Below are 69,190 nucleotides of genomic sequence, written 5' to 3' on the forward strand. Positions count from 1 at the left end.
TAATCGATTAAGACATCTAGGTTTATAGATCTGGGATTTCAACTTTGTTCTCTGTTTATTCTTGTTCTTATTGCATGTATGCTTGATTGATCACCTAGTATCTGATCTAGATAGTTAGTGTTGCGAAAGTTTTCATTAAGTATCAGCCCTAAAATGAAATAGGCGATTTTTCCATAGGAGTGGAAACCTACCTGCGGCGATATCGTGAGTATTGACGAGTCTTGTGCAGCTCTTGCGTTCTCCAGGGCCAAAGTGGAAACCTACTGGTCAGGGTTGCGAGAAACAGTTGGTTATGATCACGACAGTGACGTAGTCATACCGCCGTACTCTAGCTCTTGAACCCTATATATCTATATCCATCAATACCAATCTATCTACCCTAGTGTTAAAACCGATTATGATCCCTGTAGAGTTCCTGAAAGCTCAGCGTTTTTAGCCATAGTTTACAAACCAATCAATTTTTACTTGCTTATTTAGATCTGCATTTCAATTGCTTTAGTTCAATATTTTGCTTGCTTTATTTCCTTTCCATTTGATTTTTCTACTTGTTCCTTAGGATAGATTTATTTGCTTTCTTTTGTTTTAGTTTAATCCGTGAAAAACAACCAACCTCTAAAACCAATCTAGTCTAGACATAAAGTTAGAAACCGTAGAAGAATACCAGGCACACAAATCTCTGTGGATTCGATCCCTAAATACTACAACTGATTAGCTGTGCACTTGCGGCTTTCATTTGTTTTTGTTAAGGGTAAAACTTGTTCCCTCACGCAGTTGACACGCATCAAGTTGTTGGCGCCGTTGCTGGGGATTTGTTTCGCTGCCTTTTGCTATTTTTCTTGTTCTAACTTCTGTTCTAGACACCTGATCTCTAGTTCTTTCTTAAAGTTTTGCTGAATTATCTTTCCCTTCTTTTGTTTTTCTCTGAATTGCATGAATACCAGGCGTAGACCTGTAGAAAACATTCTGATTCTAGACGAGATAGACAGACACGAAAGAGAACTTCGAAGACTTAGACGAACGCAAGGAATGGCCAACGACGACCAGCCTGGAGATCCTATTAACCGAGCTTTAAATATGGACCAAGCCGGGTCCGAACATGGAGAAAATGAAGAGAATGATCACAGAGGAGGTGATCATGCTCGACGAGATGGAGAGGAGGATGAGGTTCCTCCGAGAAACCAACAGAATCACGAGAGAGAAGAACGTGAAGATCTTGATGCACCCATCAATGCAGCCGATGGTGACCACCAAGGAATGCAGCCGAATGGGCGCGCTAACCGCCCTGTGCAGCCAGCAAATCAACACCGAAGACAAGCCAGGAACAATCGCATAGCTGATTTTGATGCACCTACTCAAAATTTTCAGAACCGATCTGCAATTCAAGTTCCATTTCTGAACCGGAATGAGTTTGAAGTCAAGCCTCAAATCATCTCATTGGTGAAACAAAACCAATTCCATGGAGTTCCTTCTGAACACCCAATGGACCATATCGAGCTCTTTGAAGAAATCTGCAGCATGATGAGAACAAACCAAGTTCCAGCAGACTATTTAAAGTGTAAGTTGTTCCCTTTTTCATTAGCAGACAAAGCTCACTGTTGGTTGAAATCTTTGCCTGCAAGATCGATTACTAATAGGGAAGAGTTCAAAACTGCTTTCCTGAATCACTTCTATACTAAGTCAAGGTCGAACTTGTTGAGAACAAATATCTCAAGCTTTCAGCAAGGACCGACTGAATCTTTCGATGAAGCCTGGGAACGTTTTAAGGAGTATGAACGTGATTGCCATCACCATGGATTTCCTGGATCAAGCCTGCTGAGCACATTTTACCGAGGTTTGCAACCAAAATACAAACTTTCGCTTGATACAGCTAGCAATGGAGATTTTGGACAAAAGACGATAGCACAAGGAAGAGCCCTCATCGAGAATTTGGCTCAAGCAAATAGCAATTATTGTCCTGAATACGATCACGCGACGAAGCAAACCGGAACAGACAACAAGGAGATAAACGAGTTGAAGAACATGATGAGCCAGCTTTTGAAGAGCAACAATCGCCCAATCCATGCTTGTGAGACCAACAATGGCACAGAAGATGAAGGACCTAGTGATATCGATCACATTAATCAAGACTTTCAAGAAGAAGAGGTGAATTATGTAGGTACACAAGCACCATACCCAAACCGCTTCAACAATGGTTTCAACAACAACTTCCGGAATGCAAATTACAACAATCTCTCTTACCGCAATCCAAATGTGGAGAATCCTCAAGATCAGTACTATCCACCACAGCAAAAATCCTTCCAAAACAAGTTCCAAGGTGGAAACTTCGGAGGGACAGGAGCTTATCAACCGCGACAGCCATATAACTACCAAGGTACGGGTTTTAACAATTCAATTTGTACAACAGCAAGGAGTCACGACGAACCAGCTAGCTTCACAAATCGGTAGACTTGAACAGTCCATCCAACAGCTCGTTATGACGAACGAAAAAGCTTCTAAAGACATGAACGTGAAGGTTGACTGCATGTACAATGACCTGAACGGGAAGTTTGAAGCTTTATCTTCGCACGTCAAAAAGCTAGACGTGCAAGTCACCCAAACAGCAGACTCTATGAAGAGGCAAAGTGGAGTTCTTCCAGGAAGAGTTGAAGATAACCCTAAGAGGTTTTGCAACGCCATAACCACATTGCCCGAAGAAGAGGTCAGAACCGATGGAAAGAAAGAAGAAATCCCAATCTTTGTAGCACTTTACAAGGACGTCGATGCCAAGCAGCCGCCATTCAAGGTACCTCAACGATCACCGTTTCAAAGGCTTACAAAAGTCGACGATCCGGGACATTTTGTTTTCCAATGTTTCATTTCAGGAATCAAGTTCACAGACTGCCTGTGCGATTCCAGAGCCAATGTCAACATCATGTCAAAGACATTTGCCAAAAAATTGGGCATAAAAACCTTAAGGACATCGACGGTTAAGGTTATCTTTGGAGATTCATCTCAAAAAGACACTGAAGGGGCGATTCATGATCAACAAGTTCTAGTGGGAGACAAGATTGTTCCAGCAGATTTCCAAGTCCTAGAGATGGATAAAGACAAGGAGAGGCCACTCATTTTCGGGAGACCATTCCTAGCTACCGTAGGAGCAGTAATCGATCACGCAAACTGGCATGCTGTTTTCCTCAATGTAGATCGCAGAAGGTTTTATCCGACTATCCTAGATGATTTTCCAAGCAAAGGAAACCGGCCAAAAGAGAAAGAAAAAGAGAAGACGAAAGCTTTTGCAAAGATCAAGATCATCATTCCACCGGATGCAATAGAAACTAGTGAGGACCAAATCCAGGAGCTGATCGAAAACACAAAAAAGGTTTTAAACAATGTTAAAGTCCGAAAGAAGAGTAAAGGAAAGAAGACGGCTCCTCAAGGAGAAGAAGTGAAACCTCCAGCGACTGGAAGTGATAAGGGCACATCAAGTGGAGTGCCATTCAAATCAGTCTGATTCTTCATGCCTACGTCGAGCTAAACGACTTAAAACAAAAGCGCTTAATGGGAGGCAACCCATTTAGGTACTCTTTCTTTTAGTTTTCTTTTCCTTTTTACAATTTATGCTTTCTTTTTCTTTTAAGTTTTAGATACTTTATAAAACAAAAACACAAACAAATCAAAAAATTAGAAAAACCAAGAAGAAAAGGGTAGGTTTTTAGCTGCTCGGCCCGGCAAAGACCTGAAAGTTGGACGAAGGCTGCAGAAAAAAAGGGCCGCAGTCGCGATCAACCGACCCGCAACCAAGGCATCATCGACCGCGGCACCGTGAATGTGACCGCGGCCGAACCTCCAACAACCGCGGTCACGCGTCTCCTGACCACGGCCGTTGGTCGTTGAGATGGGAACGCGGATTTCTACCGCTTTTCAAAAGTTCCCGGAGTTTTCCGGTGATTTCCGGAGTTTTCCCGGTGAAGCCCGTTAAGATTTTTCGTAAGTTTTAAACCTCCGTTGCATGCAAGACAAGAAAGGTAAGTTCCCGTAAACTTATGAATTCCCGAAAATTTCCCGTTTTTGCTACAAAAACGCTTTTTAAAGAAATGAAATGCACTTTTTGGATCAAAACTTCTTTTTCTCTTCTCTTCAAAAAGATTTGGAGATTTAGGAGATAGAACACCTTTTTCAATTTTTAAGCTTTTTAAGAGATTCTTGGCCCAAACCTCACTCTTTTTCAAAGCTGATTTCAATTCTGTCATCAAATCTCTCTTTCCAGCAAGGTATGAAGCTCAAACTCGCCATTTTTAATTGATTCTAGAACTTAGGGTTTTCTTAAAAAGCCCAAATCTTGGTTTATTGATGGTGGAAATAGCTTAAGAACAATAGATTATCCTTTTAGGTTATCTAAAAATTGATTTTAACACCTAGCTTAAGAGGAATTGAGATTTTTGAAATTTAGATTCTACATGCTTTATAAAAATCGAATTTGGACAAGCAAAATTGATGAATCTGATTAAGTCTTGTGTGATTAGTGATTAGTATTAGGTAACCTATATATTTGACATGGAAATTGCTCATTAAAACCGATTTTTAGAAGATTTCTATGTTGAGAACATCAAAAATCCGAATCTAGTCATGAACTACTCGATTTCTTCAATTCAATGTCAATTATGCTTGCTTGTGGTTTTGACTAATCTCTTGATACTAAAATTAGTATAACTGATCGTTAATGTGTTAAAATCAGCATCCATATTCACTCTTTTTCCAAGAATCATCTCATCTTGCAGAAAAATGGAACAAACTAGATCCCGAAGAAGCCGTCTCACTGGTGACAGCTCTGAGGACATTCCCGATGATGCTACTGTTGGAGAGTACATGCTGAACCAAGCCAGACCGAGAAGAAGAAACTATGTGATGAGATTGCTCCAGCACTCAAGAGAAACACGAGCAACTCCCGAGCCACCACAGATCCGATACATTGGCAAGGAGATAAACCCGAATGTGGACTATGCAAGACGTCTCAAGAAGCTGAACATCAAGCCCACGCCCTGCATTGAATATCATACACTTGAGATGCTTGGAATCAGAGAAGATGTAATCTGGTAAATCGATGCACTTAAGGTAAGACCCTACATGGAGCTGAACCTTCCAACTTATCCTGAGCTAGTCCGCGAGTTCTTAGCAACTATTACACTCCACCACACGAAGAGGAGGAACCCCAGAGCATCAGATGGCATCTTGTCATTCTCTATCCACGGACAGCCTTACTCGCTCACCATTTCTGCACTTTGTGAGGCTCTTAAGCTTCCATACACCGATGGCATTTACCTTGAAGATGAACCCGATTTTAACTTGTGGAGAGAGATGGGTCATGGAGTCTATAATAGCGGGAGATCCAAGTCAGCCCTTCTTACTCATCCTGCAGTGAGAGTTGTGCACAAACTCTTAGCACACACGATTTTCTCTAGAGCCAACATGGGATGTGTTTTGAAGACCGAGCTCATTACACTTCAGATGCCATTTATGGACGACCCACGACTTGCCTGCTTTGCCTGGATCATAGCACAAAACATGGTAAAGGTGAAGCATGATTTACATGGTTGCGAGGACGCTACTCCAGCTTACGGGAGTGCTATTACAGCGATACTACAGGCTGTAGGATTCGATTTCTCATCTGATGATCAACTTCCCGATGTCTGGTATGACCTACTTTATCTCTCTCGCGATCACACTATCTCTCGTGCCGCTTTCGATCTAGACAGGTTTGGTTACAAGTATTGCACTGGCACTGAGGAGCACCGAGTCTGCTTGCCTTCAGCATCAGTCCCGAAATTGTGTAACGGAGGACGTCCGCGATGGACTCTGGAACCCGATGAGTTTCTGCCATCTGTACCTCGTCTACCATTCACCATTGGCCAATACATAGTGGCCAAGGCAAAGCGTGATGCAGCTGCGGTCGTGCTCATTTTCAGCCATCTGTTTCGACCGGCCACACCTCGTCATCGACATCATCACACACACATTCTGAGCTGGAGCGCAGAGTTGAGAGACAGGGACGACGCTTTGAGCACGTTGTCACTTTCCTACAGGAGCAGCACCAGTTCGCAGCAGACACATCGGAGGATGAGTGCTTGATCAGCACTTCACTGCCATCACGGTTCTATCATCATTTTCTTTTCTTTTATCTTATTTTATTTCGCTTTTATTCACCGTTTTCTCACCAACTTTTTCACACTGAGGACAGTGTGATTTAAGACTGGGGGAGGATGTCTATCCGTACTAATCATTTTCTTGCTTTTGTTTTCCAATTTCAAGCACTTTTTAAATTTTAATATGTAACCTATTCGACATTAAGTATTTTTCAGGAATGTTTGACACAAAACTATGATGATTTAGACCTGCACGCTTCTACACTATGCATGATAGCTCATTTGTGGTTAGCACTAGACTAGGCGGTAGCTAGAGTACTTGCACTACGAACTCCCACCAGAGGACTTCTATTCATGGAGATTCCTTCTGACAGGATATACTAGCTCATTTTATTTGACCTTAATATTGACATCTAATTTTCTCATCATTGATTTTAGGCAGGCATCGACATACACATCTAGGACGTCTTTTACCCTCACTTTTACCACTCTTTGTCGTCCTAGATGACCAGTTTATCTTTATCTGGTACCATACCCTAAACCCAAAACCCTTGTTTTCAATCCTCATGCATTCTCTCTTTAGTTTATATCAGCAGATATGTGTAAAAACGTCGGAGAGAAGAGGAGCGACGCAGTTTTCAGTCACTCACAAAGGAGACTGAATGGAATTGGGAAGGAAGAGTATCAGAAGCCTCATGAAGCTTTACAAGACAGATCTTAACTGGTAATTTCGTACTCTCTATGACTCTATATCTAAAGGTGTTCCCTCTCTTTCAAAAAAAAAAAAAAACGAACGAATGAAAAGAGAGAGGGAAACAAAAAAAGCCTAATGAGTCCTAGATTGTCGAAATTTGTGGAGCAAGAAACAACTACTAAGCGTTTATAGAGCTATTTTTTTGAAAGATTTAAAAAAATCTAAGTCTGAGGGAGTTAGGAGAGAACCTGAGGAAGAAGACCAGGAATCTATGGCAAGAAGAAAGTGACTGAAAACTGTGGATACCAACAGCTTCACTCTCTCATGCGGTTTTGCATAATATCTTGGATCCTCCAGATCTTCAGGTAACCCGTAAGCACTTTAAGCCTTACCCCTAGAATAACCATTTTTTGACACCTAGCCTAGATTGCCTTGTCTAGACTTTCTTTGATGAGAACCACCGAGATTTTTAATGAATGTTAAGAGCTAGTTGACTGGAAGTTAGATCTTAGTGCATAGATTTCCGCATGACGGATTAACGGATTAGTTATGCCTGTATTGCTAGTGAGAATTTTCTAGGCTATTCCCGATTGATGCATACTGATTGATATTGGTCTAGAAGTTTGGTCTCTGAGATTTTGTTTAATTCCTGCGTTTTCAAACCTCCCGTCGAGATTTAGCCTTTGATTTGTTTGAGGACAAACAAAAGACTAAGTCTGGGGGAGTTGATAACATCAGATTTTGACCGTTTTTATGGATCACTTTAATGTCTTTTACAGGTGTTTTTACTCCATTTTCAAAGGTTTTCAAAGGATTTCTATGTTTTCGGATTTTGAAAGACTTTTCAGGTAATTTGGGATAAAGAGGCACAAATTGGAACAAAAAGACTCTTTTGGATAAATGCAGACCATCAGAACTCTCATGGAGAGACGAAGACCTTCTCACCGTCTGATCACCCTCAAAATTGGAAAACTTATATAAGAATCAACCAGCTTTCAAATGCACTTGGTTTGGAGACATTCCAACGGTTGGATCTCAAGATATTCCATTAGCCCCGGAGCTACTCAAAGATGGTCATCAAGTCACGCGACCGCGGCCAACAACCCATTCCCCGCAATCACAAGCCTCCCGACCGCAGCCAGTCACCTATTTCCCACGGTCACGTCATTCCCGACCGCGGCTGGCTAACTCCGAACTAAAGCCCATATTTCTGAAGCTCAAAGTCATTCCCAGCCTTAATTCCGGAACCCTAGAGACCATGGAGTATTGAAGACTATAAATACTTGTCATTTAGGTCCCTTTTTAGACACCACCCTTCATACTTTACAGAAACCCTTTTCCTTTAGCCGTTTTTATGCGATTTTTGTAGAAGATTGTTCAAGTCCGAGTTCTTCAATAGAGAAGCTTTTTTTCATCTCTTTTCTTTACTGTTTTTGATTACTTTTATTAAAACCAATGATGATGTCGACCTCAGCTATGTCTTAGTAGATCCCGAGTTGGGCTTAGGGTTCCCGAAAGGGGCTCTCATAATCGATTAAGACATCTAGGTTTATAGATCTGGGATTTCAACTTTGTTCTCTGTTTATTCTTGTTCTTATTGCATGTATGCTTGATTGATCACCTAGTATCTGATCTAGATAGTTAGTGTTGCAAAAGTTTTCATTAAGTATCAGCCCTAGAATGAAACAAGCAATTTTTCCGTAGGAGTGGAAACCTACCTGCGGCGAGATCGTGAGTATTGACGAGTCTTGTGCAGCTCTTGCGTTCTCTCCCTTCCAAGGCCAGAGTGGCAACCTACTGGTCAGGGTTGTGAGAAACAGTTGGTTATGATCACGACAGTGACGTAGTCATACCGCCGTACTCTAGCTCTAGAACCCTATATATCGATATCCGTCAATCCCAATCTATCTATCCTAGTGTTAAAACCGATTATGATCCCTGTTGAGTTCCCGAAAGCTCAGCGTTTTTAGCCATAGTTTACAAACCAATCGATTTTTACTTGCTTATTTAGATCTGCATTTCAATTGCTTTAGTTCGATATTTTGCTTGCTTTATTTCCTTTCCATTCAATTTTTCTACTTGTTCCTTAGGATAGATTTATTTGTTTTCTTTTGTTTTAGTTTAATCCGTGAAAAACAACCAACCTCTAAAACCAATCTAGTCTAGACATAAAGTTAGAAACCGTAGAAGAATATCAGGCACACAAATCTCTGTGGATTTGATTCCTAAATACTACAACTGATTAGTTGTGCACTTGCTGCGTTCATTTGTTTTTGTTAAGGGTAAAACTTGTTCCCTCACGCAGTTGACACGCATCAATATCCTCTTGCCTTCAAAATCTTTGTTACAACCCAACCATGGACCAGCTTTGCATCCTTCTTCTTTGAATCCCAAATGTACTCGTTGTAGAACATCAAAGATTTTGCTAGTTGAGAGGCAAGGCAAGGTGTGTGAGAATATCCTTCATAAAGCTTCCCATTCTCATAAGTTGGCATCAACTGTTTCAGTCCCACACCAAGGAGGTTCAGATCACCTTGGTGAACTCTCCCAACATCAAGCTTGAAATATAAGCTGTGAGCAAGGATCTTATGAACATATCTCAGCACCGGGTTTCTTATCCAAGAAGCCTTAGCTGCTCTAGCTGTGTACTTCCCAAATGCAATTGATCCTCATAAAGCTTGAAGTTCTTCCTTGTTAAAAACGATCTTGTTGGAGAGAGGGGTCTTTTCAGGTGCATAGAATCCAAATATCTGAGTCAACTCCCTGAATGTCACTGTGTAGATCTTTCCTTTCACCTGAAACTGTATAGTTCCGAGACCTCTTCCTTGAATCACATTTGGATCCCTTGGCATGTACAAATCAATTTCAAGAGAGGCCAAGAACTCTTGAGACTCCTCCTCATAAGCTACTTCTCTCAGTTCCAAGAGGGATTCAATACCCATGTGCCCAAGCAAAGTTTTTACATCCTCATAGATGCCAATCTTCTTCAAAAATTCTACATCAGGGAACCTCCCTTGCTGGATCCCCATCTGCTGAAACTTGGCCAGATAATCAGGCGTTTCTGGTTCAGTTTTCTTAATCCTCTTCGGTGCCTCTTCAATGGTGCCTTGGGAACCTCCAGCTGAGCTGCTTGAACCACTCTCATTCTGTTCATCATCAGAGACCACAGCCAGTTGTTTTCCCTTCTTCTTGGAGCCAGAAGTAACCACCAAAGCTTTCTCCTCATTTCTTGTTCTTTTTGGCTCTTGCTCACCCTTTCCTTTCTTTGTACCCTTCTTGGTGCCTTGTCCATTCCCTTTTGGCTTTGAAGATCCTGAGACCAAGCTCTTGTCTTTGGATGCAAGATCTTTCTTCATGCGAATAAGTGCATTGGTTCTCTCAGTCATCTGCCAAAAAATTTCTCAGAAACAAGTTAGCACAAAATCAAGTTCCACAAAGTTCTCAAGAATTTTGAAAAATTGTTGCAGAAAACGATTTCTAAAGAATATGAACAAGTTTCTCAAGCCAAGCATCAGTCCAATGAATTCATAGAAATGCAAAACAAGAGTGCAAAGCAAAGACTCAACAAGAAACAACTTCATCTCTTTTTCAAGAAAAATCTCTTTTTCAATAAATTATCTTGCAACAATTTTCAAACTCAAGAACAGTGAATCACCAAGAAAGAGCTCTGTTTTCCATGATAATCTAGCACCCTACCATTTATAAAAATAATCCCAAGGTCTCTAACAACCTATTAAAATCGATTCCACACAATGAAGCTCAAAAATACTATCTAAGAACATGGAAAAAGATGAGTTTTAACAGAGTGAATACCTTGGGATTATGATGCAATGAATTCGAAATGCTAGCAGGATGAGATTACAACTCAAAAACGAGCTCAGAGCACTTTGAATCAATGAATTTGGTGAAGTAATGAGAAAGTTATGAAGGAAACAATGGAGAGAATGAGGTTTAGAAGGCAAACTCGTTTTCTTGAGGAAGAAGGAGTGTGGGACTAGGTACAACCTTTGGACTGGTGGTCAATAGATCCACTTTGACCAGTCAAGGCTTGACTTGTCCCTTTTTTTGTTGACCAAACTCCTTTTTGACCTCCTTTTTGCGGCTTGGACTCAGCTCGGCTTTCCCGCAGATTTAACCCGGTGTGTTCAGCGAGTATCTGTGCGACTTGGGACTTGTTGTTGACCATCTCTCACACCCAAGTCGCACAAAACTCTCTCTTGCACGTTCTTGCCTCTTCTTCTATGCTGCGACCTGGCCTGATCTCAGAACGACCCACACGTCCAACTCGGTGTAAACAGCGAGTATGTGTACGGCCTGGGCTCTTCTTGGTCTGTCTCGCAGGACCGAGTCGCACATTTTAAACTTTGGACGACCTGGCACCTTTCCGCAAGCCTGTCTCGGTGTAAACCACGAATGTTTATGCGGCCTGGGCAGATTCTGAACCATCTCGCACGCCCAGGTCGCACATTTCATCCTTCTAAGGCCTTTTTCCCTCTTCTTGGTGTGCGGCTTGGTCTTCTCTTGAACCGTCTCGCATGACCAGGCCGGTGTAAACAGCGAATACTAGTGCGGCCTGGTCTTCTTTTCACGCCGAACTGCACGCCCGACTCGCACACATTGACACTTGAACACCTCGGCCTCTCCTTTGTGGTGTGCGACCTGGGAGGATATTGGGCAAGTCGCGTAACCAACTCGGTGTAAACAACAAGTTCTTCTGCGGCCTGGTCTTCTTTTGTTCCAACTCGCAGGCCTGAATCGCACTAATCCACCTTTAAACTCCTTGGCTTCTTCTTTTGGTCTGCGGCCTGGCATCTCCTGAATCAGCTTGCAATACCAACTCAGTGTAAACAGCGAGTTCTTCTGCGACCTGGTCTTCTTTTGTCCCAACTCGCAGGCCCATCTCGTAGACCAGCAACACTTAGCATTTTTCTTGCTCAAATCTCTTGCTGCTAGATGAATAACCCACAGACCCAAGTAGGTTTAAACAGCGAGTTCTTGTGCGAGTTGGTATATAGCCTGACTGAGCCGCACACCCAAGTAGCACACAGGCGTCCATCAAGTTTCCATGCCTTAAACCCCTTTCTCAGCCTTGTCACAATTTTGTTCTTGAACCATAGCCTCCAAAAGTTACCTGGGACCTGACAACACTTCACAAAACCCATCAAAAGATCCTAAAACATAAAAAAAAAAGATTAAAAGAACTATGTACAGGGATAAGCTTGGGGTATCTCCCAAGAGCACTTTGTTTAAAGTCTCTAAGTTTGACTTTGAGAACCTGTTTAACAGGTTGGTGGATCATCAAGAGGAACTGTAGAAGCCTCCTCTCTCTTCTCAGAAACCAGGTAATGCTTGACCTTTTTTTCATTCACAAAAAAACCCTTTCCATCCTTTCCTTCCAAGACCAATGCTCCATAGCTTCTAACCTCTAAAACCCTGAATGGTCCTGACCATCTTGACCTTAACTTACCAGGAAAGAGCTTGACCCTTGATCTGTCTGTTTGAAACCTCTACTTGGCCGCTGGTCTGAGGGTGATATGGACTAGCTATCTTGTGCTTGACACCATGCTTCCTTAGCAATCCCTCTAGAGTTTTGTTCACAAAATGAGAACCTCCATCACTTATCACTACTCTAGGAACTCCAAACCTTGGAAGATGGTGCTTTTGAAAAGCTTGATCACCACTTTAGAATCCTTGGTTGGGGAAGCAGCAGCCTCAACCCATTTGGAAACATAATCCACAGCAACAAATATGTACTGATTCCCATATGAGCTCATAAAAGGATCTATGAAGTCAATATCCCAACAGTCAAAAAGTTCCACCTCTAAGATAGGATTTTGGGGCATCTCACTTCTCTTGGAGATGTTGCCTTATTTTTGGCACTGATCACAGCTTGATACAACCACCTGAGCATCTCTGAACATTATAGGCCACCAGAACCCTGATTGTAACATTTTGGCCATTGTCTTGAAAGCTCCTAAGTGACCTCCATAAGCTATGCAATGCTTACATGTTTTACAGTTTATATGTTATGCATTTCTTAAATGTTAGATATTGCATTAAGTGTTTATGATAACATTTATACATCGAATAATATGTTTTAAAATCTAAGCAATGCATAACATCTAATAAGCGATACATTCAATTTTAGTTTTTAACATCTAAAATACCATTAAACAATGCATAGGATATAAATCAAATAAATTAAGAGATTATATTTAGATATCGAATCTTAATGCATAATGTCTGAACAAATAAGGTATGAGTGTTCATGATATCTTCTTTCATATAACAAAACATGATCATTTAAAGAATGTTGTTTTCAACATTAAGCAGTTAACTTCAGAAATAAAGGATAATGAGTTTTATATGGTTCCATTTTATTAAGTTTTTAAACTAGCTAGTTTTTTTTTTAATTGCATGTATTAAAATTTCACTCACTCTTGTCAGAATCCTCTTCATCATCATAAGATTCTCTCCCTCATATTGAATGACTACATCTTTAGAGTCTTGTTGTCTACTTTTCTTATAGATGGTATAGTAATGCTTGACTCTACACATTCAGTAGTCTCAAACTTTATCAAAATCTTGTCTCTCTGTACACTCATACTTAAGGACGTAATTTCATAATGCTACTGGTTCACCACTATCACAACCACTTACTTATACTCTATCAAAGTCTTGTCTCTGTGTACACTCATATTTAAAGAAGTAACTTCATAATGCTACTTATCATTTGTTAAATTTTATTGTGTTATCCTTTTATAATCTCTGATGTATTTATTGTAAAAAGCTTTTATCATATTTAAAGTGTTAATTTACTAATTTTATATATTGCTTAAATCTTAATTTTTGAGTTTAAGTACCTGTCATAACATATAAATAATGAATTATATGTTATAACATCTAAAAAACGCATGACATCGAAGATGTTATGCATTGCTTAAATATTCGAGAAAATATCATTTATATTAAAATAATAATTAAACAGTATATAATATTTTCCTTTTTAACATTTTACATAAGCGCATAACACTTAAGCAATGCCAAATATTTTAGCTTAAATATCTAACTCAATGTCAATTCGCAAGAGTGATCATTCAAGATGGTAGTTAGGCCAGGGTATGCCGGATCACTTGAAGCATTTTCTTCCGAGAGTGTATAATCGTTTGATAGGTCATATACTTCTACGAGCGATTTTTATGCTGCCTAACAAACTACTAGCTGAAAAGGTTAGAACTCTGGATCAGTGAGACACTACTAATGTTAAAAACAAGAATTTGTACATTTCTGTTATATGATAAGTGCTCCATTAATAGCAAACTGTGAGATGGTGATATATAGTATAGTAATTCTTCGGAGTTAAGTGTTGCCATGGTTAGAGGTTTGGTCTATTAACCTTTTAGCTGCTTAAAAGCTTTCTCACATGATTCATCCCATGCAAACATCTTGTCCCTAAACATGTTGTAAAAATTTATAAAACTTCAAAGCATTATTTTAAATATCCAATGTGGTTTACCATATATCACCAATGTCGATTTTCATTGTTTTTGCAATGCAATGGTCAGAAATTTTGTTTACTAATCTCTGATATATTGCTCTTGCATTCTTCATGCCAAATAACATTACTTAGGGGGGGTTATTGGGAGTTAGATTTATGAAGATTTTAGTTGATTTTAAAAATCATGAGATTTGTCAAATTTTTAAGAGTTTTGTTGGATTTGTAAAATTTAGAGAGAGTTCTATGGATTTAAACAATCTATTAAGAATTTTTTAATATGACAGATTTTGAGAATCCAAGGGATATAGGTAGTATTTTGAGAATCATGATTTATGAATTAAATTATAAAGAATCATTATGCCAATAACACTAGATTATAACAGAATCATAGAATCATTAAAATGCAGACTTTTTGAATAACAATGGATTTTGATTAGATTATAAAAATCATCATATCAATAACAACTGATTTTTATAATCTCTAAATGAATAACAGAGGAATCTATTAAGAATGTAAAAATCCACAAACCAATAACTATAGTAACAATAGATTCTTCTATCGGTTATAACTAAATCTTTCTATTATTATATGGATACATTCTTATTTGATTATAACCCGAAAATACATCCATAAATTAAATGTTGGTAGCTTGTGTTTGGCTGTCAACTCAACCAATCTTTCAATATAAGGTAAAAATAAAACTATCAATTATTTTTCAAATTTAATCTCTTAAACTTATTTTTAGTATATGTGAATATAAAAAATAATCTTTTTAAAAAGTCTGTATTCTTAAAAAAATTCTTAATTTGATTTTCAATATTGAAATATACTATTTATAAATCTCTTAAATGTTTATAATGTAAATTCAACTTCCAAAACTACAATATGATTATCAAATTGAAATATAATAAGTACGTATTTAATTATCTCAGTCATGTGATTCAAAGAAAACATAACATTCATTTTAGATTGAATACTTAGCTCAACCACTTATCAAAAATTTCAAAACCCATCTATATAAGCTAAAACTAAATGCAATCATCGATTAAATAAATAAAAAAAGTGTTGAGGCTTAACAGATCAATCAGGCCCAACAAATTTAATTCAGAACGGGTTTAACCCGGGTTTAACCCAAACCCGATACACTTTATTTGGAAGCAGTTGTTATATACAAGTAAGGGATATGTCACAAACAATTAATTTTGAATATTTGCTGCAGCAACTAAAAACATTAATTTACAGTAAGACAGGTAGGATGTTGTTTTCTTGCTTACGTCAGTCGGTGCACAAGTAACGGAGATGAAAACCAAAACGAAGACTGCAGAAGAACACACCTGTCTCTCTACTCCTTCAAGCTTCTTCTAGTTTACTCTCTTAAGTTTCTTCTGCTTCACAGTCACAAACTCACAAGTTACTAAGAAATTCTTCTGCTGGTCCCCAATATTCTGTAGAGTCTCTCTCTCTCTCTACTTCTTTCTCTCTCTTTTCTTCTTCTAAATTCTTGTACTTGTGATTTGGGTTAGCTCAAAGCGAGGTTTTTCTTACTGGGTTCTTGTGTTCTGTTTCGACTCATCCATTTACAGGCAGAATTGAAGCTTCTCGAGCTTAAATATCGTGACTTTTTTGTTTCTTTTTGGATTTTAGTTAGTGAAAGTTTTGATTTTATTTGTTACAGAGATATAAAATATGTCAGCTCCGGCACCGAAAGCAGCGTCTGAGCCACAACCACATCCTCCAAAAGAACAGCTTCCAGATATCTCTTACTGTATTACAAGTCCTCCTCCGTGGCGTGAGTTTGTTTTCTCTTTGCCTTTCCATAAAATTGTTGGTTCTTGATTGTTCTGCAGACCTTCTCGGTATATCCATTGTTTTGGAGCCTTTGTGATTGATTAGATTCTTCCAACTTTTTTACTTTTCTTTTTATGAAAGTGGGTCTGATTTTGGTATCATTACTTTTTTGCTTTTTGTTGTAACGTGAGGATTAGATTCTTGTTTTTTCTTTTAGAATTGTTCATACCTTGAGAATCTTTTAGCTGTTTTCGGTGATCATTCTTCGTTAACATAGGAGAATATTGTTTATTATTTAATAATTATGTGGCCTCATTTCTTCAAAATTAGGCGGTGAATTCTTCTCAGTAGATTCTGATGTAATTTTGTTGTTATATGTTCAATCTAACTGTTTTTTTGCAGTGATATGTTTCTAATTTGGTGAGTGGTTTTTGTGTAACTCTTGTTTAATGCTTCTTATTTGGTAAATGTGAGGTTCAAAGTTTATTACTATCTTTCAGCTGAGGCTATTCTGCTTGGGTTTCAACACTACCTTGTGATGCTTGGAACAACAGTTCTGATTCCATCGGCTCTTGTTCCACAAATGGGAGGTAGAAATGTAAGTCTTTTCTCTAGAAAACTACTTCTACAAACTATCATTTTCATTTTTTTTTTCTTTGGTTATAGCACTTAAAATTTCATGATTCTTGCAGGAAGAGAAGGCGAAGCTGATTCAGACAATACTCTTTGTAGCTGGAATAAACACGTTGCTCCAAACGGTGTTTGGAACTAGATTACCTGCTGTTATTGGAGCATCTTATACATTTGTCCCAGTTACAATCTCAATCATGCTTTCCGGGAGATTCAACGATGTTGCTGATCCAGTTGATGTCTGTAGCTCACACTTATTCCATATTGTGTTTTTTTCTTTTTATCTTTTTGGTCTACTGTTTCTATCAATAAAATTTTGGTTAGCTTGATTATTAGTGTACTTGCCGTTTTGATGATACCTTATCAGCGGTTCACGAGGATCATTCGGGCAACACAAGGAGCTCTAATTGTTGCTTCAACTCTTCAAATTATCCTTGGCTTTAGTGGCCTTTGGCGTAATGTTGTAAGGTCAGACTTTGAATAACATTAGACTAAAATCTTGCTCCACTGTGTGGGTGAAGAATATGGTATTGAACTTCTGTAATTGCAGGTTCTTAAGTCCTCTGTCTGCTGTTCCTCTGGTTGGATTAGTTGGTTTTGGCCTGTATGAGTTAGGCTTTCCCGGTGTAAGTCATCTTGTTCTGTAAATGGTAATATCTATATATATTGAAGTAGTGGAATGATTCTTTGTTATTTGGGCCAGGTTGCTAATTGTATTGAGATTGGACTGCCAGGGCTTATTATACTTATACTTTTATCACAGGTAATTGTAGTTACATAATCTGAAATGTGTTCTTTCCTGTTTCCAGTAGGTTTGATGTTTCTTACCGTCTAGATGGTACTTTTTGCAGTATATGCCCCATGTTATGAAGGGAGGAAGACATGTATTTGCTCGCTATGCTGTCATATTTTCCGTGGGGATAGTATGGCTTTATGCTTTCTTTCTTACAATTGGTGGTGCCTATAAAGGTGTTGGGGCAAATACTCAAAGAAGCTGTCGGACTGATCGTGCCGGGCTCATAAGTGCTGCTCCATGGTAAATAGAGAGCACATAGCTTGGACATTGGATGTCTCGCTGAGTGATATCTAGCAAGAAATTCATCTTCTTTAAAGGCTTTGATGCTCAAGTGTGGCTTACCATTTTAGGCTTGCCTTACTGTGCAGGATAAGAGTTCCATGGCCATTCCAGTGGGGAGCACCATTGTTTGATGCCGGTGAAGCCTTTGCCATGATGATGGCTTCTTTTGTTTCTCTTGTTGAGGTTTGTTTCAATCATCTATACCACTTGTAGTCATGACTCATGTTACACAATTAACTGCTGATCTGCTAGATATGAAACTTGAAAGCGTAGGTTAAGGCACTAATTTTCATATCCATGTATGATGTATATATAACATGTTTTCCTTCATTTAATGAAATTCATAGGTTGCATACTCAGTAAGTTTAAATCTCCAATGTGACACATTTCTTGATTCCTATGAATTTTCTTGCTGTTTAGTTTAGCTTGTCTTGTTTACTCCTTCGTTTGATTTGTTTATCGACAAAAAAACATAAAACAAAACAGTCGACGGGCGCTTTTATTGCTGTCTCAAGATATGCTAGTGCCACAATGCCGCCCCCTTCTGTTATCAGCCGCGGTGTTGGTTGGCAGGTAAGTCATAAGCTTCATTTACAAATAGCATCGATGAAATATTCTTGGGTCATTGATAACTTGTCTCAGCTATGTTAACTTTCTTGTTTAGGGAGTTGCAATTTTGGTTTCAGGGTTGTTTGGAACTGGCATAGGGTCTTCAATTTCTATGTAAGACCTCATATTTAACTTTTCCAAACCTAGGACATGAGTTGATTTTGAATCATGCGTTGCTTTTGATTTCACATGTGTCGCAGCGAGAATGCTGGTCTGCTAGCTCTTACAAAAGTTGGTAGTAGGAGAGTTGTCCAAATATCTGCAGGCTTTATGATATTCTTCTCCATTCTTGGTAAGCCTGTCTGTTTCAGTAAAATCCATCAAGAATTGTAGTAGAACTCATTAATTGATTGTCTTACATAAATCTAATGCAGGGAAGTTCGGGGCGGTGTTTGCATCAATACCTGCTCCTATCATTGCCGCTTTGTACTGTCTCTTCTTTGCGTATGTAGGCAAGTGTTGTTTATAAGCAAAAACAAGCAATATCTCCTGTTTAAAACACACAAGTAATCCAAGTTTTGCTATATCTCATGTTTAAACACACAAATACTGTGGATCAGGTGCTGGAGGACTGAGTTTGCTGCAATATTGCAACCTGAATAGCTTCAGGACGTTGTTCATATTGGGCTTCTCAATCTTCCTTGGCCTATCAATTCCGCAATATTTTAACGAGCACACAGCCATTAAAAGCTATGGTCCAGTTCATACCGGGGCAAGATGGTTCAACGACATGGTCAATGTTCCCTTCTCGTCCAAGGCCTTTGTGGGAGGGTGCGTGGCTTACTTGTTGGACACGACGCTTCACAAGAAAGATGGTTCGATCAGGAAAGACCGAGGTAAACATTGGTGGGACAGATTCTGGACTTTCAAGGGTGACCCGAGGACCGAAGAGTTCTATGCTCTTCCTTTCAATCTCCACAAATACTTCCCTTCTGCCTGAAAAATCCTTACAAACCTTCCTTTTAGGTACACACACCTCGTCTAGTAGGGTCTATGTGTATATTCGGTGAGGAGACTAGAAACACAACTAGATATGATATTAACCCAGAGTTAGCAATATGTTGGAAATATTACTGTGATGTTTATTTCTAAATTTATGTTTTGCATTATTGTTATGGTTGTTTTTATAATTAGATGTTTTGCATTAGCATGGTGCTCGTTTCGTCAATTTTTTGGAGCCTATATTGATTTTATAATCAAACTAGGAATTAATCCGCGGTGTAGCGCCGAGATAATTTTTTGAAACGTAAAATAATTATTTTCAAAAACAATAAATAGTTGTTTTATGAATTTTATAAAACAAATTAATTTGTATATAAAGTCATTTTTATTTATTAGTTTGAACTGTAAAAACTGAACCGTATGAAGTTATATTATAAGCGGGTAAAACAAAATAAATTGTTTCTTTAATCCAATAATATTAGACTAATATATTATTGAGGTTAATATACAAAATATTATAATATTATAATCATCAAATCTAATTTACATTACTGAATAACTGAGTTTTATAATGTATTCACAAAGTATAAAAAATCAGTTTTATCTTCTTTAACTATATATGTAAATAAATATAATATTCTTTAAACTTAGATTTGATATAAAATTAATTAAAATACAATAAATTATATTTAATTTTAAAAAGATAAATTATAATATTAAATATATTAAATATACAATCTTTTTTAAAAAACTGATATTTTGTATTGTGAGATTTTTTTTGATGGATATTAAAAATTTAGAATCATCATCTGTTTATATCGAACTAATCCGTTTATTTAACATATTTGTACTAGATTAAAATACAAAACTAATTATAATATGCACTGTTTAATAACTCTCACTTTATCACAAACTTTTTAAATAAAAATCAATGTCAAATTTTTGGTAAAAATAACTCAAAAATTATTTTTATATATAATCAAGTAAATATAAAAAATTATAGTAAAAAAATATTTCACCATTTTTTATATCATAAATTTTAGTCTTGATTTTTATATTATTTAATTGTGAATTTTTTTTAATTTCATATTTTTTAATTAAATATACTTTATGATATTATTTGAAACAAAAACTACCATATTTTTTAAAATAGAAATTAAATAATAAATATATTCTATTAAATGGAAAATATAGACTTTCCATATTTTTTCAATAGATTTGAAAGACAACTATATTCTTTCCTATTTTAATTAATCTTTGTTATTTGTAATGGCATATCATGTAATATTTTATAAAATAAAGGTTATTCTTTTCAAATGTCTACTTAAATAATAATATAGAGATATTCTTGGTTTTAGAAACTTTTGGCCGTAGAAAAATAAATATATATATTTTCTTTTTATTTTGTAAAAGTAGTTTTTAGAAATAAAAAAAGTGTAGCTTTTACGATTTTTTACGATTTTTTTTAGATGAACGTTAAATTTATTAAAATCCGAAAAAATCAACGTTTTCTTCATTGTTCATGTGAGCTTTTAATGAGAATTCAAATTTGTAAACAACGGTAAAAACAAAATTTAGTTTCCACTTCTTTAGTCCACTTGTCTGATAGAGACTACCAAAGTTGTAGCCCTCTTTCGTATAGAGAATCTTGGAGGAGTCCGATTGAGCTATATCTGTTCTGAATATCCTTGTCGACAAACTTGATCAGTTTTGAGATTGGTGATGGGACGCTCCATGTTTCCGTTCATTACGTTCTCGCCACAGGGTGTAAATGACCGCCTGAAACAAATACCTGGTGATAAATCTTCACTTGGAGATAAAGGTGACGACCAGTGGCGGATCCAAAAAGTTTTTGAGATGGGGCATAAAATTAGAAAAATAGAAGAAAGTTTATAGATGGGGGTACTTTTTTCTTTTCACCATTAAATTAAAAACATTTTAATTAAATTTACTTAAAATACTTTAAAAAATGAAAAATAGTAGGGGGCACTTGACCCCGTACCGACGCATATACCTCCGCCCTGGTGACAATCTCAAGCCATGCCAAAGAGAAGTCTGAAGCAAGCAATCTTCTCGCTAACGTCGTCCAAACTTGTGCAAAATAGGGACAAGTGAAGAATAAATGATCTCGTGATTCCACTGAATGCTGACACAAGACACATGTAACTTGTGTATTTGAGCTCCAAGCCTGCATATGATCTACTGTACTGAGGCGATTTTGCACCGCAAGCCAATTAATGAAACAATATTTAGGGCAGTGATGAGTGAACCAAATCCCTCCAGCCCAAGAAACTTTTGGTGCCGAACTTCTGATTTGTTCTCTCGTAAAATGCATTCTGAATACTGGCTTATACGTATTCTCCTTCACTTTCCAGAGATATGTATCTTCTTCATTTTCTCGGTACCCTTGACTAACAGCAGCTATCACCTCTTCAACTGTGTTAAGAATGGGGTAGCGGCGCCTTCTCGTACGGTGTCGTAGAATGACATCTTCAAGTGTTGCATCCTCACGAATTCCCAGTTCAATGAAACCACGAGTTCCTGTGACCGTCAGTATCCTCCCTAATCGTGACCAATTATCATACCAGAACAGAGTCTTCTGCCCATTATGTAGCTCCACTTTCAAGAACGCAACAGCTTGATTTCTAGATGCCCAGCTTGATGAGTGAACCAAGTCCCTCCAGCCCAAGGAACCTTTGGTGCCGAACTTCTGATTTGTTCTCTCGTCGAATGCATCCTGAATACTGGCTTATACGTATTCTCCTTCACTTTCCAGAGATATGTATCTTCCTCATTTTCTCGGTACCCTTGACTAACAGCAGCTATCACCTCTTTAACTGTGTTAAGAATGGGGTAACGGCGCCTTCTCGTACGGTGTCGTAGAATGACATCTTCAAGTGTTGCATCCTCACGAATTCCCAGTTCAATGAAACCACGAGTTCCTGTGACCGTCAGTATCCTCCCTAATCGTGACCAATTATTATACCAGAACAGTCTTCTGCCCATTATGTACCTCCACTTTCAAGAACACAGCAGCTTGATTTCAAGAACGCAGCAGCTTGATATCATACCAGAACAGTCTTCTGCCCATTATGTACCTCCGCTTTCAAGAACGCAGCAGCTTGATTTCTAGATTTTATTATCTGTTTCCATGTCTAAGTTCCTGGAGTATACCTTGGCGGCTCAGGAAGTAACCAAATAGAAGAGTTTTTTCATAAGATTCGATCTGCACCAGCGAACCAGTTGAAGTTGTCCACCGTAATAACTCTCCACAAAAGTTTCAAAGTACAGACTTTGTTTTCTGCTTTTAGATCCTTAAGACCCAATCCCCCTTCAGTTTTTGGCTTGCCTACATCTTTCCATGAAATTTTTACTCTTTTTGGGTTAAGATCTGGTCCTGACGGAAAGGAATGCTGAGCAGAGGCTCTCGATCTCATCAATACACCAATTAGGTTGTGTAAAAGCTGCCATCCAAAAATTCACCAAACTCTCAATTACAGATGTAAGCAGCTGAAGTCGCCCCGCATAAGAGAGAGCGCATGTTATCCATGAGTTGAAATTCTCCTTGATCTTGTCAATTAGTGGCGCGTAATCTAACGTCCGCATCTTCTTCGTTAGCAGCGGCAAGCCGAGATAACGTACCAGAAGAGTGTCGAAATTAAAAGCAAAACGCTGGGCAATGTTATCTCTTGCAGATGCTGTGACACCCGCGAGGTAAGCAGTGGATTTCTCCAAGCTTATACGCAGTCTAGACGTCTTTGTGAACTCATCAAACACGTTTACAATCCCTACCAGAGATCTCAATTTACCATCAGAAAATATCATAAGATCGTCCGCAAAACAGAGGTGCGTGAGACCTATATTAGAACATCTTGGGTGATAACCCAATTTCCTTTGTGAGGCAGCCCTATCAAGCATTTTGGACAGTACGTTCATGCAAACAACGAATAAATACGGTGAGAGAAAGCAGCCTTGTCTCAATCCACGGGATCTCCCAAAATACCCAGCCAGTTCACCATTCACTTGAACCAAAAAAGTAGTTGTAGAGATGCATAGTAGTATTCAATGAATGAACTCCATAACAATATTCAACGCTTGAAGAATATTCAACAGAAAACCCCATTGAACAGTGTCGAAAGCTTTCGCGATATCAATTTTGAGAGCACATCTGGATGAGATCGAGTCTTGATGATATCCTGATACCAACTCTGATGCCAGTAGCAGATTCTCAATAAAAAGTCTATCTTGAACAACGACAGAATGTTCTTTAACCGATTTGCCAAAATTATCTTGTAAATCACGTTACAACACGAAATGGGTCGATAGTCCTTGATTTGTTTTGCTCCTTTCTTTTTAGATACCAAGGCAATAATGGTTTAATTTACACATTTGGGCAGAAAACCTTTGATGAAGAATGATTGGATCCCCACCACCAGATCATTCCCAATAATCGGCCAACTTTCTTTGTAAAATTCCACTGTAAATCCATCCGGGCCGGGAGCGTTGTTGGCTGCTATTTCAAATAAAACTCCCTTGATTTCAGACTCTGTTACTGTCTGATTTCCGATCTGTTGTTCAGCATCTGAACATCGGTAATGGAGAAGGTCCACATCAATTCTACCACACTAGTGTCTCGGATATCCTCAGGCTCCTCATTCAAAAAGTTTGAGAAATGGTTAACCGCAGCCTCTTTAATCTCAGTGCTTCCTTGAATTAGATTGCCATATGTTGATTCCAGCTCCCTGATACCATTCTGAGCAGTGCGCACCTTCGCTGCTCTATGAAAGATCTTTGTGTTTTTATCTCCAGCTGCCATCCAATTTATCTTCGCCTTTTGGATAATAAAACGCTCCTCTAAATTTGCAGATTTTTCCCATTTTCTAAAAGCTTCACTTTCTGCTTGATGTGCTTGGATCGATGGATTCTGTAAATTCTGCTCCTGTCTAATGCACAAATCCTCATAGTGGATCCTAGTACGCTTGGAGATATCACTTAAAGCCTCTCGCGAAATCTGTCTTACAACTGGCTTGAAGTTCTTAAGCTTTTTGGAAAAATGAAACAGAGCAGATGTCGAGTGGAACAAAGTTGCTGTTTCATGCCAAAAGAATTTCAGAGCTTCATGGAACTGCGGCAATGTTGCTACAATATTTGAGAATTTAAAAGGACGCTTAAGCTTTAAAATCTCTCCGTCAATGTGAAACCGACACCGAAGATGATCAGAATAACCTCCAGCTTCAAAAACACAATACGAATTTGGGAAGCTGTCCAGCCAGAGATCGTTAATAACAAGTCTATCCAGCTTCTTACTAACTAAACCTTCAGTCCTCTTGTTACACCAGGTAAAACGTGGACCATGGGAACCCATATCACTCATTTACGATTTCAGATTTAATAAAAAAAATATGCTTAGCAAAAAAAAAAAGAGGTTTAATAGCTTTTAAATGTTTAAAAGTTTTGAAAGCCTAACCCCAAGCAAAACTTTAGAATTTTGAGTTTGGATGCTGAATTTTAATGCAATTGAATGCCATTAAAAAGGAAATTTCGTAAGGTTGGATGCTTTAGTTCCAGCGCTCTCTAGGGCTCCCAAGGGCGATTTCAATCGAGACTCATCACCGCTTATCTTGAGCCTCCGATCTTCATCGTCCCTCTCGCCTCTCACCGCCGGAACTCTTCGTCTCATATTTCTCCAGCAGTACGCTCTGTTGCGTTTCCTCCTCACTGTATTTTGCAGTTGTTTACGTCTCTTCGAACCGTTTGCTTGCTCGCCACGGTGAGATGGATCATCGTTATTCCAGAGAAGAAAGGGGGAAGGATATTGTGAGATCGCATTGATGGATCCGAGAGCCTCCCATTAAACTCTACGATGAAGCAAACCCATATCTTATCGAAGCCAATAAGCTCACTGCCCGAGCTATTGAGGCTCGTATCTCGGCCACTGTCCGAGATTTCATTGAAGCAAACCCAGATTTCATGGCGCGTATCTCGGCCACTGTCCGAGCCATAGAGGCTCGCAAAAATTGAGTTCTTTCTACGATGTAACCTTTAATTTTTTGTTCTCCTTAGCCATAACTCTTTTCCCGTTTAATGGAAATTGTTTCTTCTTCTTATTGGTTCTTATCTTTCACGCAAACACATGCACAAGACGATAATATTACAACGTAGGTAAAAGATACTTTTGGTGGTTTTGATACCATGTTAACCTTTATCTCTAAAGTAATCATTACTTGTATAAATTAAGTTTACGTATTATTTTATTAGTCATTCTTTAGCCTCTAATTTCTCCTTGTTTTGGCCGAATTGACTCTCCTTGTCGATTTTTATATTTCACGTAAGCATGGTCATGAAACCATTTTATATAACCATATATAATTAACAAATATTTTTTTGCTAGCTTTGATACCATGTTTAGTTTCATCTCTGAATTTTTCATTATATATATTAAGTTTAAAGAAATTTTAGTTCTTCAGTCTCCGAAAATTATCTCTCATTGTCAGTACTTATCTTTTATGCAAGTGCAGACATGAAAATTTGATATTAGAGCGTAGGTAATTAAACAATTTCTTTGGTAATTTTGATACCATGTTAAGCTTCATCTCTAAAATAATCATTATTTGTATACATTAAGATTATAGATTATTGTAATTCCTCATTCTCTTTAGCTGGAAATATCTCCCTCTTTCACCGGATTATTTCTTATTCTTGTTGGTTTTTATCTTTCAAACAAGCGTGGACACAAAACTATTATATCGGCGTGTAGGTAAAAAATCCATTTGTTAGCTTTGATACTATATTAAGGTTCAAATCTGAATTAGTCATTACTTCTAGACATTATTTTTATTCTTTGTAACCCGAACTTTCTCCCAAGGAAAGACGATTAAACCAATAATAAGAAAACCACAAGCTTTATAATGAAACTAACCAATATACTTTAGAATAAAATGGGCTTTAGTGACCTAATTACAACAAAAATTGCCACGTCACTGTAAAGTACATGTAGGATAAATGAACGACTAATTAAAATTGACAAAAAGCCAAATAGGACATAAGATAAACACACGACATACATCTACAACTAATAAAAGTTGAATCTAAATGTTTCTAAGAGTGTCCACATAGGATTTTAAAGAGTAATTTTATTGGTCTACATCAGCATTCAAAATTAAGAAAATTTTCAAATTCTAATATAATTGCTGAATAAGAAAATTCTATATAAAATTTTCATTGGTCCACCTTAACATTGAAATTTTTTTTTTATAAATTCAATTATTATTTCTAAAAATTATTAAATAGAAGAAATTATGTATAAAATTTTATATGAATAATAAAAAAGTAAAATAAATTATATTAAAATGTAGAAATATTTTAAATTTAAATTAGATGTTTCAATTATATCAATAACTAAGAACAGATAAAATAGTAAAATTTATTTACGTATATATGCACACATATTTAGAGACTTTTATATTAGCATTCAAATTTTTGTCACATAACTATAATAAATATTAATTATTTTTTTAATCTTTCAATTCAAAAAAGCAAAATAATAGAGTTAGTTTTCACAAAAGAAGGAGTCATTACAGCGTAAAAGAATCAAGTTGGCTAGACTATCTGTTTATATATTAGCTAAAAAAAGAATATGATGAAAAGAAATATAGACAAAGCCACTACAAGCTACTTTATTGTCAAAAAGAAGAGCGTAAATCTCCAAAGCTTGGCCACCGGATTTGAGAAAAATGATAAATTCCAAGCAATCCTAGAAACATGTCATATGATTGATACCCTACACTTTTAATAAACGAAGCACTGAAAATAGAGAAAGAGGTTCCGTCATTAAGGCAAAGGAGACTGAGATATCCGACAAGATCCTTGGAATAACATGACATCTAACAGAGGTTTAACAACCTAACTTGAACCACAAATGTAACAATTAACTGACCAAGCAGCATCTGAATATATTCGGTAAGCCTCATAACAAGGAGGAGAGATCGCAACTACTTACCGCAAAGGGGCTTGTACGGGAGCTTCCAGCTTTGGTTTCTACCACATACGGGCCTGAAAGTTATATTAAAGTTAAAAATACTTAATTGAAGTTACATAAGATCGTGAATGCGTTTAATATATATCATCAGGCAAAATTACGGTTTTTATATGTTTGAAGTAAACGAGAAGCATATTTACTTTGTCAGTTTTTGTTATTAGTAATTTGTTGCAAAGTTCATTGCATAATCATATTTTGTCTTGGTTTCAAAACTAATTTTTTTTTAATACAAGAGTAAGATTTGTACTAATTAGTTTGCTTTTTTTTATTTGTAAATTAAACTGCAAAATTTGTACTAATTAAAGTAGCTAAAAAAGGATAACAGGTTTTGACTATCTTGATTTTTGTATTCCATAGAAAACAAATATAATGAGAATCAAAATTAATAAAATGAAAAAAAAATTATTCACTTTGGTTAGAAAAAATGAGGTATAATCATTAAAAACTATTTAAAAATTATCATAAATAATATGATACAAGACAAAAACATTTCATGAATCCGAATGCAAGAATTGTGATTATTAGTATTTCTTTCAATGTACAATATTAAATCAGATATTTGTATTGGCTAAGTCAGTTAAGAAAATAAAATAACTTTTTTTTTACCTCATGTTCATAAAAATTTCACATGATAGCGTGAAATAGATAAAACGAGAAAAATACAAAAAATTACATTTTATATTCAGCTTATGATTGACATATATTAATGTAATATTTTTGGTTTTGATTTTTTTTAAGGGATTCATTTACTGAATTTTTTATGTAATTAATTTTGACTACTAATTTGTGTTTTTAATCAAAACTATTCTATGATAAAAAAAAATAAATAAATAAATAAAAAATAACAGAAAGAACTTATTCATAGATTGAAAAAGACAATTACAATGACGTCAAATTTTTGTTTTGTAAAAACTAGTTTTCTCAGATATAGAATAATATTTTTACTTCAATATTCTTTGCAAATCCCTAAGTATGAGAATTGAATAATCATCACTTAGGTTTATGAACTCATCGAAGAAATTTTTACAAATAACTGTCCTTGTGTAAATTGTACAAATAACAAATTTTTACTGTCCTTGTGTAAATTGTACAAATAACAAATTTTTACAAGGAAGTACAATTTCTAGGCATTTTCATAGTAGAGGATTCATGCCGGGATATTATGTAGGGTCCGAACATGGTGAAGATTATGATGTGGTTGGTGGAGGATCAAATATTCCTCATTTTGATAATATAGATCATAATATTGGTAATCATCAACCAACAACATATGATGGAGGGAATGCCTATGCTGGATGGTCAATGATGCATTTCACGGTGCTACACCATTTAATCATAATGAGTATGATCATAATGAACATGATCAAAGTGGATATGATCATGTTCATGAAGAACCTACCCAGAAGGCAAAACGGTTTTACGACATGTTAGATGCTGCAAATACTTCACTATATGATGGCTGTCGTGAAGGTCATTCAAAGCTATATTTGGCTGCTCGGTTCATGAACATTAAGGCAGACCATAAACTTGCTGAAAGCTGCATGGACTCATGGTCTGAATTATTTATGGAATATTTACCAGAGGGTAATCAAGCACCTAGTTCGTACTACGAGACAAAAACTTTGATATGAAAAATAGGACTGCCATACAATACATGTGATGTATGTATAGATAACTGTATGTTTTTCTGGAAACAAGACGAGCAATTGGAGCATTGCAAGTTCTGTGCAAAACCTAGATATAAGGCCAGTGAAGGACGCACAAAAATCTCGTTCAGTCGTATGTAGTATTTACCTATTAGTGACAGATTGAAGAGACTGTACCAGTCAGAGAAGACTACATCATCGATGAGATGGCATACTGAACATGAATCAGAAGACGGAATAATGTATCATCCATCTGATGGGGCAGAGTGGAAGAATTTCCAACATTTGAATCCTTCGTTTGCCGAAGAAACGCGAAACGTAAATCTTGGGTTATGTACTGGTTTTAATCCTTTTGGTATGTCAAAAAATCACTCATTGTCGTCTGTGATCATGACTCCTTACAACTTACCGCCAGATATGTGCATGAATACTGAGTATTTGTTTCTCACAATATTTAATTCTGGACCAAATCATCCACAAGCCAGTCTTGATGTTTTCCTACAACCACTGATCGACGAGTTAAAGGGGTTATGGTATAATGGAGTTGAGGCAAATGATGTGTTGTTAAATCAAAATTTCAACTTGAAAGCTGTTTTTTGTGGATTATTAGTGATTTTCCAGCATATGGTATGTTGTCAGAATGGACGACTCATGGAAGACTCTCGTGTCCTATCTCTATAGATGATACAAAGGCATTTTATCTTCCAGCTGGCAGGAAGACATGTTGGTTTGACTGTCACAGAAAATTTCTTCCTAATAATCATTCGTTACGAAAGAATAAAACAAACTTTCTTAAGGGGAAGCATGCAGTGAACGACCACCCACCACAATTTTTAACTGGTGAACATGTTTTATATGAGCTTATAAGGCATATAGAACCACAAAAAACATCTGATTGCGGTGGAAATGGTCATGAACAAAAGAAGGACGGCTTTGGGGATTTTCATAATTGGCATAAAGAAAGCATATTTTGGGAGCTACCATACTGGACTGATCTGATACTACGCCACAATCTTGATATCATGCATATCGAGAATAATTTTTTTGATAACATAATGTATACTGTTATGAATGTTAAATACAGATCAAAAGACACAGTAAAGTCAAGATTAGATATTGCAAGATTTTGTTCTCGAAAAGAATTGCATTTAGATGATCGAGGAAGAGCACCATTTCCTATTTGGAGATTGACTTCAAAAGCTAAAGAAAGCTTACTACAATGGGTTAAACATGATGTTAGATTCCCTGATGGATACGTAGCCGATTTAGCTAGTTGTGCAGACATCAACGGTGGAAAGTTGTCGGGAATGAAAAGTCACAACGGTCATGTATTTATGGAACGATTGCTTCCATTTGTCTTTGCAGACTTCTACCACATAACATACATCTTGCATTATCAGGTATTTATATAAATCATCAATTATCATTTATATATACATATATATATATAAGGCATATAAGACATATATAACTTCTGAAGCATCAATAATGTTATAGAGATTATAGCATTCTTCCGTGACTTAAGTAGTAGATCGTTGGATTAAACTCGCCTCCGAATTCTGAAGGATAAAATTGTCATGATTCTGTGTAATTTGGAAAAAATCTTCCCACCTTCTTTTTTTGATGTGATGGAGCACCTACAGACACACTTACCTTACGAAGCGGAACTTGGTGGCCCTGTACAATATAAGTGGATGTATCTCTGTGAAAGATTTTTCAAACGTCTAAAAGGCAGAGCGAAGAACAAAAGATATCTTGCAGGATCAATAGTTCAGTCATACATAAACAACGAGATTTTGTTTTTCTCTGAACATTACTTTGCCTCGCACATTTCAACCACTCGGAGAAGAAGGTCTACTCGGTATGATGAAGGTGAAGTACCTGTATATCCTGTACCGGTACCAGATATATTCACTCAAGTAGGTCGTCCAAGTGGCCAAAGTAATGAATTTTGGCTAAATGAGAAAGATTATAAATGTGCACATGCATATGTGTTGCGTAATTGTGACTATTTTCAGCCGTTTGAAAGGTATTTCATATAAGATTCCATGAATTCTACTTTTTGTAATCAATATACCTAATTCGATTCGCCAATATGTACGTATAAAATCCGTCCACTTGTTGATTGATCATTAAAGAAAATTTAGGGTGTAGTACTTAGGGTGTCGATCCTCAGAGAATCCACGCTTTACCTGCAGAACCTTAGAACCAGAATTAGTAAACAAAGTCTAAGACGAAAAATGGGTTTTGGATAGGTTGTGCGATTTCTATATATGTATTTTAAAAAGGGATTTGAAAAGGTTTTGAAAAGAGTTTTAAAAAGGGTTTTGAAAAGGGTTTTAAAAAAGGTTTTAAAAAGGGTTTAAAAAACTAGAAGTGAATAAATCGATAATAAATCTAAAGGATGAACAAAGCTCTTAATATTGATCCTAGTAAATTCTTAGAACTCGAGTCACGGACGTATGAATACGCCACTGTCGTGATCATAGACAACTATCTCTCTCAACCCTGACCAGTAGGTTTCCACTCTGGCCCTAAAGAGAAAATATGCATTATGTTTAAGACTCGTCAACATTCACAAATCGCCCATAGGTAGGTTTTCACTCCTATGTTTGTTTTGCTCTCCCAAACTAGATCTGGCCCCGGATTAATACCTTCGCATCACCAAGAACCTGGATCAGTCTCTAGTTTGCGACGCTAGATCCATGCTTTAATTATAAATTCAGAAGAATGATTTCTAGAATTCAGCTTTGGTTTATCTCGCGAAGATCCCTATCGATCATAGTCGATTCCCTTCAATCGAGCCTTTAAAATCATACCTCCTCATTCCAAAACGTGCATAAAGTAAATAGAAAAGACGTGCATAGATTTATAAGAAAAAAGAAGTAGAGAAAAAACAGACAAGGAGAAGAAGAAGAAGCATCTCGATTTCGAGATCTAAGCTCGGAGAAAACTTCTCTTCAAATCCTTTAAAACAACTAATCTAATATGAAGAAGATGAAAACGAAATTGAAAGATGCATAGAAGTAAAAACCGAATTTACAATAAGGTAGAACATAAAGAGGGTTCAAGAGAAATCTCTATCTCCCTAAACTAAGAACTAAGAACATAAGAACAAAAAAAACCCTAAAAACTAAATTTGGTGGCTCGCAAAAGGGATTCTTCTGAGGCACACGAAAATATGTCTGATTAGATACATATTTATAGGTCTTCACCTCTTTCCAGTCGTCCTTAGGGTTTTCTATGAAGAGAAGACGAATTGGGCTTGAAACGGGGTTATGGCCCAGCCTTTTAGTCGGCCCTGGTCGCGAGGCTTCTGACCACGGTGAATTGGGGTTTGGCTGCGGCCAGAGGCTCGTAACCATGGTCGAGAGTGTGTTCTCCGCGGTCGTGGCTCCTGGACCCGCAGGGATTGGTCTTTGAGGTTGAATCTTCATTCTGTGCTTGCTTCCTTCAAGAGACTACAAAACATGTCTTGAATGCATCAAGTATATCCAAAGATCTAACCATTGGATTGCCTTCAAACCAATTGCATTTGCAAGCTAGTTGTCTCCTTTATATTCAGTCCAATTTTGGGGATGATCAGACGGTGAGAAGATCTTCATCAGATGTGAAACTTCTGACGGCCCACATTTATCCAAAATGATCTTTTGCTATAAAATGCACACTTTTTGCTTTAATTACTTGAAAAGAGTATGGGAATTACAAATACTAAAAAATAATAGTAAAAACACTTTAAAGAAATAAAAAGCAGTTGAAAAGCATTAAAAATCGATCTATTAAAATGGTCAAAATACGGTGTTATTAGAGGGAAACCATCGTTCTAAAGAAATCGATGTTGAGATCGAAGATGCAGAAGCAGAGGATGAATTTCTTTGTAATTTATCATCTTCAGATGATGAAGATGCGTCCTCTTTGTAATTTATCATCTTCAGATGATGAAGATGGAGAATTTGAATAATACTATCATCCGGTCTTTGTATCTCCAATTGAATTTATTTAATGTGTGTTTAGAAATAAACGTGTTTTAAATATGGGCAATTATCTAAAATAGTCCCCAAAAACTAAATTTTCTCAGAAGAAGTCCTCCTTTTTCATGAGGACGACAATAGGACTCGTTGGAGAGAAAATCTCCTAAATAAACTAAAAAACTTGTACCTGAAAAACTTTCTTCGATCGTCACCTTCACCTGCAGAAATCATTGCCGGATATAGTCCCGTCACCGGACTTGACAGACTCAATTGCTCTCATCTCTATCCTTCCCGACAAAGCCCTAATTTAACTAGAAGGTTCATCTCCTCTGCATCTCATCTACGTCACCTAAAGAAACGGTACCTCTAGCATCTACTATGATCTAGTTTACGGCGGTGATTTTGATTTTAGAAGAAAACAACGATCGATTTTAGAAGTGCCGTCTCGAATCCAGTTTCCGTTGTTATCCAACGCCGATCATCGAAGTGGCACGACGGTAAATTCGTTTAAATATAAGCCAAGCTTGAGGGGTGAGTTTCTCGTCTACGGTTAACCCATGAGAACTCAGTTGAATAGAGGACGAGTTGGACCGCTTTTTACTCTACCGAGTTAAGAATTGAGTTAATTCGACGGCTGACACCGACTGGAATCGCCAGTTTCAGTCCTGCAGTTTCGCCTTCCGAAAATTGGACTTATTATGCAAGAGAAGATATGGTGGTGGCTTATTCTTGCGTCTTAGGATCACTGACAAAAAGTAAGTAACAACAATCACTTTACTATTACTCTTATCCATAATCTGTTTCATAACCTATGAACAAGATGTGAGAAATGCGACCTTTTACAGTTCCAGGGTAGTAAAATCAGTGTTTTTCCGATTCTGGAGTTGATAATATTTCAGATTTTTTCGTTTATAAACTAGAATCTTTGGGTTAATAAGTACAAAAGATCGGATCTTATAATTTTCCTAGTTAGAATTCCTCAGCTTATGATCATTAAAGACTTCAACTTTCGATTGTAGGGTGTCCGAAACATTTACTTCCCATTTGACGTTGAGACAGACACGGCACTGAGCTTTGAAACAGAGATGTTAGCATCGCCAAGTTGCTGAAACCTGAAGTAACGATATGATCTCTTATTTTGAAGTCTTATGTTTGTTCCTGGTTGATTTTGCAGGTAGATCATGGTCTATTCATTTTGTAGAAACCAGATCGCATTATATTTGTTATGGACAGCAGTATTGGTCAAGTTGCATTTGATCAAGCTCAAGCATTTAAGCAAAGTGTTGTTGTGGGACCTGTAATTATCACTAAGATGGACGGTCATGCCAAGGGTGGTGGTGCTCTTAGCGCATAAGAATCACTCAGCTACTGATTCTCGTTCTATGTAGTCATATTCAAAATCTTTGTATATGCCTTTGTGTTTGTGAGAAGAATTTGTTACTTTGGATTACATGGATCTTATCCACTTTGAGCATATATTATCTCTATGAGGTAAAAACGGTTTTGAATGCCTCATTTTAGACTCAGTCTGTTACTATTACGAAAATTTCAAGAAGGATTCATGATATTTCAGCAAGGGCTTCCTGAATTTGTAAACAGTCTTTGTTTCGATGGAGGTGAAGGATTCCTAATTTATCTTGCTTCATTCCCTCACTTTTAGATTTAGTATGTCCAACAATTGTGACATATAAGAATATAAAGTTTAAATTTAAGTAAGAATTGTGAGATAAAAATTTAAGATTTCCTAAGATGTTTAGGAAAAAACAGATTTCCAATATTACGCACTCTTTCAAGGGTGACTGCTTCTAGGCAAGCAAAAGTTTTTCAGATGGACATACAGTACGATAAAGGTCAGAACACATAGCTTGTTGAACGTAACTGACATTTTGTTTATACCATTTGGCTGAGGGTACATCGAGGTTCAGGGCACATACTTCAACAAGAAAAAAATCAAGGAGAAAGGTGAATCCGAAAGGCGGCTATGTTTGATAGAAGATAGAGAGATTGTTACTTCTTATGTTGGTAGTTGTCCGTAGTTGTAGCCTGAATAAAAAAGTTTAGAAGTTTAACACTTAGAAAAATCGATTCACTTTGAATGACAAGTTATAAATTTTAGTAAGGTCTTCCTAAAAGTTTAGAAAATTTCCTCAATATTTAAAAATGAATTTTCAAATATTAGAAAAACTATCTACACTATTACGAAGGCCTTGCTAAAAGTGTAGAAATACTTCCTAAATTTTTATTTGATCAAATAGTAATCAAATGATTTAGTAAAAAATTCAAACATACTCTTAACATACAATTTAGGAAGATTTTCTTAAATTTGTAAGAAATTTTCCTAAAATTTAGAAATTGCTTCATAAATTCCAAAATTTAGGAAACACATCTAGATATTTAGTAATTATTCATACAAATTTAGTAAGGTCATCCTAAAACATTTAGAAGGACTTCCTAAATGTTTCAAATGATATTTTTGAAGAATTATTTTTTTTTTATAAATTTATGAAAGCTTAACCAAAAGTTTAGGAAAACTTCCTTAATTTTTATTTGACCAAGCAGTAATTAACATATGATTGAGGAGGACTTTCTATATTTTTAAGAATTATTTCTAAAAATTTAGGAATCTATTCTATTAAAACAGAAGCACATTTAGTGCTTGCATCCAAACACTCCTAAAGTTTTTTTTATAATATTTTTATATTTTTTTATTTAATTTTTGAAAATTAGTTATAAATTTAAATATTTTTAGATTTCCTAAAATCTAGGTCATCTTTAATTTAAATTTCTAATTATTAGAAATTTAATTAAATTTAGTTACAAAAATTTGCATTCAATTTAATTTAAATTCAAAAAATTCAAAAAAAATTATAATTAAATTTTACTATGAAAATTTAGATAATAATTTTAATACTTTAAAATTTCTTAAATACAGGAGAGATTTAATTTAAAATTTAAAATTTAAATAATATTTTTATAAAAATTCATAGTAAATAAATAATTTATCGTATTTTATCATAATCAATTGGTCTAAAATATCAAATATTTGAGATTAATAAATATTTATATTATACAATAATATGATCGAGCTGATTAGAGTTATATATATATATATATATATATATATATTTAAGGTCCATGAGTTAATTTATTAAAACATGTAAGATATTAAGATGATTTGAGACAATTAAACTAACAGGTTAACCAATTTATATATATATATATACACATTTTTTAATAGCACAAATAGTAAATAAATATCTTATTATATTTTTTATAATCAATTGGTCCAAATATTCCATATTAATAAATATTTATAGGGTTATACAATTATAATTATAGTCTTATACAGGTTAGTTTGTCAAAACATGTAAGATATTAAAAATGATTTAAGACAACTAAACGGATGTATTAGCAAATTCATAGATATATATATATTTTTTATGTGTAAATCTAAATTCACATAATAACAAAGTTTATAATTAATATTAGATTAATGTATACTTAATTAACGCATACTCTTATTCTACTAATATACAAATTTTACTGTTTAAAATTAAAATATGATAACACTTTTTTGATTTAAATAAATAAATAACAAAAAAAAATTATATCTAAAAAAAACGATAAATGCAACTTATATTAGAAATAAAAAATAAAACATTCTCGTGCGGACGCACGGGGTTAAAATCTAGTCTATTATATTAAAACAGAAACACATTTAGTACTTGCTTCCAAACACTCCTAATTTTTTTTAGTGTTTAAAAATAATTTTAATAATTATTTATATTTAATTTCGAAAATTAGTTACTAATTTAAATATTTTTAGAGTTCCTTAAATATAGGTAATTTAGATTTGATTTGATTTGATTAAAAATAATAAATCAGATATTAATTTAGATTTGATTTAAAGATTCTAATTTAAATAATTTCTATACTATTAAACATTTTTATCAAAAATATGTAGAATTTTTGAAAAAAAAATAATTCACGTATGAAAAATAATGGTCATATTTGAAATATTAAATATTTATAATAATGTAATGATATGATATTTATGTTGCTTATATAATATATTTACTATTATGATTTATTTACAAATTAATAATAAAATAATAGGTAAAATTCAAATGTATAATTTAAATATTAAAAATATATTTTTTAAAATTTATATAACTAAAAATATACATAAAAACCGGGTTCAAAATATTTTGGTAACTAAAATCACTAATTTTAAATTATACATGTATCTCAAAAATATATTTTTCATACAAAATAACAATATAAAAAATAAAAATTATTGCATACACTAAAATGTGGTTTGAAAAACCAGTTGTACACTCCATTCATTGATTAAATTTTAGAAAACTATAATGCTAAATAATACTGTTAATACATCTCAAATTTATAACAAATATTTATATTATACGGTAATATGAACGGAAAAGTTAGAATTATGTTTTTATAATAGTTCATTTTGAATTAATATTAGCGGACGGGTAAAAATTATATTTTTATAATCATAATTAATTTTAATACTATAAAAATATATCTAAACACAAAAATCAATATTTTCACTTATTAAAAAATATATTTATAAAAATAATTATATTTAAACTCAAAAACACAAATTATATTACAAAATTCGTTAAATAATAAAAAATATTCTCGTGCGGATGCATGGGGTTAGAATCTAGTGTCATCTTAAATGTGTTAAAAAGCTTCCTAAATGTTTAGGAAGGTTTTTGAAAACTTAAGAAAAAATTTCATGTGCAATGGGTTCCTAAAGCTTCGTAAAACGTTTGGATATTTTATTTTATTTTATTTTGAAAAACTTTATAAATTTTGCTTTGATACAATTTAGGATGGCTTTACCAAATTTGTAAGAATCTTATCTACAAGTTCAAGAAGTTTCATAAATTCCAAAATTAAAGCTACTTCGAGCCACATAGCGAGTAGGATTTGTGAAAGTACATCTAACGAAATTTGTATGAAAGTACACAAATTCTCATCTTACATTTAAGGAATTCATTCTCAAATGTGGGAGACTGCTTTCTAAATTGGGAAAAATGCCATTTTAATCCCCAACTTTCAAATTTCAGCCAATTTAATCATGAACTATTGGTTGGACCCTTTAAACTATAAAGTTGTATTGACTTTTTCTTTAAATCCCTAACTTTGTTTGACTAAACCAAAAAAAGCCCAACGTTAATTTGATTAACAGATCCATTTAACAGAGTTAACTCCTTTTAACGCTTCTGTTAAATCAAAACGACAAGCTTAATGCTAATTAAAAAAAATCTGAAATCCCCAAATAAATCAACTCGCAAATCCTAATTACTGAATCGATTTCTCAGAAAATCGATTCCACACCCACCCTAATTCCAAAATCAATTTTGATTCTCTCATCAAAATCATATACCTCGTTCGTATCCGTCTTTCTCAATCTCATCATGCCGAAAAATAAGCGTAAGAAAAATTCATCATGTCAAAGTAAAGAACCCGAAGTTGAGGATCAGGTTGCAATTGAAGGCGGGGAAGATGAGCTTGAACGTGACATTGTACCTGGAGATGACTGTGCGGTCGTTGGTGATGAAGATTTCAATGAGGCTGATGATGAAGCTGTTGATGAAGAAGAAGATACGAATGCTGCAAGAGTAGAAGAAGAAGATGAAAATGCTGAAGTGCTTCCAGAAGAACGATGCGATAGTTTAGTCGAATATTGAGAAGCAGCGAGAGATGAAGATGCTGGGGTTGATGAAGACAGTGGAGATGATGTATGGGATGATGAGAAGATCCCCGATCCACTATCATCCGACTCTGATGACGACGACGAGGAGAAAGCAGAAAGAAGAGAAAGGCAGAGAGAGCTCGAAGAACCTGAGGAGCTGCTAGTGTTAGGGAAAACGTTCAACTCTGCTGATGATTTCAAGCTTGCGGTCCTAAGGTACTCCTTAAAAACTCGATATGACATCCACATACATACTTCGAAGGCAATCCACGGTTTCGATGATACCAGATAGTTCAGAAGAAGAATTCATCGATTCAGGAAGTAAAAGAGGAGAGGAGATAGAGAGAGACAAGAGTCGAAATTTCTATGAGCTAATCGATATCTCTATCAACGGAATTGGAGGAGAAGGTTTTGATTTGGGGAAAAATCAATTTTATGATTTAGGTTGAAAAATTTCGATTTGGGATTTATGTTTGTGGAAGCTTGTCGTTTTGATTTAACAAAAACTTAATAGAGGAGTTAACCCCGTTAGTTGGGTCTGTTAATCAAATTAACGCTGGGCTTTTTTAGGCTTAGTCAAACAAAGTTTGGGATTTAAAGAAAAAGTCAATATAACTTTGTAGTTTAAAGGGTTTAACCGATAATTCGTGATTAAATTAGTCTAAATTTGAAAGTTTGGGATTTAAATGGCATTTTTCCCTTTCTAAATTTAAATTGTTGTTTAAATAGACATAAAAGTTCATATCACACGTTTTAGAATGAATTATTTAAAACATTAATAACTTACTAAATATTCAAGTAAACATACAACAATATCAGTTGTCACATTGTGTTGACATATGTGACCAAATTTGAGTTGCTGTATATAAATGGATACAAAAGTTCTAATTTATACGGTTTAGAATAGTTTTCCTAAATGTGTAAGGTGGCTTCCTAAACTGCTCAGTCATTACATTAGCCCTTTAGCCCTCGAGTTTGTATATTCTTACAAGAAACTTACAGTTAGATTGAAGCCCTCTGGAGGTCCATCAATCCAAGATTGATCACGGTCAAACATATCAGAATCTGGAATCCCGGGCTTATTTGGCCACTTCAGAAGAGTTGGTTCCTCTTCAGCCATTTCTTCCTCGACATTCTCCTTGTCAACCTCTTCAGCAAGTTGATGCGTACTTGGCAACAAAACGATTCCAGCTTTCGCAGCTATATAAGACATGACAAAGTCCAACATTCAGGACCTTATGGAAATCAACAACGTATGAACACCTAAAGCGTATCATAGCATAATTAACACCTTCTATGAACTTATCGGCATTACTTGCATCTAAATCTTCCGAAGAAACATCTTCGGCAGCCTGGGTCAATGCCGTCCCGCAGGCTTCTGATAATGCAAGGCGTGATACACTATTGGCATCCTCTGTATCAGTAGAAGACAGGTTAAGACCTGCTTTGATATCATTGTTTCTAACCTCACAAAGAGCACCACGGCCAGCATTCTGATCCGCCCAAGTAACTGAACGATTAAGCTTTGTAGAGCCAGAAAATTTAAGGCATGATTAAGTTACTGTTTCACTTGAAGAATACACATCCTGATGGGTTTTCAGTCCCTCGTAATATTCAGCTGCAAGGATTTTGTCACCATCTTCACAAGTAGCAGCATGGCATTCAACAACTTTTCTTCTCAATTTTTCTGGTTTTGTCCTCAAGCCCTTCGAATTAGAACCAGAGGAGGATCCTGTTAGAGCATTTTTCCTGTCCAAAGTCTGACGACCTTCTACGTTACCACGTAGAAAGGTCTTCTGTTGCACATGGTGCCTCCTTAGAAACACTATATTCTACACTGTATCCCTCGCTAATAATAGCAGAACCCTCAAAACCTATCTCATCAAAACCTATCTCATCAAAACCACAATTCTCAATATTCTTCTCCATTTCGTGATCCTTTTAAAAACCTGCTTATGCAAAAGAAACTTCATTATCAGCCAGATAGAAAGAGTTAAGCGAGAAAAAGTAACATATACAGAGACATTTCTAAAAGATCTCTTGAAAGTAAGGCCTAACTAATTAACTATAAAGGAGTAGAAACTGACCGGGCATCAATCGTCTTCTGGAGGCATCTTGCTCTCTGTCTTCTTCTCTCCACGATTATCTGTTTCAGTTTCTCTACTCAGCCATCAAGACTCCATCGAAGTATAAAATCAATTTTATAAACTCTTAGAACTTTGCGATTGATTCTTGAATCAAATTCTCCAGGAAACGCCTCAGTATATTCATTGATTTTGGAGGAGCAGATTCCATTATTCAATTCGAAGGATCGCGATGATAAATTTTGACCCATCCAAGGGTGAAGAAGACGATCTCCATTTTCGAAAACTAGATTTTAACTCCGTAGGTCCGCACGAAAATGTTTTATTTTTTATTTCTAATATAAGTTGCATTTATTTTTTTGTTTAGATATAATTTATTTTTATTATTTATTTTTTTAAATAAAAAAATTGTTATAATATTTTAATTTTAAACAGTAAAATTTGTATATTAGTAGAATAAGAGTATACGTTAATTAAGTATACATTGATCTAATGTTAATTATAAACTTTGTTATTATGTGAATTTAGATTTACACATAAACAATCTATATATCTATGAATTTGCTAATTCATCCGTTTAGTTGTCTTAAATCATTTTTAATATCTTACATGTTTTGACAAACTAACCCGTATAAGACTATAATTATAATTGTATAACCCTATAAATATTTACTAATATGGAATATTTGGACCAATTGATTATGAAAAAATATAATAAGATATTTATTTACTATTTGTGCTATTAAAAATGTATATATATATATATATATATATATATAAACGGGCTAACCTGTTAGTTTAATTGTCTCAAATCATCTTAATATCTTATATGTTTTAATAAATTAACTCATGGACTTTAAATATATATATATATATATAACTCTTATCAGCTCGATCATATTATTGTATAATATAAATATTTATTAATCTCAAATATTTGATATTTTAGACCGATTGTTTATGATAAAATACGATAAAATATTTATTTACTATGCATTTTTATAAAAATATTATTTAAAGTAAAAATTTTAAATTAAATCTTTCCTGTATTTAAGAAATTCTAAAGTATTAAAATTATTATCTAAATTTTCGTAATAAAATTTAATTATAATTTTTTTTGAATTTTTTGAATTTAAATTAAATTGAATGCAAATTTTTGTAACTAAATTTAATTAAATTTCTAATAATTTAAAATTTAAATTAAAGATGACCTAGATTTTAGGAAATCTAAAAATATCTAAATTAATAACTAATTTTCGGAAATTAAATATAAAAATTAAATATAATATTATAAAAAAAAAACTTTGGGAGTGTTTGGATGCAAGCACTAAATGTGCTTCTGTTTTAATAGAATAGATCTATTTTTTGTCATTTTAATTTTTTAATTTTTTAATTTTTTAATCTTTAATAAATGCTAGTTTGGGTAGATTCCCAAATGAAGGGCTATGTTAGAAAACTTTTAGTTTCTTAAGACTATTCATTCAATTTCTCTAAAAATATTAATGTGTATTTAAATTTCAGAAATTGATGTGTGTTAAGAAATTTATTAGATATAAGTTTATGTATTAAATACTTTCGTAAACCAAATCATTGATTAATACGATGGCAACTTGGTTATGTGCACTGAAAATGTATAAAATGGTCCTGGGTTTGATATGCCCAAAAATCGATTTTCATTATTTTACCGAATATACGATTATATATAAAATACTTTATGGAAAAAAACAACTGATTATTAGAATGGCAATTTGGTTATGTGCATTGAAAATGTATAAAACAGTCCTGAGTTCAATATGCCCAGAAATCGATTTTCATTATTTACCGGATATACGATTAAATACTTTATGGAAAAAAAATAATTGATTATTAGAATGGCAACTTGGTTATGTGCATTAGAATGGCAACTTGGTTATTTGTGACCGCTTAAAGATGATTTTGCGACCAACACCTGAATTTGGGACTCATTTATTACAACTTAGCAACGCTTTTAATTGTATGCTTAACATTATCAAAATAGAAGTGGAAAATGTTAATTAAAACATTTGTACAGAGTTTAGAACTAAATAAAACAATAAAGCTTCATACTTGAAGTTAAACTTTCATATTCTACATTTTTTGCCAATTCTCACTAAATGTTTCGAATGTGCATAAGTCTTATAAGGAATGATTTGAAAATGTAGAAATCTTTCAAAAAATACTTAGCTTTCTTCATTTTGTTATTAAAATAGATTGTTATAGTGTTAAAATAGAAATAAGAATGATTGTGAGGTCTTGTTTTTGCCATTTTTTCATCTAAAAATTTAGGGTTTAGGGTATTGACTTGTGACTCTTCTCAATTAGTCCAACATTAGTTGCAATTTGTGACTGAATAGATATGATTTTGCAACTTCTTTTTGTAAAAATTTTTAGGACCATTGATGGTCCAAAGTTTTGAATTATTTGTTAATTTAAGCGGCAATTATTTCTCCCATTTTATTAATTGCGACTGAATCTTGCGACTCTTTTAAATCTCCTCCGTTAAAAACAAAGACAATACAAAAATCATTCTTCCTCGCTTAATCAAAATTCATTCTCATAACCCCGAAAACCCTAATCCTCTCTGCCTCTCTCGAAAACTCTCTCAAAATCTCTCTCAAATCATCTATCTCAAATCCCTCTCTCAAAATCTCTCTCAAATCCTTAATATCCAATCCTTAATCTCTCAAATCCTCTCTCGAAATCTTTCAAATCTCTAATCTCAAACCCGAATTAAAAACTCGAAATCTTTCGAATCCTTTCTAATGGCTTCAAAAAGAGGTAGATGATGAAGTGTTAAAGCCGGCGGTGGAGACCGTTTAAACTCCAGTGCAAGATCAAGCGGCGGAGTCGGCTCGTCGTCTCATGCCACCAACCGATCGTCGGACGAAGCGGAGGCGTCGGTGTTGCAGCATTCCAGACCACCGCCGGTTCTTCCTCAGCAGTATCCAGCAGCGACACAGAATCCGCCAGTCAAGATTCCCCAGCAACAACCGTGATGTGTGTTGTCGTGTGTTGAGAGGGTTGTCAAGTTTTACCCTAATTGAAATCAATAGCCGCAAGTGCACATCTGATCAATTGTAGTACTTAGGGATCGAATCCACAGGGAAGGAGGATCATTTCCTGCAAAAAGCCTTTGAAATAAGTTAAAGTAAGGAAGCCTAGAACAAAAACGGTTTAGTGGGGGTTTGGTAGTGTGTTTAAAATGTAAAAACGAAATATTAAAAGAGAATACGGAAATTAAATGACGTAATAACTAAACTTAATGAAAATGACTAAAAATGATAAAAACGGATATTCTAATGCTTAAATGAAAATGAACTAAAAAGGAAAGACAATATTGAACTAAAGCTTTAAAGAAAATCGGTGTAAATCAATAAGGAAGAAAGCGTTGGGGTTCACGGAAGTTTTCTCAGGGGTACGAACGATTCAAAACATTGCTAGAGAGGAAATTTTGTAAGATCTTAGCTTAAACTTTTCGAACTGGAGTCACGGACGTATGAATACGCCACTGTCGTGATCATAGACAACTATCTCTCTCAACCCTGACCAGTAGGTTTCCACTCTGGCCCTGGAAGAGAAGAGATGCATTATGTTTAAGACTCGTCCTAATTCACAAATCGCCCATAGGTAGGTTTCCACTCCTATGTTTGTTTTGCTCTCCCAAACTAGATCTGATACCTGATGAACACTTTCGTGTCACCAAGCATCTGGATCAGATTGTAGTTCATGACGCTACTCTCATGCAGTAAAAACGAATTCAGAAGAAAAAGTTCTAAGATTCGGCTCAAAAGCTCATGGAATCCTCATCGAACATATAAATCCCCATCGAAAATCCCTTAATCCCAACAATAAAACTACTCAGACAAAATAAACGAAATCAAAGACATAGTATTAAGAAGTAGAATAGAAAATCGAAATTGAAAAAGAAAGAACAAGGGTTCAAGAGAACAAATCTCTCTGTCCCTAAAAGCTAAAGCAAAAACAATAAAAGTATGAAGTAATGATAGATGATATTCGGTTACCCCCTTTCTAGGGCTCCTAAGACATGTATTTATAGTGCTCAAGACCTCTCTGGACGTCACTTAGGGTTTCTCCAAATGTGGGCTTCAGAAATGGACTTTTTGGGCTCGGAGGTTGAAGGCCGTGGTCGGGACAAGTGTGACCGCGGTGGATGAGTGGTTTGCCGCGGTCGGGATGCTCCTGACCGCGGGAAAATGCTTGTTGGCCGCGTGTGGAAGTGCTTGCCAGCTGGTTTACGGGACATCTTGCTCTTCGCGTATCTTTTGATTGAATTGTTGGATTGCTAAGCTGTAAAGTGCACTGGAAAGCTGATACTTCCATCTTTAAGGTCTCCAAATTTGAGCTGGATCAGACGGTGAGAAGGCCTTCAATCAGGGGTGAACTTCTGACAGTTTGACTCTGAGCTAAAATCTGGTTTTCTATCCATTTTGTTAAGCTTTTCCCCAAGTTACCTGAAAAGAGTTTTGGAACTACAAATACTATAAAAACGTAATAAAAGTACTTAAAAGCAATTAAAAACATAGAAAAAGCATTTCAAAACGATCCATAAAAGTGGTCAAAATACGGTGTTATCAAACCGCTCCCGGTTTATGTTCTCCAACTTCAACAGCCACCGCCTCCGCCTGTTTATGTTCTCCAATACCAACCGCCTCTTCAGAATCAAGAGCAGCAACCTCCTCAAAACAATCAACAACATCAACCGTCTCCTCTCGCTGTTAATCAAGAACCGGACTACCAACAGATGCTTGAAGATTTGTTGGCTCTTCCTGGCCGAGAACATCTACCCATCTTGAGTCCACATCCTCTACCCGATGTCCAAACCACATGGTTAGTGTTCTACACACAAATCCCAATTCGTTTTTGGTCTTTGCCTTGGTATATTTGACTTAGTATTTTTGTGTTATTGTGTTTGTATTTGGTTTAGTATTTTTGTCTCTGACTCTTTTGATTTTCATGTCAAGGTTTAACCGGGACAAAGGCAAATTTTCTCGGGTCATTTCTGGCATCTTCCGAAAGAAGTGTGATGGTCCTTACTACAGTTGGAAGAGAACGCCTATAGCTGTTCAAGAGAGAATTTCAGAACTTTTGCGGTAATGTCTTGCTTCTGTTTTCATTGTTTGATTGTGTTATCTCACTAATACATATTATTTTCATTGTTTTATCTCACTAATACATATTGATTCTCTTGTTTTAATGTGTAGCGGAAGTAAAATTGGGATCTCGGGCTGACCGACTTGGTCAAACAAGGATTCTTGAAGAGGGCCAAAAAAAGGATGAAAGATATTGTCTCTCAAGTTAAAAACTGTGGTGAGAGACCATCTTGGATTGCCTCAGAGCTTTGGACTGAAATGTGGGCTCATTGGGACACTCCCGATGCAATTGAGAGGAGCTCCACTGCATCACAGTGCCGTAACTCAAACCTTGGTAGACTTGGAGTCCACAAACATGTCTTCGGCCAGAAATCCCACTTGACAGTGCAACAGGAAATGGTAAAGGGTTATGAGTTTTTGGATTTTGAGTTTTTGGGTTTTCTTTTTGTCCGATGATTTGTCTTTGTTTCTATCATCATAGGAGGAAGCATTAGGGCGTCTCGTGTCTCTTGGTGAAGTGTTTATGAAAACATATACCAGAGCAGATGGCACATTCGTTGATCGAAAGGCTGAGAAGGTAGCTCAGGCGTATGAGAAGAACTTAGAAGAGCTTGTGAGTCAACTGGATGTGGACGGTCTAGACACTTCAGAGAATTCTTCCCAACAGTCCACACATCGAACCCTAACAGTTGAAGAAAAGGATGATATCTTCCTTAAGGTAATTTCGATTTTTTACTTCTTCTTAGCATTTTAATATGTTTCTTTCGAACAGAAATATACTTGATAATGATTATCTGGTTTTGATAATCATCTTCTCTTCTTTAGTTTCTTTGGACTTGATAATGTCTATGTCGTGGATTAGTTGCCGCTTGTGTTTTGTTCTGGTTCGTATTGGTTTTGTTTTGTGTTTTGATAGTGTTCATGTTGGATTTGATAGTGTTCTGGTTCATGTTGGTTTCGTTTTGTGTTTTGGTAATCATCTTCTCTTGTTTTGGCTCTTCTGTTTTTTGCTTCTTGTTGGTTCTTGTTGCCGCTTGGTTCTTGTTGGTTCATACATGAGTCGCTTGGTTCTTGTTGGTTCAGGGATGAGTTGCTTGATTCTTGTTGGTTAATCCTAAGATTTTTGCTGAGATCAGTTGTTGTTTTTGTTGTTGTTTTACTCTACTGAAATAGATGACAAGGGACACCCTTATGGACTTGGCGCAATTGGAGAGACAGTCACCGGGAAAAAAAAGGAAAGATACTTGTTATGCAAGCTCTTCCTCATCAATCCTAGAGATGCAAGAACAACTCAAAGCCGCTCGTCAAAAGATCGCCGAGCAAGAAGCTGAATATTCTCGACGTGATGAGGAGGCACAAGCTGCTCAGAAACACTTGGAGTTACTCTTCTCATATGTCAAAAACAAGGATCCCGTCTTTCCATCGTTTTTGGCTTCTCAAGCAAACACCACAGCAGCCACAACATCAGCAGCCACAACATCAACAGCCGCACCAGCCAATGCAACAGCCCCTGCACCAGCCACTGCACAAACCAATGAACCAGCCCCTACACCAGCTGCTCTCTCAAACGATTCCTCACCCGCACCAAACTCATAACTCTTAACTCTATGAATTAAACTTTTAAGTTTTATGTTCTTTTCTTTATGTCTTTTTTTTTGGACTAAGAAATCTATGTAACATATTTTGGGATTTGAAACTCTTTTTTGTTGACTAAACTATCAAGTTTTTAGTTCATATTCGTATTAATATTTTAATTTTAAGTTTTTTATAGTTAAATTTAGATTTAATTACTGTTTTAGATAATGACCATAATAAAATTAGTTGGTGTTGATATGTGAATATCGACAAGGGACAAAACAATAATTTAGATCGGAAGCTCGGTTTTATTAGATTGAATCAAGTGAAATACAACTGAGTTCGGTTATTTCAATAGGCAATAACGAACTAAGACTTAATGCGACTAAGAAGCTGTCGTAACGAGTTCTCAGTCTTTAAGTCTTCTTGGGAATAACTTGTGTTCTCTGATGTTGATTCGTCTCCCTTTATATATATCTCATAAGTCGGTCTTCAAGCACGCCTTAGACGATATGGGACCGAGAGGAATTTCCTTTTCTCTCGGTTCCTTTCCTTTTCTCTCTAAAGTTTCCTTTTTCCCTCAGGAAACTTTTCTATTTCGGCCGAGCTCAAGGAAACCTTCTATTCCTTTGAGAGGTTTCCCACCGACCTCGGCCTAATGGGCTATCTTCGGCCCATCTTCGCTCGGCCCATCTTCTCCCGGTACATCCTTTCGTAAACCGGGCTTACGGTTCGCCGATCTCAGTTTGTACCGGAGAAAACTGGGGTGCGGTTTTCACCTCCAACAGTTAGCCCCCCCTCAGTTCGGTGAAAGGAGGTGACTTTCAGTTGAACTCAATTCTTCGGTTATTGGATCACAAACTGAGCTCGGTAACTGTTGTCGTTTCGCATTTCCGGACGTTTCGCGCCTATCTTCAATGAGGCGCGTGAATTACGGGATTTTTCGCGAAAATCGAGGAACCCACGATTCCCACTGTGTATAAAGGGCAACTCTTCTTCTCGCATTCATTATTCTCGCCTCAAGCATATATAAGGTACGCCGCTCTCCCTTCTCTCTAGATTTCATTTCTCTCTCTAGTTTTTGTTCTTCGTTTTCTCTCGTTTCTTCAACTCTCGCCGCCGCGAACTCTTGATTTTTCCGATCAACCTTCAAACTTTCCGGTTGATCTTCAAACTGTTCTTTATTTCCTTCAAATCTTCTTTCCCAAACCCTAAAATGTCTTCCAGCTCTTCGATTAATTCTTCCTCGAATAAAATTCTTCCGGAAGACCACCGTGAGTCCTCGGAGCCGAGCTCCTCTTCTTCAAACCCTCAGCAGTCAAGTTCATCACGGGACGAAAGCAATCTTCCCCAATTAGTTCGTAAGAACTCTAGATCTGCAGAAGCTAGCAGCAGCCGTGCTAGAGTCAGAATTGAAGCTACCGAAGATCTGACTGCAGAGGCTCGTGAAACGGAGGCTCGGGCTGGACCGAACGTTGATGCTAACACCCCCGAGATCGAGGAGATCGAGGAAGAATTTCAGGGGGAGAACGTTGTTGATACTGAAGTCGACAACATTGAGGCGGTTATTCATGCTTCGCCACCACTTCCGAGGCGGAAAGTAGTTCGTCCCAACAACGTGCCCTCTTGTTCCCTTTCTCCTGGTGCCGTTCGAGCCGTGCTCGAGGCAAACGGGCTTGCGGACAAGATTATTTTCATCATTCCGGAGGCTAGAGATCGGCCGTGGGACGCTCCCGAAGGCTTCCTTTGCGTCTACCTGACGTACTTCACTCAGTGCGGGCTTTCTTTCCCCATTCCCTCTCGCCTACTGGGATACTGCAATCGGCGCGGCGTAGCTCTCACACAGGTGATGCCAGCCTCAATAACGAACTACGTTGGGTTCGTTTCCTTATGCGACGAGCTTGGCGAAGTACCATCGAGTCGAATTTTCGAAGACCTCTTCTCGGTCAATATCCATAAGTCCAAGGAGTGGTTCTTCGCCGCCAATGCCAAGCCGAAGAAGAATTTAGTTATGGGACCTAAGCCCAGTAAATTCAACGATTGGGAGTCCCAGTACTTCTATATTGAAATGAACGATCTCACCGTCAGCAATTCTGACATCGCAATTCAGTCGAATTGGAAGATTCCGATTGGTAGATTAGATGATTTCACACTTAGATAACTTTTGACTTTTACTGCTTGCTAACTCGACTTCGTCTTATTTTTGTAGGTCGTCATCTTCCGAGTCTCCTTCTCAACTCCGGACTCACCTCTGAGTTCGAAGAAGCATTCAGCGAAGCCGGTAAACGTCGTTGGCCGGAGGTTTGGGAAGAAATCCTACAACGCCGAGCTAAGAAAGCGGGTATGTTCATCGAATTCTATCTTTACTCACTTTATTCTGAATTTACTCCGAACTCCTCCTTAAACACATTTTCATTTCAGGCTCCGTTCGAGAACCAAAACCACGCAAGCCGAGAACTCGAGCTAGCAAGCCTCGAACCGCTCCCAAACGCCAATCACTGAAGACGCGAACTCAACGCTCCCGAGCTGCCAGGATGCTTTCCATTGACGAAATCCCAACTCTCTTTGATGAAGAGGAAACGGAGGTGGCTGAGCCGACCCCAGTCCTTGCTGCTGAACAGAACGAAGTGCAGCCAGAAGAGTTGCCACCTGCTGCGGGCTCACCTGATCAGGTTGATCAGAGGAAGACGAAGAAGAAGAAGTCTTCGAAGAAGAGTAAGAAAGCAGAGGACTCTTCTCGGGTGCAAGATACTCTCGCCGAGCTCGATCCACCGGCAGCTGTAGCGTCGGGCCTCGCGCTCTCGCAAGATCGAGCTGAAGCTTCACACTCCCGAAAAAGGCAAACCAGGGACCATGTCGAGGGCTCTCAAGAGCACGGGCCGGCTAAGAGAGTCCGAGTTTGTTTTGACTACGACGAGGAGACTCCTTTTGAGGAGAACGTAGATGCCTGCGCCGAGCTCTATCATAAGATCTCCTCGGAGGTACCTAGTCTTCCGTTGGTTCCCGAGCTCTGGTTTCCCAACATGTACAAGGGAATCGCTTACACGACTGCTGTGGTAATTTTACTTACCCCTTACAGACTTAGATATTCTTCCAAGTATGAGTTCTAATTCCTGTTTCAACTGTGCAGCTCGCCAGTCAGACCAATAACTTGGTCGCTGCATATGAAGTAGCCATGTTCGACGAACAAGTAAGGGTCTCCGAGCTCGAAGAAAGGATAGCCAAAGCAGAGGAGCGTCTCGCCACTGAGCTCCAAATCAACGAAACTCTGCACTCTCAAGTTGACTTGCTGAAAAAGGAGAGTGCAGAGCTGAAGGCGGTGAAAGACGAGCTCACCGAGGCCCAGATTTTACTCTCTAAAGAGTTCGAGAAGGACAAGGGACGGCTACAAGACATGGTGGTGCACTGGAAGAATCGAGCTAGGAGCGTTCACGCAACGGCTTGCGAACGCCTTGAGAAAGTTATTCGGAGTTTGGACGATGCTGATAGGGCTCGGAAGCCGTACCTGGTCTACAACCAGCTCACCGGGGTCCTCGGTTTCATCAAGCAGTTGCGGAGGAAGGGTCTGTACGAGGTCCCGCCAGAAATGGTTGCGGATATTGAAGCAAGGCATGCCAAGGCGCTGGAGGACTTCAAGGCGATCGATGCTTGCGTGCTCACTGAGGAGGACAAGAAGATGTCTCCGTTCGTAGAGGAAGATGACATTCCGGTCGCAAATGTGACCCAGAGCGCGCAAGATCCTGCGAGGGGTGAGCAGTTCGGCTCAAACGAGGACATACTCAACGCTGCTGCCTCGAAGACCATCTAATCTCTTCCTATTTTTCTTTTACTCTTCGAACTTAACTGCCCTTGCATGGGTTTCTTTTTGTAATTCTAATTCCGAGCCCTTGGTGGGTTCTGACTCTATTTGCCTCTCGGGGCTTTTTATTTTATGCGTTCGTTTTTCCTTCCTTCCTTGTCTTTAAAAGTTAGAAAAATCTTTCAAGTAGTAGATCGGCATCTAACCTTCGATTTAACTTTATGTCGTCGTTAAGATTTGCGATTAATGCTTAAGTATTAGATCGGTATATAGTAGATATTCGAACGTGATTATTATCTTTTGATAGCGAATTGCGATAATTCGGCTTACGTTTTGCGAGTGTTGTGAACTCGGCTTACGGTGCGAATCTGAGGAGTTCGGCTTATCGTGCGAGCGTATGAGCTCGGCCTGGGGAACCCAAGTGAATCGTTTCGTACTGGAAGAGTGAATTAGATTCGAACTCTTGTAAACGCACGAAACGAATTCAAGGTTTTTCTAAGTCGAACCTAAGTGCGCGAGATGTGCTCGGCTTATTATTCTTGGTGACTTAGAAATTTAACTGCGGGACTGGGCCCGGCTTTTGATATGTGGCTTAACCACGACACCATGTGGGTGCTCGCGAGACGGATCTCGGCTTTTAAGTTTGCATTCATGTGGAATGCTATCGAACAACTGGCCAGGAAGTCGATGTAAAGACAAGGAGTTCGGTCCCTTGTGATTTCGAACTAACACTTTGTCATATCTTGACAATAAAATTTTATTGATGTTATAGCTGGACTCGGTAACGAGCTGCCTACGTACCCTTTAAAGGGATCAAGCCATTCGTAGTTCTAAGTACAAAAGGGGTTTTCGCCCCGACTAAGTAGTTCGGAGGCTTTTTTTTTTTTTTTTTTTTTTTTGTTTTGGCGCTTCGAAACGAACTAGTAGTAGTATCGTTTGAGATGCATCGAGTTCCAAGATCGCGGGATCGGAGTTCCGTCTAACTTCATGAGTTGATAAACGTCGGGCTTAACGACCTTCATAATCTGATATGGTCCTTCCCAGTTCGCGCCAAGTTTTCCTGCGTTCTTCTCTTCGGTGTTTTGATAGACTTTACGAAGTACGAGGTCGCCGTCTTCGAAGTGACGGCCCTTAACTTTTTTATTGTAGTAACGAGCTGCAAGTTGTTGGTAATTCTGTATCCGGAGTAGTGCTCGTTCGCGATGTTCTTCGACTAAGTCAAGTGCGTCGATCATCATATTGTCGTTCGCCTCGGGTTGCTGGGTAAGCATAGTTCGGCGAATGCTTGGGACGTTAAGTTCGGCTGGACACATAGCTTCTGCGCCATACACAAGGAAGAAAGGTGACTGACCGGTTGAACGTCGCGGTGTCGTTCGGTGAGACCACAGGACGCCGTCGAGTTCGTCTGCCCACGTTCCCTTAGCGATATCGAGTCGTTTCTTCAGTCCGTCAATGATGGTCTTGTTCGTGGCTTCGGCTTGTCCGTTGCCTTGCGGATAACGCGGGATAGAGAAACTTAGTCGGATTTTCCACTTGGCGCAAAAATCTTGGAAAATTATCGAAGTGAACTGGGTTCCATTGTCCGTAACGATCTCGTACGGAACTCCGTGTCGACAGATGATGAACTTCTAGACGAACTTCTTGACGTCGATTCCATGGATCTCGGGGTATGCTTCGGCTTCAACCCATTTAGTGAAGTAATCTGTGACGACGAGGACGTACTGCTTCTGGGTCGTAGATCGGCGAAAAGGACCGATGATGTCCATTGCCCAGCGCATGAAAGGATATGGTGCGGTCGAGGTCATCAGGAGCTCGGTAGGAAGATTTATCATCGGACCATGACGTTGGCACTTCTCGCAACGTGCCATGTACTTCTCGCAATCAGAGAGCATAGTAGGCCAGTAATAGCCGGCTTTCTTGATCTTAAATGCCAAGGACCGAGCTCCGGAATGATTTCCTCCTTCTCCTTCGTGAATCTTTTGCATTACTTCCGCGATGTCGTTGCCGTGAACACAAGTCAAAAGTACACCAGAAGCGTCCCGTCTGAGAAGAGTACCTTTAATGACCACATACCGGGCTGCGCGAGCCTTAAGGCGCCGAGCTGCCCATTTATCTGCGGGAACGGTTCCATCTCCGATGTATCCCACGATTTCTAAGGACCAATCCTCGGGTTCGTCTTCTCCTTGGGCTTCAATATTAATGGGGACGTGCTGGCCTTCGGACTCGTCCTCGGATTCAGGCTCGTTATCGTTAAGCTCGTCCGTATCGTTGTCGCGATCGGGGTTGACCTCTTTAGGTTTCGTCTTTCGGGTGAGGGGTGGAGCACGGTTTGGCTGGGCTTCGTAGTCACGCCGTCTTGTAATGATATTGCAGTTCGGATCGTGCTCGATACTTGGTCGCTCGATTGCTGCAATCGGGATAGTTCGCCGAAGATCAGGATCGGAATTAGTCGCGAGTGCGGCTAAGGCGTCGGCGGTTGCATTCTCGTCTCGGGGTATCTTTGTAAGCTCGAAGGTGGAGAACTCTGAAGCAATATCCTTAAGAACTTTGAGATATGCGTCCATGCGGTTGTTCTTGGCCTCGTATTCGCCGTGAAACTGGTTGGCTACGAGTTGAGAATCACAATAGGAGTGTACGTGCTCGGCGCCGATACCTTTAGCGAGTCGTAGTCCGGCAATCAATGCTTCGTACTCGGCGTCGTTGTTGGATGCTGGGAAGCCGAGCCGAAATGACTGCTCGATTACTTCTCCTTCGGGTGACTTGAGACGTATTCCAACTCCGGATCCTTTATGGGATGATGAACCATCGGCGTGAAGAATCCAAGGTTGTACGACCGGATTATCTTCGACAAGCTCCGGTGGGAGTTCGACCAAGAAATCGGCCAGGACCCGAGACTTCGTTGCCGTTCTGTTCCGGTATTCGATGTCATATTCACTAAGTTCAATAACCCACTTAGCGAGTCGTCCGGACTGACTTGGGCTGTGAAGGAAAGTGCGAAGAGGGTGATCGGTCAAGACCACGATTGCGTGAGACTGGAAGTACGGGCGTAGTTTCCGTGCAGAAATAACCACGGCGAAGGCGAACTTCTCCAAAGTCGGATAACGATACTCCGATCTGTCGAGGGACTTGCTCGTGTAGAAAATCGGTTTTTGTTCTCCGCGGTCTTCTCGAACAAGAACGCTGCTAACTGCGAACTCCGAAATCGCGATGTAAAGATAAAGTGTCTCGGCGGTTTCTGGTTTGGACAGAACTGGCGGAGTGGACAGATATTCCTTTAGCTTGGCGAAGGCTTCTTCACACTTCTCGTTCCATTCGAGGTGCTTGTTACCGCGGAGAAGTTGGTAAAAGGGCAAGCACTTGTCCGTTGATCTAGATATGAATCTGTTAAGCGCCGCAATACGTCCGGTAAGTCGCTGAACTTTGCGTTTGGTTGTCGGCGAGGGGAGCTCAAGAATAGCGGCGATCTGCTTCGGATTAGCTTCAATGCCTCGCCGTGTGACGATATATCCGAGGAATTCTCCAGATGTTACGCCGAACGTGTACACTTAGTTGGATTAAGCTTCATACCATATTGATTCAAGATATCAAAGCATGTGCGAAGATGGCCGACGTGCTCGGAAGCGATGAGTGACTTTACGAGCATATCATCGATGTAGACTTCCATAGTTCGTCCGAGCTGGCTCGCGAACATCCGGTTTACCAGTCGTTGGTACGTTGCTCCAGCATTCTTCAGGCCGAATGGCATGACCTTGTAGCAATAGATGCCACGGTCTGTGATGAAGGATGTCTTCTCTCGGTCCTGCGGATGCATGAGAATCTGATTGTATCCGGAGAACGCATCCATGAATGAGAGTAGTTCGTTTCCGGCAGTTGCTTCCACAAGGCGATCGATATGAGGTAACGGAAAGCTATCTTTCGGACACGCTTTATTGAGGTCGGTGAAGTCGACGCAAATTCTCCATTTACCATTCTTCTTTTTCACGACCACAGGGTTTGCCAACCAATCTGGATACTTAACTTCGGTGATAGATCCAGCTTTGAGTAAGCGCTCGACCTCGTCATTCACGGCTTGCGCTTTCTCTGGCCCAAGTTTTCGGCATTTCTGTTTGATAGGCTTGTACGTCGGATCGATATTGAGCTCGTGGCACGCGATATGCGGGTCAATCCCGGGCATGTCTTCTACCGACCAAGCGAAGGTTGAGGTATGCTGTTTCAGGAAACGAATGAGTGGTTCACGGATGACTGGGTCGAGCTCGGCGCCAATTCCAACTTGACGCTCTGGCCTGAGTTTGTCAATGCTAACTTGAACGATTGATTCTTGCTTAGGCTTTGTCTTTTGGACGATGAGCTTGTCAGTTGGTCCGAACGAACTAATAACGCAAGCTTGGTTGGCCGAGTGGAGTCTACACTCGTTTATGTAGCACGATCGAGCAACGGCATGGTCTCCTCGGAGTGTGTACACACCGTCGGGGGTCGGGAACTTCAAGCATTGATGGTACGTCGAAGCGACCGCTTTCATTGCGTGCAGCCATGGCGTACCGAGAATAGCGTTGTAGATCGCCGGTTTGTCGAGGATAAGGAACTGGATCATCTTTGCGATTCCGCCGACGTAGATTGGGATTTTGACAGTGCCGGTCGTCATACAACGTTCTCCATCAAATCCGGTAAGTGGCTCGATGAACGGATCAATCCTATCTGACGCCAACTCGAGCTGGTCAAGTGCTTCCTTGAAGATAACGTTGACCGAACTGCCAGTATCGATCAGAATGCGGCTAACTTCGACGTCGTTGAGGAGTAGATCGACAACGAGAGCGTCATTATGCGGCTTGTGAATTCCGATCGTGTCAGCCTCGGTAAAGACCAAGGGCGTTCCCTTCGGCGGATCCTGCGGGGTTTTCGGTGTGCTAGCGGCTTGTGTGCTGTATTCCTTGATGGCTCGAACGGAATAACTGCAAGCTTCGATGGCCCCCATTATCATGTTGACACGTTTTCGCGCCTTAGGAGCATGATTCTCCGGAGCTCGGTCATCGCGATTCCGTTTCTGTTGCTCGGGCAAAGCAGGCGGATTCGGTGGCGGTGGTGGTAGTGTCGGTAAAGCCGGTGGAGTTGGTGGATCTTTGGCGAGATGTTCGTTGTTCGGTCGAGGCATCGAGAGTTGCCCACCGCTCTTAGGCGTATTTGAGCGTCGGAGTTCGTCGACCGAGATCAGCTCCTTGCGATACAGGCCGAGTAGATATTCTCGCAAATGCCTGCATTCTTCGGTGCTGTGGCCCCTACGGTTATGGAATTCGCAGAATAACGACTCGTCTTGGTCTTCTTCACCGCGGACCCATTTATTATTTCACTGCTTGCTTGGTTGTTGGATTGCGTTAGCATAGAGTTTCTTGCGGTTCTCGTATCCTCGACCGTATCCCGACTGCGGCTCGTTAGTCGCGGGTTTCAGACGTTCGGGTTGTTTTGTTGAGTGACTTTGCTCGTACGCAGCTTCTTCTTCTTCTTCAGCAATGTAAGTATTAGCTCGGTGTATCGCATCTTCTAACGTCTGCGGTGGGTTATGCGTAATCGCGCTTCGGAAACTGGTCTTTATCCGAGCTCCTTTCTGAAGGCATAAGAGAGCGGCTTCGTCGCTAATCGTGCAGTTGGCGACGATTGCCTTGAAGCGCTGGATGAAGTCGCGAAGGCTCTCGCTTGGTCCTTGAGCTACTTGCCAGAGCTCGGAGTTCTTGGTATTCTGTCCAATGAACATGGAGAAGTGCTTGACGAAGGCTGTCGTTAACTCTTTGTAGCTGTCGATTGAATTGGCTTCGAGCCGTGAGAACCAGTCGAGAGCTACTCCTCCCAGACTTTCCACAAATAGTTGGCACTGAACCGCGTCTCTTTCTTCGGCAGACTTAAACTGGTATCGGTTCATGCAGATGCCGAACGATGTCAGGAAGTGTCGAGGGTCAGAGTTGCCCTCGTAGATTTTCATCTTCAGTTTCTCCATGTGCTTGACCGGCGTCCCTGCGATGCGCGATGTGAAAGGAGTCTTCTGTGTTTCCTGAATGACGCGCTCGATCTCCGGGGCCGCGCTTGTGGCTTGATGTATTTTTGAGGTGATATCGCGAAGCTGTGCTTTCATCGCTTCAAACTCGGCGTCTCGGCTTGAATCCGGGGCTGGTGGGTTTGCTGACCCGACCGCGGCAGACCTCATAGTTCTGGTTGGATCTCCGTCGGCATTGAGATCGTCAATGATGTTCCGAACTCGGAGAGGAGTTCGTGTCTGACTGAGTTCGGCGATCTGTGCCGCCATCTGACTGAAACGTTCCTCGCTCCTTTTGTTGATGGCTTCGAACTGAGCAGTGAACATTTGGAGTAACAGGTCGGTTACGGCTGCGGGAGTTTGCTCGGCGGCAGTTCCGGTGTTTTCTCCAGGAGTTCCTCCCGTTTGCTCTGTTTGGGCGTTGATGTTATTTCCCCTGAGAGGGTTTTCTTCTTCGTGAACGTTGGATTGGTCTGCCATCGCTGATTCAATCTTTCCGAAGTCCGATCAAAAATCTGAGATATCTGTTTAAAGCCCCCTTCCTGGCGCGCCAATTGTTGATATGTGAATATCGACAAGGGACAAAACAGTAATTTAGATCGGAAGCTCGGTTTTATTAGATTGAATCAAGTGAAATACAACTGAGTTCGGTTATTTCAATAGGCAATAACGAACTAAGACTTAATGCGACTAAGAAGCTGTCGTAACGAGTTCTCAGTCTTTAAGTCTTCTTGGGAATAACTTGTGTTCTCTGATGTCGATTCGTCTCCCTTTATATATATCTCATAAGTCGGTCTTCAAGCACGCCTTAGACGATATGGGACCGAGAGGAATTTCCTTTTCTCTCGGTTCCTTTCCTTTTCTCTCCAAAGTTTCCTTTTTCCCTCAGGAAACTTTCCTATTTCGGCCGAGCTCAAGGAAACCTTCTATTCCTTTGAGAGGTTTCCCACCGACCTCGGCCTAATGGGCTATCTTCGGCCCATCTTCGCTCGGCCCATCTTCTCCCGGTACATCCCTTCGTAAACCGGGCTTACGGTTCGCCGATCTCAGTTTGTACCGGAGAAAACCGGGGTGCGGTTTTCACCTCCAACAGTTGGTAACAAGCGACGCATTTGTGACCAAAAAGGTATAACAATTGTCCTAAATCAGTCGCAAACTCAGAACCAATTTGCGACTCGATGAGAATTCAGTCACAAAGGTTTCGTCATTAAATAGTCGCAAATCAACGACTACATAAGGGTCGCAATTATACGACATCGGGAAAGAGTCAAACATTACTCGCTAAATATTATGTCACAATTTAGTCATTAATAAACAACCAATACGTGTCGTGGCACTTTTGTCGCTAATATACGACTACATTTCTATGTCATAAGTTAGTTGGTAATTTGCGTCTAATTTGCGACCGTTCAATTTTGCGACGAAATATTAGCGACTATTTCAAATAGTTCTTACATAGTCGTAAATAGGGTATTAGCGACCATTTAAGGACGATTTTCGTGGTTGCAAAGAGTGTGTTTTCTTGTAGTGGAAGTATTGTTGACCGTTCCAAGAAGCCGTAGGGAATGGTCCACAAATATCTGTATGTATCAACTCAAGGACTTCCGTAGCTCTATATGCACCTAGTTTCTTCTGTTTAGTCTGTTTTCCTTTAATGCAATCCAAACAGACATCACAATTTGTGAAGTCAATAGAACTCAATATAACATCTGGCACAAGTCGCTCAATTCTATTTCTAGAAATGTGACCTAAGCATTTGTGCCATAGAGTTCCTGAACTTGCATTTTCAAACTTTCGTTTAGTACCCCTTGATTCAACACTTAAACTTTCATCATGAGAAGTTACAGTGTCAAGCATATAAAGACTGTGATTTTTCATAAGTGTACAAGTTCCAATTAAAATTGAATTTAAAGACAAAGTAACTTTTCCATGCTCAGTTAGATAAGAATAACCAGATATGTCTAAATAAGAACCAAAAACCAAATTCCGTCTGAAAGACGGTAAAACAAAAGTATCTTTCAAATTCAAAAAATGACCAGTACTGAAGAATAATCTAAAATGCCCAATTGTCTCCACATCCACCGCAAAACCATCAGCCACATGAATGTGTCTTTCAGCTTCAGTTGGTTTTCGGTAGCTCAGGCAACCCTGTAATGAATCACTGATGTTAGTAGTTGCACCTGAGTCTAACCACCAAGTGTTTATGGGTACTTCAATTATGTTCACTTCAGAACATACCATAGCAAGGAACATACCTTTCTTACCACGCCAATCATGGTACTTTTGGCAGTCCTTCTTCATATGTCCAGTTTTCTTACAAAAGCAGGTATCTTCAACCTTAGTCTGCTTCTTTTGAGATGTACCTTTAGCAGCATCATTCTTAACAACTTCAATTTTCTTTCTTTTGCCCTGACCCTTAGAGGTGTTATCCATATGAGCACTCTCAGACCGTTCTTGTTTTATCCTATCCTACTCATTCACACAATACGAAATAAGCTCATTAAGAGCCCATTTCTCCTTACGTGTATTGTAACTGGATTTCAATTGATTGAATTGAGGAGGAAGGGAGTTCAAGACAAAATGTATGAGCACTTCTTCTGGAAGCTCAATCTTTACAGTCTTGAGTTTTGAAACACTGCTGGACATTTCCAAAATGTAATCCCTTATGTTTCCTTTTCTGTGATACCTTATGGTACTAAAGTGATAGAGAAACGAACTTATTCTGCTTTATCGTTACTCGCAAAACGCAAGTCCATCTCAAATGAACTGTTTGAGATCCAAGATCTCCTCATTACCTCTAAAGGTTTCTGGAATGGTGTCCAAAATGATCATTAAACCAATGCGATTAGAACGTTTCCACTTCTTATGAACTGCCTTATACTCAGCAGTGCTGGTATCTGTAGGAGAAGTAGGTTTTTCCATCCTTAACGCAAGGTCAAGATCCGTACACCCAAGAACAATCTTAACCTTACTGTTTCATTCCTTGTAGTTGGAATCAGTAAGTGTTAGAATTGAACTTAGGTTTGCAGATACTGCAGTAAAATTCGCTGCAAAATTGAACAATCTTTATTAGTAATTTACTATTAGACCGAATTAATCAATAATAAATAAACGATTGTACAACTCATCTCAAGATACCAAGTGCAACATTAATATCAATTCTTTGGACAGTAATATTAACTGCTAGCGATACTCTTATTGCAACAATCAAACACTGACAATAATGCATGATAAATAATAAACGTATCTTTGGATCGATTTATCATTCACATGGTTATTCTAAATAATCGTCACATGTTTATCATCACAGGTATGTATGTAATTCGGCCAAATACAAACCTAAGTTTGAGTCGATTTAATAATTGCATGAATTACATACACAATATAACATTTAATATTATCCATGAAAAAATATCTACAATAGAGGTTACTTTGGCAATTAAACTTGCACAATCAAAATTATATTGATTAGAAACTTAATTATATTCTTGTGCAGACATATAAATAAAAGTCTGGATACACAATATGCAAAAAATATTTTCACGGCAGAGTGGTTGAAGACCAACTTGAAAAGGGCTGTCCATGTAGCGCAATTTGGTTTTGAATCCCTTGTGATGCGTTTTCATTTACAATTTTTTTTAAATTTACAAAAATGCTCTTATCCTCATATCGTCAATCTTAAAATAAACTCTAAAAATACAGCCATTAAGGCTAAAACCAGATCTAAAATTTTGTTCAAAATTTTTGAAAAATTATCCAGAGTTTCGAAAAAACTTTATGAGCATGAAACTTTAAAAAATTTCAAAGACTAAATTCGATAATTGCTCCCAAAACATTCCGAATTAAAAAAAAAAATTTCCAGAAAAACATAACCATATGAGCAATAAATCCAAATTAGCAAGAATTTTAAACATGTTTTTCTCTAGAACAATTACCTAAAACCAGATCTAAACATGTTTAATCCAAATCTAAGTTTTACAAATAAACCACAGATCCCAGAATATTTATCAAGACATAAACTTTAGAGAAAAATTAGATTCAACAATCTAAATTTTTTCACAAAAAATAAATCCAAATTTATTTCTTAAATATAACCTGAATATCAAACAGAAACTAAACATGATGGCTCTGATACTAATTGAAAATATTTAATTCCTTATAAACCACTATAGCATGTCAGTCTCTGATTAATAAGAACAGAAGTGGAAGCGTACCTTTTGGATCCATGGTTTATGCTCTGAATTTTTGTAAATGGCTCTTCGACACAAACTCTGAATAGCTGGAGGTCTCTGTTGATGGGATGCAGAAAGTTTTTGTATTTCTCTTTAGGGTTGCTGCAAGGACCATAACCTCTCTATTTATATATAGAAATAATTTCTAATTCGGCCTGTCATCAAATTACAAATTACTGAATGTATTTTCACATTAATTTTTTATAACATTTATGCTCCTTAGTTTTTTCTTTAATACCAAAATAACCACATAAGTTTTAACTACTTTAAATAATGACCCTAACACACTGATTATACATGTGACCCCAACTAATTCTTACATTTTGCTCTCACATCTCCATGATGGAATTATATGACGATGAATTAACTTTCTGGTAATCGTTCTTCGGATTCATCTTTTTATGCTTCCAAAACAATCATAGATTGTTTTAATTTGTTTGCTTTTGGGCTTTGATATACTTTACCAATTACCACAATGTAACGAAATGATAGTAAATAAGTAAAACATGCAATGATGCAAGGACAATTAGCATTCGAACAATGTAATATACTCAAATGAGTAATTAATGAGAATTAGCAAGTCAAATAGGGATCAGTCATATTGATGCGAGAAAAAAGGACCACATCCCATGCAAAGATACAATTAGAGAGCCATCGTAGACCATGGAACACTTAAAGATATAATGCAAGTCTCGTCTTCTTCTTTTTTTTTTTATATAAAAGATTCTAATCATTGTTATTAATCACTTAATGTTACGTACTAAATTCGCATTTGTAATTTAACTGCTTAACAAGCATTAAAAATACAAGACCATGAATGATAATTGAAACCTTATTTGATATGATAATGATATTCTCTGTATCTACAACAATCATAAAGAAAAATTAAATAGAATGCTCGTATCTGTTTGTTTCTCGTACATTTTGGAAATAAAATCACTACAAGGCTATATATACATATTTTGTATCTGTATATACTTATTAAAACTTATTCTCACTGTGTAGTGGTTGATATGAAACCCAAATAGCCTTCTTCTTCAAGAGAAGAAGTAGGTGAGTACAATTCAAGGGGCCAATCTATGAATTCTCCAGGCAGGATTCCCGTTTAAGTCATGCAGAGAATACTGTAGCCTGCGAATGAAACACATTGTTCAACAATCATACCTTAGCGAACATTGGCTATCGCTACTTTTCTGTGCTTCTAAGCTCTAATTAAGAGATCATTTTCGTCATCATGCTCTTTAATTTCAAGATATATCTGGAAACATGTCCTTAGAACTAGAGAGAAACCTGATTTGTCCCCCAAATTACGACAAATGATACGGAAGGAAAAAGATAAGAGGCACCTGTCATGCAAACGAGATGGTTGTCCCTGCCAAAACTCAAACAGGTTTGGTTTAAGTCTGAATCCTCCCCAGTTTTTCGGCTTTGGTATCAAACTTCTGCAAGCAAGATAAATAAAGTCATGGCTCTTTGTAATTCTTAGTTATCAATCAAGAACATTAAATCAAAAGAGTTTTCTATGAAGAGTTATTAAGAGATTTTAGAACTCACCCATCTGAATATTTTTTGGTCAGTTGTTCATACTCATCGTATAGAACATGCCTCCCAGGTACTACAGAACTCTGATAGGAATCAAAGAGTTGAAGGATGAGGGTCCAAAGCAGATTCTTAACATCATATGAAAATATTTTGATAACTGCAACAATTCATGAGGCACCTGCTTGCTAACAATAGCTCCGATCTGGCTTCCTCTAGGACGACTATGATAGTAATTCTCGGATTCTGCCTCAGATATTCTCTCAACTGGTCCTTCAATTCGTACCTGTTATGGTACAGTGATAACGGATATTAGTATTTCTAAAAGGTATTCAGCAGCCAAGTTACTAATTCATGCGTATCAGTGGTGGAAGCATCTGGTTTTGAAGAACAGAGTATTCTACTACAGCAGATGGCCAAAGGTCAGCTAGAACATAAGGTAAAGGAAGATGAAAACACGTACCTGCCGGTTCAAACTTTCCCAGTAAAAAAGAAGTGCTGCACAAGGATTCTCTGTTAAATCAATACCCTTTTTGCTTTCATAGTTAGTAAACCTGTATTTTACGATTTTAAGCAAACATCAGGTTGCACACAAAGATCTTCATACTCCTATTCTCAGCAAAAGAAGGGAGAGGATGTACTAACCAGACAAATCCATTCTCATCAAAGCCTTTTAGTAAAACCATTCTTGATGATCTGAGGCAGAATCACAATCGTTAGAAATGATAATAAGAAAGAAAGTAAAGAGGCAAAATTTGTGTTCAATGCAAATTTGTGCATGCTCTATCTATTTACACAGCTTAAGATGTACTCAGAAAATTAACTGAAATCACCCATGATTGAGATTCGCGCATGCAGAGACACTAACATATTTACTTACAACTACTTCAAAAAAGAGTGGAACAAGAAAAAAAAAAACATGTGAGAAGCTCATATCATGCATCAAACTGGAAATCTGAGACATATTTTTACTATTACAAGCTGTGTATCAAATAACAACATATTAAAATAAATCATAGCTGGATCCTATTGCCGAAAGCTATTTAAAGTTCCACCATTAGAATATAGTCATGCTAGATAATACCTAAGAGATATGGAAATACAAAATCTTTTGGAACATGTTCATCAGCAAATCGTTCCATGGAGTAGCATCTCTTGAAACATCAAAGTACACTTACGGTTTTCTGTCCTTGTTCGTCGTAGACAAAGCCATAGCATTTGTTTCTCTAAGTCCAGCAGCAACTGCTTCATCAAACCACTTACGGAACTGCAAAAATAAGAGTGAACTGCTTAGCATAAAAGGATGCCTTATCTTTAATAAGCGACCACAATAACTAAGCAGTGAGTAATCTAGCAGAACGAGTTATTGAAAAGCCACAAAAAATGAGCAAAAGTGAAAAAGTATATTATTTCAGATAACAAAATGACTTGGGCGCAACAAAGACGCTTCATTTCTTATTTTCAGGACGCAATATAAGTTTACGCTCATTCAATACCTGAGAATGTAGAAGGCGAATAGTACAGATAAGCAAAGACAAATAAATGAATTCATACCTGTAAAGTAGGATCACTTTCAACCTGGTCCTCGAGCAGTTCTGGAGAGACATAGTTCACTCTCATAGCAGATATGTCAACTTTTGGAGGTTTACCAATTCTAACACACATCGATGTCCCAGGGTAACTAGGAAGCTCGAGCTTATATTTTTCTGCAACTTGAGGTGGTACAAATCTGCCACCTAAAAAGTGATGAGGGCCACAAAATCTCTTCGCACATAATTTTGGGGCAGTCAAAGATACCTAAGACAAATTAAGAGGTTCAGTTAATAAATTTTTTTTTTTTATGATTCGGGGAAAAGAGTAGTGCGAGCATTTCGTCTAAGGCATACCAACATATCAGGCTTAATTCCTTCACCTTCATGGTCTCCTTCTTCAACGTGCCATCCAGAAGGGATATCCACAGAGGCAATGACAGGGTGTTTTTGGAGCGTTTTCTCAGAGTTTTGCAAGGACACTAATCTCCGGATAAGGTCATCAAACGGAGGCCTTGGAGCACCTAAATGTGCAAAACATTTAAATAAAAAAGCAGTTGAAACATGACCAATGAAATTAGGATCATCACTGAAGAATTCAAGACTTTGACTCCAAAACCTGCTATTCAGAGTGAATTTCATTTCTTGAACATTTCATGCTTTGAAAAATTCTAAAGATGTGGGCAAACGAATAGTTACCATGAAACGAAAACCCGAAAATTGCATCTATGATAACATCAAAGTCCTTTGACAAGTCCTCCGGCAGATCATCGACAGAAACAAAAGGGATTGAAAGTGACTCCAACTACAGAAACAGACAATTTCAGTATGCGGTATAAAGCCGGAAAACGGTAAAAAAAAATCTTAAACAAAGCACTGATTACAAACCTGAGTGACCAGTCCAGTATAAAGTGATTTGTCTGTACGTTTAGGATAACAGATAGACGGTTTATATCCAAAGTGGTGAAGATGCCTTGCCGCCACAAGACCATCACCACCATTGTTTCCAGGACCACAGATTGCGAGAACACGGCTATATTCTGTCGGTTTATAAACCTGGAATATATTGTAGACTTCACAACCAATGTACATAGCAAGAATAAACTTTGTAATGCTTACACTATTACATCAACTGTGTACCATTGTTAAATGAAAATATTGTTCCTTTCCTAGTTGAGTTTTGTTTTAGGTTCTAACATATATGGGTATGAAGTCTCCACTTGTGGAACTCATCCAAAGCTTGAGCTTAAGAGGTTTATCGGTTTCAAAGGGAATAGCTTTGAGCTTTGTTATATGGTTTTACATTTAAGGGATCCGTTTAGGTAGGTTTGATTCTGCAAGAAAAACTTATTTGGATTTTACTTCATTATGTTCTTAGCTCCAACAAAAGCTTTGAGCTTTCTTATACTAATTATCTTCCTCAGACTCGCAAAACAAAACAAAGTTTCGAATTTTTACCTCAGCAATTGAAGTTGCGACGCTAAGACCAGCTAATTCCTGGAAGAAAATAAGAAATTCGAGCACGATCACGCGGGAAAACAAAAGCATAATAAGGAAAAGAAACAAGAGAAAACGATGGAGACCATGAGCTGATCAACGGTAAAGCCGAGAGGACCCATCAAGGTCTCATCAATCTCGGCGGCTTCACGCTGCGTAAGGTAAGACACTGATCCTGAATCCTGCATGTTTGGTTCTGATTTGGTAGAGAAAGTCTGTAGACGAGAGCCGTGGGTAGCAGTGAGAAATCGCTGTGTGGGTAAAGGAAGAAAAGAGGAGAGACAGTATTGTTTTGGAATTGGAGAGAGAAGAGGTTTGTGAGAAATTGGGAGTGGTGGTGATTGGAGGAAGAAGGAGGATGTCATTGTTGTGACTCTACGCATCACAGACCTCATTTAGCCACAACAAAACAATCATTCTGACCCAAACTCCGAAATAGGCCAACTTAGTTCGGTTTATGCATATCAATTTTGGGTCCGTTGGTACCTAACTCATTTTTATAAATTCGTTGGAGCTTCCAATATTAGATTTAGCATTTGGGGTTACTCTGGTAGGATAATCCAAGCAAAGATTTTTATGCTGTGAAGGAGAGCTTAATAAGATAGATAAAAGATAGAGAAAATGAAATAGCTCATTCAACTTTATTGAATGCAAGGAAAATAAAGATGAAAAAACTTAATTTAGAACACCAAGCTTAATAAAGTTTTGGATTGATATCATAAATAGAGGAGAGTTGTGTCGACAACTCTCTGAAGGTATTTTCCCAAAAACATTATACACAATTATATAGAAACTATCTTGCAAGGAAATCCTAACATATATGGGCCTACAACATCACACTACATTGGGCTTAGACTTGGACTTGTGTTCAATACTACCCCGCAAACTTAGCGTAAAGTGCGAAGCTAAGTTTGGAAACATAAGTGCAGCCGCATGAACAGAGGAAAGAGAGCTCGAAGCAAGTTGTCTGAAGTAGTCAATTACCTCACTCCACCATAAAATCAGTCATTAGTGTGAGATCTATTCAGGTCTATCTTTGTAGCCTATTTATCTCACGAAGAGTCCGGATTTTCTTTACCTCGTTTAACTCTCCTAAGCTGTCTCATAATGAAGGTGAGTCTTCTTCCACATCTAACGACACACTAATCACTCTCAGCCTCGTATCAAGAACTACAACACTATGCTAACTCACTGCTACTAATCATTCTGTCTTCCTCTTTGGCATATCATCGAACACCTTATGTGCGCTCACCAAACCGAAAACTTTCAGCCATAATCCAATCTTTATAAGACCCAATCCTAGCTTCAACGTTCCATACACAAGTCTTCGGATTTGACACGCAGACCTTCTCCTCTCGCTCACTCTCTGACTTCTTTAGTTTCATTTCTCTTTGGATTTGAGGAAGACCAGCGGAGCTTTTGGCGGAGCTTTTGGCGGAGCTTTTGAAAAAGACGAAGTCTTGGATACAGCAGCAGTGGTGTATGAGAAAGGCCATAAACTGGTTGAATAAGAAATCTATAAATCCCATAGAACGACTGAAGCTCTGATACCATGTAGGATAATTCAAGCAAGGATTATTCATGCTCTGAAGGAGCTTAATAAGATAAATAAAAGATAGAGAAAATTAAATAGCTCACTGAGCTTTATTGAATGCAAGGAAAGTAAAGATGAGAAAACTTTATTTAGAATACCAAGATTAATAAAGTTTTGGATTGATATCATAAATTTAGAAGAGGAGAGTTGTGTCGACAACTCTCAAAGGTATTTTCCCAAAAACATTACACACAATTATATAGAAACTATCTTGCAAGGAAACCCTAACATATATGGGCCTACGACATCACACTACATTGGGCTTGGACTTGGGGCTTGTGTTCAATAACTCTTACTGCTTGCGTTGCCTAACATTCCGATATAGCCTCCTGGTTTTTGTTTTTTCCGGTATCCAGAATCCTTGCCGATTTCTGATTACCCGATCTGCCTTTTTCATCGGCCTCAAAAATCGAGTTTTTGGGTACAGCTTCTTTATCTTCCAATCAAAAAATAGACGGAAGATAATCTCTCAACGACGACGTATAAAAAGTTTAGAGAGTTTAAAAACTTGTAGGCCGAGGCATTTGGATATCTGAACCCGAACGGAACTGATATATTCGGATCATCGGGTTGTTGGATATTGAATATAATATCCATTTGGGTATTTAGAAAATTTTGGATCGGATTATTTTGGGTTCGGATCGGTTCAGATATTAATTTTTAGTTTCGATAATAATCTGAAAAACAATCGGGTATTTGATTGTTCGAATATTTTGTATCCGAAAATATTAAAAAAAAAACCAAAAAATAACCGAACTATCCAAAAAATAACCAAACTATCTGAAATCATCATTCAGTCATCTAAAAAAAACATGTCTAACACAAACATAAAAGAAGAGTTCCAATCCAAACATCTAAACACACATAAATTATAACAAAGATCAAACAAACATGTCTTTGAATGATAAGGGAGTTTTAAAAAAAAGTACTAAGGCAAAGAAACAAACATCTCTTTGAAATCACATCACTCATAGTCTCCAAAGTCTAAACTCCAAAGTTCAAACTTCAAACAATGCATCTGATACTTAAACACATACAAAACAAACCGAATGATATATATTTAGAGACAAAGAATGAAACAAACAAAGATCAATATATTACTTACATAAAGCCGAGATTTGAAGTTAAATATGACTTGAGAAGATAAGAATCATTCAGCTTGATTTGGTTGGATATCAAATTTTGTACATATGAATAATGAAAAAAAAGTTAGAACACTAGAATGATATAAGTTAAATACATGATTGAGAAGATTACCTCTCTTAAGCTTGTCTTAATATGCAAATTCTGAGATGATTTGTTCCTTTGTAACCATGATGTGTCGTGTGGTGAGGGTGTCAAGTTTTACCCTAAATGAAATCAATAGCCGCAAGTGCACAGCTGATCGATTGTAGTACTTAGGGATCGAATACATAGAGAATGAGGATCTTTCCTGCAAAAGCCTTCGA

General features: G+C 37.7%; 8 protein-coding genes, 1 long non-coding RNA gene, 1 other non-coding gene and 1 pseudogene across 13 annotated transcripts; 5 read left to right on the top strand and 6 right to left on the bottom strand.

Moving 5' to 3' along the window:
- Window positions 1–1,691: 1,691 nt before the first annotated feature.
- LOC112086962 lies at window positions 1,692–1,796 on the bottom strand. Its single transcript, XR_002899811.1, has one exon. It is a non-coding gene; the product is annotated as a small nucleolar RNA R71 (small nucleolar RNA).
- A 13,727-nt stretch (window positions 1,797–15,523) lies between these two features.
- LOC18018287 (nucleobase-ascorbate transporter 5) lies at window positions 15,524–19,523 on the top strand. Of its 3 annotated transcripts, none has more exons than XM_006402137.2 (14): window positions 15,524–15,759; window positions 15,988–16,101; window positions 16,601–16,698; window positions 16,793–16,969; window positions 17,098–17,198; window positions 17,281–17,356; window positions 17,434–17,493; window positions 17,582–17,766; window positions 17,895–17,991; window positions 18,295–18,381; window positions 18,473–18,531; window positions 18,618–18,709; window positions 18,792–18,869; window positions 18,978–19,357. In XM_006402137.2, the coding sequence occupies exons 2-14, from the start codon at window positions 15,999–16,001 to the stop codon at window positions 19,355–19,357; spliced, it is 1,593 nt and encodes a 530-aa protein (XP_006402200.1). In that variant the 5' UTR covers window positions 15,524–15,759; window positions 15,988–15,998. The 3 variants fall into 3 exon arrangements, with proteins under 3 accessions (XP_006402200.1, XP_024012048.1, XP_024012047.1); XM_024156280.1 differs by having other exon boundaries at window positions 15,551–15,764; XM_024156279.1 differs by lacking the exon at window positions 15,524–15,759 and having other exon boundaries at window positions 15,999–16,101; window positions 18,978–19,523.
- Window positions 19,524–21,981: 2,458 nt separating this feature from the next.
- On the bottom strand, window positions 21,982–22,365 carry LOC112086633. The gene has a single exon (XM_024155605.1). It carries the CDS (start codon window positions 22,363–22,365, stop codon window positions 21,982–21,984), a length of 384 nt encoding a protein of 127 aa, XP_024011373.1.
- Window positions 22,366–22,743: 378 nt separating this feature from the next.
- On the bottom strand, window positions 22,744–23,277 carry LOC112086634. The gene has a single exon (XM_024155606.1). It carries the CDS (start codon window positions 23,275–23,277, stop codon window positions 22,744–22,746), a length of 534 nt encoding a protein of 177 aa, XP_024011374.1.
- Window positions 23,278–33,149: 9,872 nt separating this feature from the next.
- Window positions 33,150–34,540, top strand: LOC112086734. The gene is made up of 3 exons (XR_002899598.1): window positions 33,150–33,769; window positions 34,034–34,101; window positions 34,189–34,540. It is a non-coding gene; the product is annotated as an uncharacterized LOC112086734 (long non-coding RNA).
- Window positions 34,541–38,464: 3,924 nt separating this feature from the next.
- Window positions 38,465–39,191, top strand: LOC112086635 (DNA topoisomerase 1-like). Its single transcript, XM_024155607.1, has 3 exons — window positions 38,465–38,720; window positions 38,775–38,958; window positions 39,005–39,191. Exons 1-3 carry the CDS (start codon window positions 38,465–38,467, stop codon window positions 39,189–39,191), a joined length of 627 nt encoding a protein of 208 aa, XP_024011375.1.
- A 409-nt stretch (window positions 39,192–39,600) lies between these two features.
- Window positions 39,601–40,686, bottom strand: LOC112086772 (annotated as a pseudogene).
- A 5,527-nt stretch (window positions 40,687–46,213) lies between these two features.
- On the top strand, window positions 46,214–47,551 carry LOC112086636. The gene is made up of 3 exons (XM_024155608.1): window positions 46,214–46,354; window positions 46,437–46,673; window positions 47,129–47,551. The coding sequence occupies exons 1-3, from the start codon at window positions 46,214–46,216 to the stop codon at window positions 47,549–47,551; spliced, it is 801 nt and encodes a 266-aa protein (XP_024011376.1).
- A 1,195-nt stretch (window positions 47,552–48,746) lies between these two features.
- On the top strand, window positions 48,747–51,338 carry LOC112086637 (meiosis-specific protein ASY2-like). Its single transcript, XM_024155609.1, has 4 exons — window positions 48,747–49,662; window positions 49,740–49,871; window positions 49,952–50,586; window positions 50,661–51,338. Exons 1-4 carry the CDS (start codon window positions 48,747–48,749, stop codon window positions 51,336–51,338), a joined length of 2,361 nt encoding a protein of 786 aa, XP_024011377.1.
- Window positions 51,339–52,249: 911 nt separating this feature from the next.
- LOC112086638 lies at window positions 52,250–56,478 on the bottom strand. The gene is made up of 3 exons (XM_024155610.1): window positions 54,897–56,478; window positions 52,964–54,846; window positions 52,250–52,861 (listed from the first exon to the last, which is right to left on the bottom strand). Exons 1-3 carry the CDS (start codon window positions 56,476–56,478, stop codon window positions 52,250–52,252), a joined length of 4,077 nt encoding a protein of 1,358 aa, XP_024011378.1.
- Window positions 56,479–62,399: 5,921 nt separating this feature from the next.
- On the bottom strand, window positions 62,400–66,565 carry LOC18018288 (pyridoxine/pyridoxamine 5'-phosphate oxidase 1, chloroplastic). Of its 2 annotated transcripts, none has more exons than XM_024156574.1 (13): window positions 66,235–66,565; window positions 66,110–66,148; window positions 65,540–65,707; window positions 65,351–65,456; window positions 65,009–65,175; window positions 64,677–64,919; window positions 64,301–64,389; window positions 63,768–63,818; window positions 63,586–63,676; window positions 63,304–63,408; window positions 63,138–63,208; window positions 62,930–63,022; window positions 62,400–62,714 (listed from the first exon to the last, which is right to left on the bottom strand). In XM_024156574.1, the coding sequence occupies exons 1-13, from the start codon at window positions 66,541–66,543 to the stop codon at window positions 62,648–62,650; spliced, it is 1,599 nt and encodes a 532-aa protein (XP_024012342.1). In that variant the 5' UTR covers window positions 66,544–66,565; the 3' UTR covers window positions 62,400–62,647. The 2 variants fall into 2 exon arrangements, with proteins under 2 accessions (XP_024012342.1, XP_006402201.1); XM_006402138.2 differs by having other exon boundaries at window positions 62,930–63,025.
- Window positions 66,566–69,190: the final 2,625 nt, after the last annotated feature.

This window comes from Eutrema salsugineum, unplaced genomic scaffold, assembly GCF_000478725.1.
Source record: "Eutrema salsugineum unplaced genomic scaffold, Eutsalg1_0 scaffold_2, whole genome shotgun sequence".
Classification (NCBI taxonomy): Eukaryota; Viridiplantae; Streptophyta; class Magnoliopsida; order Brassicales; family Brassicaceae; genus Eutrema; species Eutrema salsugineum.

What these genes read in the sequence shown, in the direction of transcription:
- LOC18018288 (XM_006402138.2), bottom strand. Translation starts at nt 66,543, where the DNA reads ATGAGGTCTGTGATGCGTAGAGTCACAACAATGACATCCTCCTTCTTC. An exon ending in AAAGTGATCCTACTTTACAG is followed by an intron (nt 64,390 to 64,676) that starts GTATGAATTCAT and finishes TTATTTTTGCAG; the next exon opens with TTCCGTAAGTGGTTTGATGA. An exon ending in GAGCTATTGTTAGCAAGCAG is followed by an intron (nt 63,209 to 63,303) that starts GTGCCTCATGAA and finishes GATTCCTATCAG; the next exon opens with AGTTCTGTAGTACCTGGGAG.
- LOC112086634 (XM_024155606.1), bottom strand. Translation starts at nt 23,277, where the DNA reads ATGCTTGATAGGGCTGCCTCACAAAGGAAATTGGGTTATCACCCAAGA.
- LOC112086638 (XM_024155610.1), bottom strand. Translation starts at nt 56,478, where the DNA reads ATGCCTCGACCGAACAACGAACATCTCGCCAAAGATCCACCAACTCCA. An exon ending in TGATATCTTGAATCAATATG is followed by an intron (nt 54,847 to 54,896) that starts GTATGAAGCTTA and finishes TAACATCTGGAG; the next exon opens with AATTCCTCGGATATATCGTC. An exon ending in GAATCGACGTCAAGAAGTTC is followed by an intron (nt 52,862 to 52,963) that starts GTCTAGAAGTTC and finishes TTTTGCGCCAAG; the next exon opens with TGGAAAATCCGACTAAGTTT.
- LOC112086637 (XM_024155609.1), top strand. Translation starts at nt 48,747, where the DNA reads ATGTCTTCCAGCTCTTCGATTAATTCTTCCTCGAATAAAATTCTTCCG. An exon ending in GAATTGGAAGATTCCGATTG is followed by an intron (nt 49,663 to 49,739) that starts GTAGATTAGATG and finishes TTATTTTTGTAG; the next exon opens with GTCGTCATCTTCCGAGTCTC. An exon ending in TCGCTTACACGACTGCTGTG is followed by an intron (nt 50,587 to 50,660) that starts GTAATTTTACTT and finishes TCAACTGTGCAG; the next exon opens with CTCGCCAGTCAGACCAATAA.
- LOC112086635 (XM_024155607.1), top strand. Translation starts at nt 38,465, where the DNA reads ATGCCGAAAAATAAGCGTAAGAAAAATTCATCATGTCAAAGTAAAGAA. An exon ending in TCCAGAAGAACGATGCGATA is followed by an intron (nt 38,721 to 38,774) that starts GTTTAGTCGAAT and finishes GGGTTGATGAAG; the next exon opens with ACAGTGGAGATGATGTATGG. An exon ending in TTCAAGCTTGCGGTCCTAAG is followed by an intron (nt 38,959 to 39,004) that starts GTACTCCTTAAA and finishes CATACTTCGAAG; the next exon opens with GCAATCCACGGTTTCGATGA.
- LOC18018287 (XM_006402137.2), top strand. Translation starts at nt 15,999, where the DNA reads ATGTCAGCTCCGGCACCGAAAGCAGCGTCTGAGCCACAACCACATCCT. An exon ending in CTTTTGTTTCTCTTGTTGAG is followed by an intron (nt 17,992 to 18,294) that starts GTTTGTTTCAAT and finishes AAAACAAAACAG; the next exon opens with TCGACGGGCGCTTTTATTGC. An exon ending in ATAGGGTCTTCAATTTCTAT is followed by an intron (nt 18,532 to 18,617) that starts GTAAGACCTCAT and finishes CATGTGTCGCAG; the next exon opens with CGAGAATGCTGGTCTGCTAG.
- LOC112086633 (XM_024155605.1), bottom strand. Translation starts at nt 22,365, where the DNA reads ATGGGCAGAAGACTGTTCTGGTATAATAATTGGTCACGATTAGGGAGG.
- LOC112086636 (XM_024155608.1), top strand. Translation starts at nt 46,214, where the DNA reads ATGTGGGCTCATTGGGACACTCCCGATGCAATTGAGAGGAGCTCCACT. An exon ending in TGACAGTGCAACAGGAAATG is followed by an intron (nt 46,355 to 46,436) that starts GTAAAGGGTTAT and finishes CTATCATCATAG; the next exon opens with GAGGAAGCATTAGGGCGTCT. An exon ending in AGGATGATATCTTCCTTAAG is followed by an intron (nt 46,674 to 47,128) that starts GTAATTTCGATT and finishes CTACTGAAATAG; the next exon opens with ATGACAAGGGACACCCTTAT.